This window comes from Zootoca vivipara, chromosome 6 (assembly GCF_963506605.1).
Source record: "Zootoca vivipara chromosome 6, rZooViv1.1, whole genome shotgun sequence".
NCBI lineage: Eukaryota > Metazoa > Chordata > Lepidosauria > Squamata > Lacertidae > Zootoca > Zootoca vivipara.
The window spans coordinates 18624627-18694274 of record NC_083281.1 but is presented as its reverse complement, the minus strand read 5'-3'; the positions used below and the strand labels follow the sequence as shown (position 1 = coordinate 18694274).

The 69648-nt window shown below is 48.6% G+C and overlaps 4 protein-coding genes across 8 annotated transcripts in view; 1 reads left to right on the top strand and 3 right to left on the bottom strand.

The window, feature by feature from the left end:
• The window catches only part of CCDC61 (coiled-coil domain containing 61), a 16460-nt gene extending 8154 nt beyond the window's left edge, over positions 1-8306 (top strand). Inside the window, exons 8-13 of one of the 2 annotated variants that reach the window (XM_035120429.2) lie at positions 398-476; positions 595-722; positions 2384-2462; positions 3582-3648; positions 3811-3883; positions 4783-8306. In XM_035120429.2, the coding sequence (XP_034976320.1) occupies positions 398-476; positions 595-722; positions 2384-2462; positions 3582-3648; positions 3811-3883; positions 4783-4880 (524 nt within the window). In that variant the 3' untranslated portion in view covers positions 4881-8306. The remainder of the gene's footprint in view (positions 1-397; positions 477-594; positions 723-2383; positions 2463-3581; positions 3649-3810; positions 3884-4782) is intronic. The other variant, XM_035120428.2, reaches the window with a different exon arrangement.
• Positions 8307-12086: 3780 nt separating this feature from the next.
• QPCTL (glutaminyl-peptide cyclotransferase like) lies at positions 12087-23926 on the bottom strand. Its single transcript, XM_035117473.2, has 7 exons — positions 23627-23926; positions 21594-21740; positions 21011-21298; positions 16763-16915; positions 15449-15548; positions 14859-14975; positions 12087-13436 (listed from the first exon to the last, which is right to left on the bottom strand). Exons 1-7 carry the CDS (start codon positions 23876-23878, stop codon positions 13291-13293), a joined length of 1203 nt encoding a protein of 400 aa, XP_034973364.1. The 5' UTR covers positions 23879-23926; the 3' UTR covers positions 12087-13290.
• Positions 23927-32007: 8081 nt separating this feature from the next.
• On the bottom strand, positions 32008-53040 carry FBXO46 (F-box protein 46). Of its 4 annotated transcripts, none has more exons than XM_035119091.2 (3): positions 52974-53040; positions 46548-46630; positions 32008-37160 (listed from the first exon to the last, which is right to left on the bottom strand). In XM_035119091.2, exon 3 carries the CDS (start codon positions 37069-37071, stop codon positions 35056-35058), a length of 2016 nt encoding a protein of 671 aa, XP_034974982.2. In that variant the 5' UTR covers positions 37072-37160; positions 46548-46630; positions 52974-53040; the 3' UTR covers positions 32008-35055. The 4 variants fall into 4 exon arrangements, with proteins under 4 accessions (XP_034974982.2, XP_060131542.1, XP_034974985.2 ...); XM_060275559.1 differs by having other exon boundaries at positions 52963-53031; XM_035119094.2 differs by lacking the exon at positions 46548-46630 and having other exon boundaries at positions 52974-53035.
• A 6092-nt stretch (positions 53041-59132) lies between these two features.
• GIPR (gastric inhibitory polypeptide receptor) overlaps positions 59133-69648 on the bottom strand; it is a 15282-nt gene continuing 4766 nt past the window's right edge. Inside the window, exons 5-13 of the mRNA XM_035117472.2 lie at positions 68053-68156; positions 66083-66239; positions 64998-65157; positions 64707-64767; positions 63442-63511; positions 62874-62962; positions 62173-62311; positions 61977-62018; positions 59133-59462 (exon numbers count right to left, since the gene is read on the bottom strand). Coding sequence (XP_034973363.2) covers positions 59133-59462; positions 61977-62018; positions 62173-62311; positions 62874-62962; positions 63442-63511; positions 64707-64767; positions 64998-65157; positions 66083-66239; positions 68053-68156 — 1152 coding nt within the window. The remainder of the gene's footprint in view (positions 59463-61976; positions 62019-62172; positions 62312-62873; positions 62963-63441; positions 63512-64706; positions 64768-64997; positions 65158-66082; positions 66240-68052; positions 68157-69648) is intronic.

The window sequence follows — 69648 nt, the reverse complement described above, 5'->3', positions numbered from 1 at the left end:
ATATTCAGAGGCATTCTTGCTGCCATGCTTAGCTGTAACAATAGGGGCTAGAAACTTGCTTGCCGGTTTTTGAAACCGAGAACTGTGCCAGAGACCAAATCCCACAACCGTGGAATAGAGGACCCCTCAAGACCTTATCTAAGCACGATGTCTCCAAAGCTAGAATCCACATCCCATCTTGTGCGAAGAATGACGGGCTTCTTAACTCTCTGCAGGCAAAGCAAATCCTTGCCTTTTCAGCAAGGCTGCCTTTGCCTTGGGCACGAAGTCAACCCAGAACTGAGCACTGGGAGCTTGTGCCCTGTAAGCAGACCAGGTCCCTTCTGCTTCGCAGGACAGAACTGCCATAAGATGCCCTTCCTGCTTGACCGTCCTCTTTCCCTCTCCTTCCCTGTAGGACCCCGGGCACCACGCTTTGACCCCACCGCCTTTGTGAAGGCCAAGGAGAGGAAGCAGAAGGAAGCGGAGCAGAAAAAGTGAGTCGCTCACTTCAAGGGTCTGCCTCTCCCTGCCGCTCCCCCAACCCCGGCGGCTGCAGGATCCAGGCAAGGGCGAACGGCGCTACTTGGGCTAATTTGTTCTGTCTCCCTCCAGAGAGCGATGCCTGCGGCGGGGGATGGGAGACACCCCACCCAGTGGTTGGTGCCACCGCATGCAGTCCAGGGGCCCATCGGCTTTCAGCACCAGCGGTCTTGGGAAAAGCCGGGGCAGGAGTTCTTCAGGTGTGTCTCGCTGGGTCCTTGCTCCCTGTTTCGTGTGCCACGCCAATGACGCACCCAGAAGCATGGATGTGCCAGGCACCAGGTCCCTGCCTCAAGGAGCTTCCAAAACCTCAGTTGGAGATGGGGAGGGAAGTGGGCAGGCGTACGTGGGGGGAATAGGCAATCGATTACGCATATTTTCATACTAGGCTGGGTTACAGGGCAGAATGGGAACTAGGGGGTTGCGGCAAAGGCTTTGCTTTGAGGAGGGACATAGGTGAAGTAAGGTTCTCCAGAAGCAGAGCAGGTGGGGCTGCAAGGGAGAAAACGCCAGGGGTCCTTGGGGTAGAGAGAGCCAGGGGTGCTGCACCAATGAGAGTGACAGACCAGGACCTGGGAGAGACCAGGGTTCAAGTCCCTCACCCGGCCATATTGAAGTTCGCCGGGTGACACTGGCTCAGTCACTGCCTCTCAACCTCATCTGCCTCACAGGGTTGTTGTGGAGATAAAACTGATTAGGTGGAGAACAATGTATGCCACCTAAAGCTCTTTGGAGGGGGAAAGCTGGGATATAAATAAATAGATAATGGAGCAGGGGACCTTTGGACAACTTAGGAGTAGATCTGAAGTGGGGTAAATCACAGGCTGGGATGTATAAGTGGGTTGGGCCTTTGACAGTAGGGACTAGGAACTTGTGCTGTATCTGGGAGCATACAGGAAGCCCGTGGAGCATACAGGAAGTGGGGTAGTCATGGGATTAGAGCAACTGGAGGTTGATTTTGGAAACGGAGTGCCAGCTAGATTGGAGGCGATTAAAGGTGAGACAAGGGAAGGCCAGAGAAGAGGGGATTGCAGGAGTGTGGCGGAGAAAGGCAGAGGGCCCAGGCCAGAGTCTTTGAGCCTTCCAGGTCCTTTCTCCAGCTGCTTCCCAAATTGAGCAAGCTGGCTTGTGAGCTCTCCTGTTCGATGCCTGGCTGGCGCTAAATGAATACGGCCCAAGCAAAAGTGACAAGTGTGCGGAGATGTTTGTCTGATTGGGGAAATTAGCTTTTTACTCCGTTCTGAACATTCCCCGCACGTGCAAACTTGCCTTATTTCTGCCAGCAGCTTCCTGTCCTGTCTTGTCTTTCTGCACGTGCTCACAACAGTTTGAAATCACAATAAATATTTTGAAATACTGTATAAAATAGCAGTTTAAAAAAGAATACATGAGTTGGAGCTGACGTGTAGAGATGTTTCCGTTCATTCTTCTTCTGCTTTGTTAGTCCTTGCGTGAAATTCACTTTCCTTGCCATCGCTCCCCCGTCTCTCCTGCCTCCTCTCTGCTCCTTCCTTGTCCGCAGTGCACAAGCCCTCCTGCATGAGGTTCTCTTTGCCTCCCATCTTGCCCTTACAAGAGCTGTGCTCTCTTGCTGTCTGCTTTGCCCTGAACCTTCGAAATGTCTGTGAACATCCCGTGACATTGTAGCAGGCTTCACAGTAGATCAGCAAGGAGAGATTCTTGTAGGTGCCCATCAGGCTTTAGTTTATGGCATTTATAGTTTGCTTTCTTTTTGCCCATTACACCTGGATTATATGTTCCAAGAGTCACTTTACACAGACACGTCGCAGCGTTTGGGTGACTTGCCTGTGTGAAAGGGTCTTTGCCTCACCTGATCTCACCCTATGCACTTTTCCTGCAGTGGAAAGCTTCCGCAGTCGGCGCTCATCCGCAAGCTCGGGGAGCGAACTGGACGATTACTCTGAGCCTGCTGCCCCAAGGTAAGGAAGGTGGGGCAGTGCAGCTACCTTGTATGCTGTGCTGCAATGCCGAGCCGCTTCCTGCCAAAACCCCGCACTTAGCTTTAAAAATCAAGCTTCCTATGGGAGCAGAAGCAAATATGATAAAGCTGCAGCAAATATTCGCATTGCCAAGCAGGTCACACGCCCCTGTTCTCAAGAGGAAGGTCAATACTAGGAATCCATGGCAGCTGTCAACCAGCTCCATCTGGCATGCAGCCTGAGACCCTACCTGCCCGCGGACTGTCTCCCCAGAGTGGTGCATGCTCTAGTTATCTCCCGCTTGGACTACTGCAACACGCTCTACGTGGGGCTACCTTTGAAAGTGACCCAGAAACTACAATTAATCCAGAATGCGGCAGCTAGACTGCTGACGGTTAGGGGCCACCGGGACCATATAACACCGGTCCTGAAAGACCTACATTGGCTCCCAGTACGTTTCCGAGCACAATTCAAAGTGTTGGTGCTGACCTTTAAAGCCCTAAACCAGGCATCCCCAAACTGCGGCCGTCCAGATGTTTTCGCCTACAACTCCCATGATCCCTAGCTAACAGGACCAGTGGTTGGGGAAGATGGGAATTGTAGTCCAAAACATCTGGAGGGCCGAAGTTTGGGGATGCCTGCCCTAAACGGCCTCAAAGGCCCAGTATACCTGAAGAAGCGTCTCCACCCCCATCGTTCAGCCAAGACACTGAGATCCAGCTCTGAGGGCCTTTTGGCGGTTTCCTCACTGCGAGAAGTGAGGTTACAGGGAACCAGACAGAGGGCCTTCTCAGTAGTGGGTGTCTGCCCTGTAGAACGCCCTCCCATCAGATGTCAAGGAAATAAACAGCTATCTTGACTTTTAGAAGACATCTGAAGGCAGCCCTGTATAGGGAAGTTTTTAATGTTTGATGTTTTATTGTGTTTTTAATATTCTATTGGAAGCCGCCCAGAGTGGCTGGGGAAACCTAGCCAGATGGGTGGGGTATAAATAATAAATTATTCTTATTATTAAGGGCTTTGCCTGGCTCAGACACAGAGTTTGGGGTTGGGACATGATTGCAATTGGAGCATTCTTAGCCTGATCCAGCCTGATGGGTTGTGTGTGTTGTCCCTTAGGGGGAGGAAGCGAGCGGTGAGGGGCAGGAAGCCTCTGAGTTCCTCGTCCTGGAATGGCAGTACCGTGGTAAGCAGCCAGCCACGTCGAGGTTCCTCTTTGGCAGAAAAGTGCCGGGCAAGCTGAGCTCGCCGTCTGCTGAGACTCCTGGGCACTGGGGGGGGGGGGCGGGTCTTGGGTTTTCTTTGCTATCAGAGGTGAACTGACCAGTGCCACTCATTCTCCATGCAGATTCCCCACACGGATGGTGGCCACAGGAAGCACCTGGCCAGCACACCTACCACAGGCCTGCGAGCGGACAAAGGTAAATCCCCCGGGGTCTCCAGTGGCCTCTTGAGCTGAGGCGGCGCAGAGACTGGAGTGGGTTGACCTCAGGGAAACAGTGAAGTGTAATCCCCTCTTGAGAGCTAGTGTGGCATAGCAGTTGAGAGTGTCGGGAGACCAGGGTCCGACTCTTCTATCGACTGTGAAGGGTGACCTTGGGCCAGTCCCTGGCTCTCGTCCCAACTTATCTCGCAGGGTGGTTGTGAGAATCAAATAAGAGAACCATGTACGCCAGTGCTTGCCAACCGGGGGCCCAAGGATATTCCAAGGGAGCCACAGATGAAAAATGCATAAATGAGAGGCCACAGCATAAGGCTAGGCGGCCACAGAGGGAAGTGAGAAGAGAAGATTTTTTTAAAAAAAAAACATCCTGATTGGCTGGCTATCTGCTTGGCCAATCACAAGTAGGTAAGGGGGCGGACCACCAGGGCCCAGTGCTCCTTTTTGCCCTGTGCGTTTTCTTGGAGCAGTCCTGGGTGTTTTTTCTGGCAGCAGAGGGCGATCGCTGAGGCCCCCATTTTGACCAGTAGGGTCTGCGATCTAGAAACCCTAAGTCAGGTAAGTGCGGTGATGGGCTGGCAGTGGGTAGGGTTGGGTGAGGTGGAGCTGCTTGTTGCCACCAGTGCTGGGCCTGTTATTGCTTGCTTGCTTGCTTATGCTAAGCCAGCCTATTGGCTCATCTGCATTGTCCACACTGGCTGGCAGCAGGGTTTCAGATAAGGGGAATTCCCAGTCCTCCCTGGAGATTTTACCTAATTATTATTGGGCTGTGCCTCCAAGCCATAGCTAGCCCTTCCTCATTAGGCCTTGCCCAGAAAGTTGCGCCCCAGTCTCCCGGTCCTCTCGCATGGCAGTAACTCCGGTTGTCTTGTCCCACAGAGAACCTATACGACGAGCCGGCGGCTGACCTCTCAGAGATTGACGCTCGGCTGCAGGCGCTGCAGGAATACATGAATAAACTTGAGACCAGAACATAACCCCTGGAGTAGAACAAATTAAGAGGGCCTCTGGGCCAGAATACAGGGAGCCTCCTTCCCCCACCCACCCCGGTTTGGAGTCCTCTTTCGGGTTTCTTTAGACAGAGTCATGGGCCTGAAAGAGATGGTGGTGGGAAGCACGGATTTGTAAACATTCATGTACAGCAAGCACACACAAAAGTGGGTGCCTTAAGGGACTAGAAGCTTCAGAGCCCCCCCCCCCCCGTGCTGCTCTGATGCTGCTTAGGACCTGATCGATGTGTAGCTTGCTCGACATACAGGAGGGCATTGAACCCTTTAGCCCAGGCATCCCCAAACTTCGGCCCTCCAGATGTTTTGGACTACAATTCCCATCATCCCTGACCACTGGTCCTCTTAGCTAGGGATCATGGGAGTTGTAGGCCAAAACATCTGGAGGGCCGCAGTTTGGGGTTGCCTGGTTTAGCCTTACTTAGTCCTTTTGTATCCAATCTTGCCTTTTAAAAAGGGGGAGATGGAGCACCCCTTGGCCATCAGATCATCCTTCTTTAAGACTCCCCTCCTAATTCCACCTGCTCTCTTACCCCTTTAGTTCTGAGCCTTTAAGAAACCAGGGTGTGCAGCTTGAGGTCAAAATTGGGCTCTCCCTCGCTGCTTGCTCTCAGGAAGGCCTTCCTGAGACAAAGAAAATGACTTCCCTTTTACGGAGTCGCTCTCTCCTTCCAGTTGCTTCCAGGCCCTCTCTGGCATGAAGGTGGTAGCTGCTTTGGGGGCACAAATTCAGATCTCTTCCTGGGGTGGGGAGAAGGGAAGGAATTTCTTGGCTCAAAAATATGGCCAAGTGAGAGATTGCAGGCTTAGGCGGAAAATCTTTGGGCTGCCTGTGAGAGATCCTAGTAGGGAATGGTTCCATTCACCAGTTTTACTTCTCAGCTAGGCACCAAAGGGAAGCTGAACTGACAAAGCCACTGGCTTTAACATTTTCCTTTTAAAGAACTGCTTTTGCCCAGCCTCTTTAGGCCTAGTATCTCTTCTGGGTTGGATGGTGATGTGTTAAACAGCATCCTTGTTCCCTCGGCTGTGCAGTTGGGAGCCTGTTCCCAGTTGTGACATATCCTTTTGGCCTGTTTTGACTGCTCGCTTGAGCCAGGCACCTTTGCAAGGGGCAAATGCAGCTGGGGGTTGTGTCAGTCTGCCCTCAAGCAGGCTGGTTCGTAAACCTTTATGTGTGGTCTCTTCTAAACATTCCATGAAATTCTCTCGACAACAGTTTTTAATGGATGGTGGTCGTCTCTTTTCCCTGTCTGCCTATCTCCCAGTGTGTCTCTTGCTGTGTGCAGTGATCCTATTTTGTAAATAAACACTTTTTTCCCTAACACACCGGTCTCCGTCTGATCCACTGGTATCTTGGCACTCCTGTGTTCCCATGCTAGTTTAAGAAGAACCTAACAGATCAGACAAAACGTCTGTCCAGCCCAGCCAAATCCCTCTAGGAAATCCAAAAGGAAGATATCAGGGCAGTAGAGTGCTGCTGCTGCTGCTGCTGCTGCTGCTGCTGCTGCTCCTCTCTGATCCTGGAAGGCTGTTGCCATCCGTCTCGAAAAACAATGGAGTGTGCTTATAGGGGTGAAGTCAAACTGCTGTGTGAGCAGCAATGAAGCACCAGGAGTGCAAGCCTGGGCAAGGTGTCTGGACGTCCCAAGCTCTCCAGTCACAGGCACGGGAGAGCAAGCTGGTGGAGGCTGAAATGCTCTTTGCACATGTTCAGAGGGAAATGCTCTGAAACTGCTTTCCCCAGGATCAAGCCCCAGCCTTCAAAATAGGTTTGTCGTCTTCCTGTTGCTGCATCAGCTGGCAAAGTGAGGGTTAAAGAGCATCTGTTGTTCAAGAAGAGGAGGTGGAATTGACAGAAAAGGCCAGTCTCCTGAAATTCAGGCTGTGTATATCTGAGGGCTGGAAGGAAGCGAAGTGCAACATGGGAGCAACTTTAAATGGAGAGCGCTAGACTAGGATATCTTCAGTTTTAATCTGGCACCCCCGGTGCCTGCAGAAGTTCTCCTAACCCAGGTAAGCTATATAATGATGACTGGGTCCATTATTTAAAAACTTGCTGCTGAGCGACTAAATCTGCACATCATCAATTCTTCGGCGCTGCTGATGTACCAGTCCAGCATCGCATTGTGCCACTGTGTGATGCCTGGCATTCCAACACGTTTTCTGTGTGTTTCTGTGATGGTGAGCGCATTAAATGCCCTTTTCAAGATCACAGACCTTGTTGTTTTCCTTCTTATTTTTAACAACAGCTCTGCGGGGTCGGACCAAAATGGGTCTGCCTCTAGTATAGCGCCTCTGCAGGGCTTCTCAAGGCAGTCAGCTCATCTGCTTCCAGAAAGTCCTCTCCCAGCTGTTGCCCCAGACACTCTGAGCAGCTTCCAACATATATAACAATACATTTTAAAACTTCCCTATACAGGGCTGCCTTCAGGTGTCTTCTAAAGGTTGTATAGTTGCTTATCTCCTTGACATTTGATGGGAGGACATTCCACAGGGACGGCACTACTGCAGAGGAGGAAGACACTCTCTTACAGAGCCACAGCCGTTGCTCCTCTGGCTGCTTTTTCACATCCTTGCCAACGTTAAGGGTCTCTCATTGCTCTGCCCTCTTTGGCCTCCTGCCTCCACCGATAGGCGGCCACCGAAGGGTTCTCCAAGAGGCAAATGTGGCCCTTGTCTGGAACAGTTTCCCCATCCCTGTGAAGTGAGGTGTCAAAGGCTACCCAGACGCAAGACAGCAATCCTCTCCCCTGCTTTTACAGCCGCCTCAAGCCTCCGTAATAAACAGCCATGGATTTCCTCCCTCCTGCTTCAAGGAGATAAACGGCACTGGCAATTGAGGGTCCTGCTACTCGCCTGATGTGAGGAAGGCAATTTCTGGCTTGGCTGACTTTGATTGTCGTCTTCCAAGGACCTGAGGGATGGCTCAAAAGAGGCCTGGCTGAGGAGTCCGGGGAGAAAAGAGAGACGCTGTGGGAGAGAAAAATACCAAAATGCCACAATTAAGCATATTTGCAGAACTGCCGTTGATATGGCAATGGACGTGACGATCAATGGTGCCTATGGCACGATTTATCCACCACCAAGGGACGCGGGTAGTGCTGTGGTATAAACCACTGAGTCTCTTGGGCTTGCCGATCAGAAGGCTGGCAGTTCGCATCCCCGTGACAGGGTGAGCTCCCATTGCTCTGTCTCAGCTCCTACCAACCTCACAGTTCGAAAACACGCCAGTGCAAGTAGATAAATAGGTACCGCTGCAGCGGGAAGGTAAACTGCATTTCTGTGCACTCTGGTTTCCGTCATGGGATTCTGTTACGCCAGAAGCAGTTTAGTCATGCTAGCCAGTAATCCATCAAACATTAAAAGCTTCCCTAATCAGGGCTGCCTTCAAATGTCTTCTAAAAGTCTGGTAGTTGTTGTTCTCTTTGACATCTGGTGGGAGGGCGTTCCACAGGCTGGGTGCCACTACTGAGAAGGCCCTCTGCCTGGTTCACTGTAACTTGGCTTCTCGTAGCGAGGGAACCGCATCCCCATAGTCGCCTTTGACTGGACTTAACCGTCCAGGGGTCCTTTACCTCATCCTTTATTCACCACCACCCCCTGCCCTCACTTGTCGGCCTTTATTGGCTCCAGGTCGGGGATGGGCAACGTCAAATGTGCCACCTGCCCCCCAACTAGCAAGGGCATCTCAAAGGCACCAAACTGGTGAAGGCTGCGTTAAAGGAATGTGACAGGCACATCATCTCCTGTTGCAACCACAATGAATCCCTAAGAAGAGCTCTGAGGTTTCCAGCAACTAGGATTCAAAAGCATTGATGTCTCTAGCTGTGGAGGCAAAGCGTAGCCATTGTGGCTCCAACCATCGATAAATCCAGCAATGGTTGTGTTGTGGTTTGTGGCTGGGAGATTGTCATAATAATTTCATTCAGTTCATTTCTATACCGCTTTGTATTTTTTTAAGGAGGGGGGGGGTGTTGTCAAAGCGGTTATTTTAAAAATAAATGCTGGGAAAGCGAGGTGGGAAGATCTGTCCGTGGTGCTGAAAAGAGTATTGCAACCACATTGGCCACCCAAGGGGCCACCTGCAAACCCTGAATCTCACCCTGCTCTCTGCAGAGGAGAGTATCCCTTCTCATTCGACATTCTTTTCCTTCACCCCATCCCCACCAACAGAGGCCTACGGGGCATTCAGACACAGGGCATTGCATTAGCTTCCTCAAGTATAATGCTGGCGGTTCTGTCACATTTTCTAATGTTCCTTTCTAATATTATTGGTTGGTTTTTGTTTTATTACGTATTGGGCATTGTGTGTTCTCATTTTGTATTCTTACGCTGCAAAGTGGCCTGTGATCTTCGAGTAGAAAAATACCATACCAATAACAAACTTTGTTGGGCTCTAAGGTGCTGCTGGAAATAATTTTTATATTTTGTTTCAATTACAGCAAACCAACACGGCTACCTGCCTGTAACAACAACAACAGAATTAATAGTGGAATGGTGCATTTTAAACTGATGTAATGTTGTTGTTATTTTGTTGCTGTTGTTTACCTGCCTGTCACTCTAAGGTCCCAGGGCAGTTACAGCTTAGGAGACCCCTATTCCCCTCCCTGAACTACAATTCCCAGAGCTCCCAGGGAAAAGGAGTGAAGGGAATACAGCAGAAGAATAAATATCCCAGCACCTCTCTAATGAAGTGCTTTCATAGATAAAGGGACATGATTGAAGTTGCTCCTTTCTCAGCTTGCTGAAAATGATTGGGATGGGGTCCTTGTTCCAGATTACAACAAGGCGGCCTTTACTGCAATGAAATTCTGTTTTAAGTGTTCTGCTTATCATTCCAAAATCCTGGTTGGAGAGAGAGAGCATTCAGTGATATTTGGATACTTTAAAAAAGACAGGGAGTTGATTGAGAAGTAGCCATTTAAAAAGAACACAGGGATGGCAGCTAAGATTTTAAAAAAAAGGTAAAGGGACCCCTGACCATTAGGTCCAGCCGCGGACGACTCTGGGGTTGCAACGTTCATATCGCGTTATTGGCCGAGGGAGCCGGCGTACAGCTTCCGGGTCATGTGGCCAGCATGACTAAGCCGCTTCTGGTGAACCAGAGCAGCGCACGGAAATGCCGTTTACCTTCCCGCCGGAGCGGTACCTATTTATCTTCTTGCACTTTGATGTGCTTTCGAACTGCTAGGTTGGCAGGAGCTGGGACCGAGCAACAGAAGCTCACCCTGTCATGGGGATTCGAACTGCTGACTGTCTGATCGGCAAGCCCTAGGCTCTGTGGTTTAGACCACAGTGCCACCCGCGTCCCTGGCAGCTAAGATAAACACTGGGAAAAACCTAATGAGTAAGAAAGTAGTCCAATTATCCAAGCTGTTTACTCAAGAGTCATATAATTGCGGAGAAGGGACCACGAGGGTCATTTAATCCAACCCCCTGCAATGCAGGAATCTTTTGCCCAACGTGGGGCTCGAACCCATGTCCCAAAGATTAACACTTCTGTTCTACTGACAGTGACAGTCCGAGGCTACATGTTGTTGTATGTTTTAATCCATTTTTGGTCTACTGCCGATTTTATTTTTAGTGTTTTAAAAGGTTTCTTTTGCTGATAATTTCATTGTTTTATTCCCTCTATAAGCCGCTTCAATGTGTTTTTTTAACGGTGCATAAAGTTTATGAAATAAATTCTGCTGTCTACACCCAGTATGCAAATCAAGCCAATTTGCATCTTATTTGCTTGTCTCTCGCACACACTTTCTGGACAGTTCCTAGGGAAGGAGGGTCAAACCTCTAAACTGGGGTCTGCAGCCAGATTAAACAATGAAGCTCTAAAGCAGCATTTGCCAGCCTTGTGATCTGCAGAAATTTTAGGCTGAATCTTTGCTTTTTCATACCCCCCCCTTTTTGTCCTTGCTCCCCACCCCCACCCCAATTGGTATTTGTCTCACGCCTGTCTGGGGCTGATGGGAGTTTTAGTTGAAACTTCACCTGAAGCTAAAAGTTAGGTGAAGCTGGTCTTAAAGCGACGGCCAGGAATGGGGACAGACCCAGCTGACTTTGCAATGGAACAAAATTACCGTATCCTTATGCAAAAACAACAGCAAACAAACACCCAAATCCCTGGAGGAAACATCCTTCAGCATTTTACGCCTACATTACGTGCACAAATTCATGGCTTGGGAGAAAGTTGCTGGGACCCATCTGTAGAAACCTGGCAGAGAACTTCAGCGAAACATTTTCGCTTCCCTCCTTCCTGGGAAGAATTATTGGGCTGGTGCTGCAACCCTTGTGGGAAATGGACGTTCTGCACATTTTAGCATGCGATGCAACTGAGATTCTGAACCCAGCCCTCATTTTCCTCCATTCGATCGTCTTCCATAAATGAATCCGTAAGTGACTGTGGGGGCCAATTCTGGATCCAAACATCCTTCCACAGTGGGGTTTCCAAGTGGGAGTTGATCACGGTGAGGGTTTGCCAAGCATGCCTTTAGCATGTTCTCCCTTTTGTTCTGAGTTTGAGTGTCTTCAAAACCCACGACACACACACAAAAAAAGAGTGTCTGGGAACCCAGCCAGACAGGCAGGGTATAAATAAATTAATTATTATTGTTATTGTTGTTGTTATTATTATTATTATTATTATTATTATTATTACTACTACTTGTTTTGACCCTTTTTAATATAGTGAAAAAGGGGAAAATCTTATGTTGAAGGGTAATAATAAAGAAACAAATACCTTCATAATTAATAATATTGGCATCAAAAATAATGGATTATTTTTATTACTTTTACCACCAGAGGGAGGGGGTTGTGGGATTGCATTTTCCCCTTTTTGGCCTCAAGTGACAAATGTAACTTGGGTCCTGAGCTGCTTTTAAATCTTGCATTTTAGATTGTTGCAACCTGCACTGGGACCTTAAGGTAAAGGTAGGTGATAAATTAAAATGACAACACTCTGCGCCGTCACCGGGGGCTCCTTTTTTTTCTGCTTCACCTCAAAATATCTCAGGTCAGCCCTTTTGAGGGAGCAGCCGTGGCCCTGAGAAAACACCTTGAAACAGGTAGGAAACCCAGGTGTCAAAGATCAGGAAGTCCACTGAATTTTATCACGGTGCTAAGTTTGCATTCTGGCTGTCCTAACAGAACAGGCAAAAACACACACACACAAAGAAATGAAAGAGCAGAAAGTTGCAAGAAACTTTTATTGTAATACTTGTTAATGAACCATTTGAGGGAGGGGACGTAGTCTGAGATGGAATAATGGATTGTAACACTTCAGATTGTTCTCCAACTTTTTTTTTTAATTAAAAAAGTAAGTCCTTGCAAGTAGAAAGCTAGAACACCAGGAAGAGGGCTGAACTGGATTCTCTCACTGATTTGCTAGCTTTTCACTTGCAGGTATGCTTTAAAAAGGTGAGGAAGCATTCAGAATTGGCATCCCACTCTCCTAACTCAGGATTTTGTCCTGTGTCTAAACCAGGCCTCGGAGTCACTTTGGAGCAAGGAAGGTGCGTAACCCAGATTTAGCTTGAATGCGACATGAGAATTTATCCCTCCCACCCAAGCTTTTTCCACATAGCAGAGCTGCCACACCTGAAGTGGCCTTAAGGCTCAACAATAAATATTAAATTAAAAACAGAGTAAAAACCCGTTTTTGCTTGTTACAGGACGGAATAGGTCAGGGGACAGAGGTAGGCGTCTCTGGGCATCTTGGACATTGTTCTGCAACCCCACCCCGCCCCCAAGCACAGACCAAACAGCTGCCTTGGGGAAAAAGAAAAGTTCATTTTAAGTACCTGGGATGAGAGTGCAAACGGTTCTCCCTGAATCGTGTCTCTGTCACGTGTCAATAGCCACATTCCGTGGAACCAACAGACGGAGGAAGCCTGGGCACTTCGAAAAACCAGGCCTTGGTTTCCAAAATGGCTCAAGAGCAGAACTTGGATTCAAGACTATTATTAATAACAAGAGTGCACATTGTAGGGTTGCTGATCAGGGACAGGTTGGGGGTTCCCCCCCCCCACAATAAATCCCCTGGGAAGAAAGGTTTTTATTTATTCTCTCTACTGCCACTTCAATTCGGTTTCCCTGACCTGTGCCATCTTGGGAGACCAAACTGGTGTCCTCTTGCCTGGCCTGTCACCTTCCCTGAGGGGCTTCAAGGCTTAATACCCCAAGGCACAAGGTCTGAGAACCTTCCGTTTCCCAGCCTGCCTCTCCCCACATCCCATTTCCCCTTGGACCACGAGCAAAGCTTCTGCAAGGGCCCTGGCAAGCGATCGTGCTGGTTCTTAAACAAGGCGCATCCTTCAGCCGTTCCACATCTCGGTTGACCAAACGCAAAAGGCCTCTGAGTCAGGAGGGGAGTCCCTTCCGCCTAAAGCCACAGATATTCTGCCAGGAAACCTGCCAAGATCTTGCACAGGTTGAGCACAGTGGGCGGGTGGAGGTTCTCCTCTGTGTCCTCGAAGGTGTGCCAGACTGCGGGGAAAGGTGTGGTGATGAGGTGAAGGACTGGGACACCTTTGGCAAAGTAAAAGAGAGAGAAAGAATCAAAAGCTGTGAGCCCAGCGTTGTGTGAAAACCACGAGATGCAGTACGAGATCCGTTCTGGAGGCCCGTTCGCAACATGAAAAGGCCGCATCCTGAAGGGCCGAATCTGCGCATGACGCAATTCGGCTCTTCTGCACATGCGCACCGAACCCGGAAGTAACCCGTTCCGGGACTTCCGGGTTTGGCACAGGACGCAACCTGAAAAGACGTAACCTAGTGGACGTAACATGAGGTATGACTGTACATTTTCTACTGAGCACATCATTCAAACACAGTAACAACAACAACAACTTATACCCCGCCCATCTGGCTGGGTTTCCCCAGCCACTCTGGGCAGCTTCCCACAAAACATTAAAATACAATGGTCTGTTAAACATTAAAAGCTTCCCTGAACAGGGCTGCCTTCAGATGTCTTCTAAAAACAGGTGCCCCCCCCCGCCCTTTCTTTAAAAAACAAAGAGAGATAGAATCCTAGAGTCAGAAGGGCTCATGTGCAATGCAGGAATCTCAACTAAAGCACCTATGACAGATGGAACCCCCCCCTCCCCGCCCCTGTTTTGGAATCTCCCACAAGAGGTAGGAATCATGGCCATCGGCTTGGAAGGCTGTAGAAAGAGGAGACAGCGAATTATTGGAGGGATAAGCCTGGCCATGTCTACTGGCCAAGATGGCTGTGTTCTCCCTCCTGTGACAGGGACGCAGTACACCAGTGTGGCATAATGGGTAAGAGTGCTGGAATATGACCTAGGAGACCCGGGTTCGAATTCCCACTCAACCATGGGAGCTCACTGGGCGACAGTCTCTTCTCAGCCTATCCTACTTCACGAGGTTGTTGTGAGGGTAAATTGGGGAGGAGAACCATGTGTACCAACCTGAATTCCTTGGGAGAAAAGGTGGCATATAAATGCAATAAATAATAATAATAATAATAATAATAATAATAATAATAATAATAATAATCCTCTGAATGCCAGCTGCCGAGAATCACGGATGGGGAGAGAGGGCTGTCGTTGGCATCTGGCTGCCCACTTTTGAGAACAGGATGTTGTTCTGATGCTTTCCTCTTTTCCAGCACCAGCCAAAAACTTTTGTTCTCTCCCCAGGTCCTTTAAACTTGCGGCTGCTTTAGATATCTGCTCGACCCCTGCAGGTTCACTCTGCAAACTTTCGGTCTCTGCTCTCAAACTTCCAGCACACTGCATTGCGAGGCTTTCCCCTGCCGTTTTGAAAGCTCTTGCTTTATTCCTCGAGAGGACCATTTTATAGAATTGTAGAGCTGGGTCCCAAGGGTCATCTAGGCCAACCCCCGTTTGCTAAGAGAGTAGACTGCAAACAGCAAACGCTGGATCGGACCAGCAACAAAAAGACCTCAGGGCAACTGTGGGAAAATACCTCTCCGGAGGAAGGGAGCGTGGTCGTCTTCGATGGGGTCATAATAGGAACGTGGCTGGAAATAGAGCTGCTCCCTTGCGTGAGACTCCAGGAGGCCAAGATGGTGCAGCCGCTTCTCTAGAGAACGAAAGAGTGGGATTAGGTGCAAGGTAGGAGGTATGGTCCAACTGAGAATTATCTTCAGGCTCCCTAAGCACTTCCAGAAAATACTGGAGAAAAACACCAGCCCCACATCTGTGGCACACGTAGAAGAAAGGTCTAAAGCCGGGATGGAGGGGGCACCTGCGGACCCCCCAGAATTGATGGACTTCAATTCAAAGGGACCCAGAAACCTGTCAGATCCTGGGTCCACCCACCTCAGTATTGGCAACACTGTGAGGCAGCCGTTCTGTAGGGATTCGGGCAGCAGAGTTGCAGTCCATTTGGAGGGCGCCGGGTTGGCAAAGGCGGATCTAACGGACAGAACTTTACATCCCGAGACCCCTGTTGGCTGCTCATCCCTGGGAGGCGGGGTCTGAAATGCCAATGCAACCCTGGAGCCCCGCCCCTCCTTTCCCAATTGGCTCCCCGTCACAAAAAGTGAAGCTCACCGAGGCCAACGAGCCTTTCGAACCAGAGGGCTGTGTTGCGGAAATGGTTCTGGATGGTCGGCTGGCGGGCGCCCAAAAGGTCCAGCAGAACGAAGAGAGACTGAAACAGGAAAATGCAGAGTCAAAAACACAGGTGCTCCTGGGTCCTCTGCTGTCGTTTTGAGGCTCAGGTGGTCTCAGGAGTGCCCTGTTTCACAGGGACTTCAAAAGCTGCCTTCTCCCAGTTTAGATTATTGTTCCATCTAGGCCCAGTACTGTCTACAGTAACACTGGAAAATGTCAATCCTTTCTCCTACCTGGACAGTTATCTTTCCACAAGGGCTGACATTGATGCCGAATTCCAGCATCGCCTGAACTCTGCGAGTGCGGCTTTCTCTCGATTGAAAAGCAGAAGATTGGGACATTCGCAGGGAAGCCAAAATGCTTGTTTACAAAGCTATTGTACTTGCAACCCTACTGCATGCTTGTGAAACATGGACCACTTATAAATGCCATCTGCAACTCCTCGGAAGATTTCATCAATGGTGTCTCCGGAAATTTTTACACATCACTTGGGAAGACAGGCGAACCAATGCCAGTGTACTGGAATATCATCACCAGCGCTGAAGCAATGCTTCTTCAACATCAACTTCATTGGACTGGTCATGTTGTTCGGACGCCTGATTATAGTCTTTCAAAGCAACTATATTCCAAACGTAAAAATGGAAAGCGTAATGCTGGAGGTCAACGAAGCAGGTTTAAAGACTCTCTCAAGGCAAATCTAAAAAAATGTAGTATCAACACCGACAACTGGGAAACACTGGCCTGCGAGCGCTCCAGTTGGAGAACAGCCTTTACCAAAGCTGTCGTGGGTTTTGAAGACTCAGGACGAAAGGGAGAAACGTGCTAAGAGGAAGGAACAGTTTGGCAAATCCACACTGTGATCAACTCCTGCCCGGAAACCTATGTCCCCACTGTGGATCCAGAATTGGCCTCCACAGTCACTTAAGGACTCATTGTTAAAACCGTGTTTATGGAAGACAATCTTACTCGGCTACGAGTGATCGTCAAAGACGACGACATTGGCTGGCAGTCGCTCTCCAGGGCATTCCCAGATTCTACCTGGAGACTGAACCAGGAACATTCTTGCACACGAGGCAGCATGCTTTTCCACTGAGCTCCGGCTGCTCCCATGGTGCTTAATGTGGTTTCAAACTGAACAGGGAGAGATCAGAGAAGAAGCCCCCACCCTTTCAATGTGGCAACGGCCTGCACTTCCCTTTCTGCAAGGAAAAGCCAGCCGTTTCTCGGCGGCTGGCTCAGAGAAGCACTCACGATAGCCTGGAGCTGGCTGAGGCCTGGGCGATGCGGCGCCTTCGCCATGCGATCAGCCAAATGTCGTGCGCCGTACAGGGAGTCCTTGTCCGTCCACTCCTGAAAGGCCTCCTCCCCGTCAAAGAACAGCAGCTGCAACGTCACCTTGGAGCCCTAAAACACAGAGACGTGCTGTTAGGCCTCCTTTGATTGTTCAACTTCAAAGCAGGTTGCAAATGTTGCTGTTGAGGCATTAGAAGACAATGGCATTCTTACGGCTGCCTCGTGTCCGAAATGGGCAATGAATACAACAAGTTGATCATGCTACACGTTGACAACCTCAAGGCAATTACCGCCATGCGCTTGATCGGCGGTTGCCCCTTTGTCCTAAATTAATATTTATTTTTGGAATATAGCGATGTATATTGTCAAAAGAACTGGTCTTCTGCATGATCTTGGCAGCTCAAACAGTAACTGCCACCAGGATTTTGGCTGGCTAACATCCCATATCCTTTTAAATTGCTGAGGTAGCTAGTAACTGCAAAGGAGATGAATTTATCTGACCCCATCCATACCGAGATGCATTTCTTTCACCAAAGTTGTACACAATTATCAATTGTATTGTTTAATGTTTCTTTTAATACATCAGTAGCCATGTGATGATTTCAGTTTATAAATTTTATTTTTTAACGTTTCAACTGATATATTAAAGTGTTTCCATAGCTTTGTTTTATCCATAGCTTTTGTTTTATCATGTTTTGATAATGTCAATGTTCTAAGTTTTGTACCAAATTTGTATATATTTTACTGAATGACATTGTATACATTGCAGCAGCCTTTTTGCTATAAGCAATAAACTTGATACCGATACAGAGAGGTATTGGTTGGGATAACTTGGAATTTTATATCCTTTTAAATGTGTTTGTAGATGGGAGAGGGGGTTATTGTTTTGTTCTCTTCTTGTTTTCATTGTGTATTTTGTGTTTTTATCTTGCATTTTTACGCTGTGAACTGGCCTGAGATCTATGGATGAAGGGAAGTATACACATTCAATAAACAAACAAACAAACAAACAAATAAATAAATAACAACTCAGTGGGAAATGATGAATAATTTGAGATTTTAAAAAGGACCAGACTTTTTACAGGATTTGGCATTCATGTCAGATGCAGCCGAACCACCATTTTAAAAAACCATCATCACACGACTAGCAAATCTGAAACCAAACTTGAAAATCAGGTAATGCTAATTTTATTAGGGTGAAAGAGGAGAGCGCAAAAGATGGTCTGAAGCTCAACATCAAAAAACCCAAGATCATGGCCACTGGTCCCATCACCTCCTGGCAAATAGAAGGGGAAGAAATGGAGGCAGTGAGAGATTTTACTTTCTTGGGCTCCTTGATCACTGCAGATGGTGACAGCAGTCACGAAATTAAAAGACGCCTGCTTCTTGGGAGAAAAGCAATGACAAACCTAGACAGCATCTTAAAAAGCAGAGACATCACCTTGCCGACAAAGGTCCGTATAGTTAAAGCTATGGTTTTCCCAGTAGTGATGTATGGAAGTGAGAGCTGGACCATAAAGAAGGCTGATCGCCGAAGAATTGATGCTTTTGAATTATGGTGCTGGAGGAGACTCTTGAGAGTCCCATGGACTGCAAGAAGATCAAACCTATCCATTCTTAAGGAAATCAGCCCTGAGTGCTCACTGGAAGGACAGATCGTGAAGCTGAGGCTCCAATACTTTGGCCACCTCATGAGAAGAGAAGAATCCTTGGAAAAGACCCTGATGTTGGGAAGGATTGAGGGCACTAGGAGAAGGGGACGACAGAGGACAAGATGGTTGGACAGTGTTCTCGAAGCTACGAACATGAGTTTGACCAAACTGCGGGAGGCAGTGCAAGACAGGAGTGCCTGGCGTGCTATGGTCCATGGGGTCACGAAGAGTCGGACACGACTAAACGACTAAACAACAACAAATTTTATTTACTTGGACTTAGTTATTGTAACCCATGTGCAGCTGTGCACATTCTACACGCCTGCTTTATACTTTTGTTTTCCATCTTTTAGCTTTCATCTGTAACAGCACTCTGTCTTATATACAGTAAAAAATGAAATAAAATACCCCCCCCCAAAAAAGGTGGGAATCCCCTTGAGCCTTGTCTGGAGGCCCCAGCAGGTAAAAAATGTTGTGAATAGACTGTGGAGGGCTACAGACCATCAGCAGCGGACTCCTCTGGTGCTCTAAAGTCTGCATTGCCTGCCTCTATGCTATCAGGTGAGGTTCACTGTTCCTAGAATTGCAGCTGGAAGGTACCCCAAAGGTCATCTAGCCCAACCCCCTGCAATGCAGGTTCTTTCATTAATTTGCAGGGCTCTTAACGAGTCCAGGATCTCCCAAGGATCATCTAATCCTTTATATCCCAGCCCGAATCACTGAGGTCACTGTTAGCCGGTTCCCCGTGGTTCGCAACCACCAGGAACTTTGCGTTGAACACTGTGGGCTCAGTTTTACAGAACGCTCTCCTGGTCGAGCTCAGTCAGGCTCCCCCTTCCTGTTGAATTTCTTTTCTTTCTTTATTTATTTACACATTAATAATTACACTTAATGAAACACATTGTTCTGTTGCAATAGAAAAAATCTACACAATAAGATTGAAGAGGGAAACATATCAAGAGATAGTTAGAAAAGAAGAGGGAAATTATGTATTGAAATCACACGAAGAGATTAAAAAGGAATGTACAAGCTGGCTTCATTACAACCAGGTCCAGAGTCTCTTCCAATGTCATAAGAAAGTGGGATTCCAAGAGGGGAAATCAAAACTACAGGAATTAGTGATTGAAAATGGGGATAAACAAATTACTAAATTATACAAATTTTTGTTAGAATGGAATCTAAAGGATGAGGTAGTTAAGAACGTAATGGTGAAATGGGCGCAAGACATTGGCAAAACTATATATTGTACACAATGGGAGAGACTCTGGAATGAAAGTATGAGATTTACAGCCTGTACGGCAATAAAGGAAAATATGCTAAAAATGATTTACAGATGGCATTTAACCCCAGAAAAACTACATAAAATATACAAGACAGGATCCAACAAATGTTGGAAATGCCAAGAAAAGATAGGTACATTCATGCATTGCTGGTGGCATTGCAAAAAAATTCAAGAATTTTGGAATGGGATCTATGAGAAATTAAAAAGTATTTTAAAAATAACATTTGAAAAGAAACCGGAACTATTTTTGTTGAGCATGCTACCAGAGAACATCCCTAAAGAGAAGAGGAATGTAATATTGTATGCAGGAGCTGCAGCAAGGATAACAATAGCACAAAAATGGAAAGGGGAAGAGGTACCTTCAATTCAGGATTGGTTAATTAAAGTGATAGAATACATGAATTTGGATAAAATGACAGCGGCCGTAAGGAATGTAGCAAAGCAGAGAGTACAAAAGGAATGGAAACCAGTGGAAGATCACCTAAAGAAAGAGGGTTTGAATTGTGAATTGGTAGTTTGTCTAATTTAATTTAAGGATTGCTTAAAGAGAAAATAGGGGAAGTAATGGGAGAATAGTTACCCACAAAGGGTGGGAAAATAAAGAAGAGGAAGACAGGGAAAATTGAAAATGGTGAGAAACGGTATATCAACAATCGGAAGTTTTTTTTAATTTTTAATTTTTTTTCTTTTTCTTTTTTTTCTTTTTATTCTTATATGTATATATACATATATCCATCTTCCTCTTTTCTTTTTCTTTCTTTCTTGCTTCCTTTCCTCTTCTTCTCTTTTCTTCTTCTTTTTCTCTTCTTTTTTGTTTTGGTTCTGTTCTTCAGAGTTTTGGTGTATAATTTGGAGTATATATTATTTGCAGCTATATTTGTGTTTACTTTTTTGCGTTGATTTGGTTGATTATATGGTTTGTATGTATGTAACTTTTTAAAAAAAAAATAAGAAATAAAGCTTTTTAAAATTAAAAAAAAATAAGATTGAAGAGGGAAGAAAGAAAAGAAGAAAAGAGAAGCAATAAGAGAGAGAAAATTAAACGAAAAATCTTAACAAAAGGCGTCAGGGGCTCATGGGAGTTGTAGTCCAAACCACCTGGCAGGCACCAGATTGGCAAGTCCTGGTTTACATGCACATACACTTTTAGACAAATGAAACATTTAAAAGTTCCCCACCGGCTGCTCTAATCACTAGCCCTTACTCCCCCTTTCTGCAAAAGGTGCAAAAGGAAACCTGGGCATTTCTGCCCAGGAAAGGCCACCTGCTCACCCTCTCCTTTGATTTCTTCAGCTCCTCGTCCAGCGCCGTCACCAGCTCCATCAGGATGGCACAGGGCACAGCCGAGTCCGTCGCCCCCAGGAAGGCCCGGCCACGCTTGTCGCGGGAGAAGTACTTGGAGTCGTAGTGGCAGGCAAACACCAGGCGCCAGGTGGCTGCGGGGTCCAACGTAGCCACCACATTGGCGAAGCTGACGACGCCATGCGGTGCCTGGTCTTTGAAGGCGTCCACCTCTATGTGCCAGGAAGCGCCCAGTTTCCTCAGCTTTTCCACAATGAACTAGGAAGGAAGGAGAGAGGGCAAAGGACTTGAGTCGCTCGCGCGAGGTTCTAGTCCTCAGTTTTTCACCCTCTCTCGTGGAACTCGAGGACTTCCAAGGAGAATGAGCGCTGGAGGACTCAGGACGGATATCAAATGAATTTATTTTTTGGCGCGACTACTGCAGCAGCGACAGTATTCCATGCCCCCCAATGGCGAGATGATGCAGCAGCTACAAAGGAGGAGGATGAGCTGAAGTTTAGGGCTCGCCGTGGCGTGTTCGGTCGGCCGCTGCAAGTTTAGAGCTTGGACTCACCTGCCGGACTTTTTCGTTGCCAGGGCTTCCAGAGTACCTCTCGATCAGGATGGGCTGCAGGTAGCTACGCCAAAGGCGTTGCAGTTGGACCTGCGAGGCCAGGCCTTTCAGCTGCCCGCCAGTCAGGTTTTGGGGCTTGTGCTTCAGCTGCCACGGAGGAGAGAGAAAAGCCTCGTCAGAAAACACTCTCAGCAGCACCAGATTTAGGGCAGTGCAGGCAGTTGCCCTCCCCGGGTGCAGAGTCGAGGAGGTGCAAAATACAGTCATACCTCGATTTACTGTATATTCCTGCGTATAAGACTACTTTTTAACCCAGGAAAATCTTCTCAAAAGTTGGGGGTCGTCTTATATGCCAGGTCGTATTTTTTATACGGTGAGTATATCCCAAACTCTACATTTTAACTGAAAAATGGGGGTCGTCTTATACGCCGGAATATACGGTAAGTATGCCTTGGTTTAAGTATTTTCAGTTTAAGTACTCCACAGACCATCTGGAACGAATTAATCCACTTTCCATTACTTTCAATGGGAAAGTTCGCTTCAAGTTAAGTACGGACTTCCGGAACCAATTACACTCATACGTCGGGTTAAGTACGCTTCAGGTTGAGTACTCCGCGGAGCCGTCTGGAACGGATTAATCTACTTTCCATTACTTTCAATGGGAAAGTTCGCTTCAGGTTAAGTATGCTTCAGGTTAAGTACGGACTTCCGGAACCAACTGTGTTTGTAAACCGAGGTACCACTGTAACAACAACAACAACAACATTTATATGGGTACCTACTGAGAAGATACATAAAAAAACAACTGTACCAAAATTAATTATTGTGAAAATAAGAATTATTTATGGGAGGGGGGGATTTTGTCCTCACTCTAGACATCATATTATCCAAGTCCAGCCTCACTGAAAGAAATCCTGGCAAGCTCAGACCATCTCTCCTGCTCTGTCCCCCTCAACAAAATCTAAATTCCCCAAGCTGAGGCCAGTGAATATTTCCCCCACATATCCAGCAGCTTTGGACTACAATTCCCACCAGCCCCAGCCAGAACAGTTGTGCTCAGGTCATGCTTGCATATGGTCCGTCACTGTGAGAACAGGACGCTGTACTGGTTGGAGCACCTGATCATTTCCAGCCTAAATTATATGGCTGAAAGGAAGACAGCTTTGGATAACCAGGAGAGGATTTTTGTGTGTTGAAGGGGAATGACTAGGTGCCCCTATTAATTCTGCCGGTCATAAGGCTCTGAGGCAGATTCTGTGAACTTCCCTGAGACCCCCGGGGAATAGGGCAGTATATAAATTCAATAGATAAAAATAAAAGTCTGTCATTGCAAAGCCATTGCAGCAGAATCCCGTGGTGGGCGCCCAGTCTGGCCTGCCTCCAACAAACCACAAACCTGAAAACCCCAAAAGGCGACACCCCCCCCCCCAGCTGCAATCTCTCCTCTCCCGATCCCCCTTCCAAAGTAGCACGGATGCATTTACTTCATAAAATTTACATACAGCATCGCTCGATTGTAAGGTGGAAGGGAACCTCAGAGCGGTTTGCAAAAAATAATAATACGATAAAGCAGCACAACCAATTTGCAGCCATAATTGAAAACGTGCAGGTAGTTGACACCGCAACACTCGCAAGCTTTCTAAAACACTTTGCCTCAACAAGAACTGGCAGGATCCATTGGAAACAGGGAATGCGCACATCATTTAGAAGACATCTGAAGGCAGTCCTGGTCAGGGAAGTTTTTAATGTGTGACATTTTAATGTATTTTAAATTTCTGTTGGAAGCCGCCCAGAGTGGCTGAGCCTCAAGGAAACCCAGCCAGATAGACGGGGTACCATTAATAAATATTATTATTATTATCATCATCATCATCATCATCATCATCATCATCATCATCATCATCATAAAGAGGCAGGGAGTTCCACAGCGCCTCGAACAAGAAGGGCGGCGATCTTGAAGCAACCCGCCCACCGCGGTAACCCACGCGCGTGCACCAGACCACCACCACCCCACCACCCCTACCTGTAGGTACCTGGGCGCCCGGGATCAGCTCCTCCTGCGCTGCCTCCCGGGGCTGGATGCCCCCGACGGCCGGGTCCTCGCCCACCTGCCAGAGCAGGTAAAGCCCCACCAGGGAGCCGGCGGCCAGGGCCAGCAGCACGGCGAGCCAGAGGCGGCGGCTGTCCGCCAGGCTCCGCTTCCGCGCTGCGGGGAAGCCGCCGGGCTCCAGGCCGCCCTGGGGGACCCCCATCCCCGCGCGGCCCCGGCGCGGCCCTTTCCGCATGTCGCCTCCGCTCCGACTCGAAGTGGGGACCCGGGGTTCCTGTCGGCCACGCCCCCTCGGGGAGGGCCAATTGGGTGGTGCCACGCCCACTGCTGGGCATGAATGGAGGGAGGCGGAGCCACGCGCTCGACCTTCCGCGGCGGAGGCTCGCTAAGGAGCGGTCGAGCCGCTCCTCCTCGCCATTCTGAGCCTATCCGACGCGCCCGCACGAAGGGGCGGGGCGGTACGGGGCCACGCCCACTCCTTCGTTAAGGACACGCGGCGCTTTCGGAAAGGAAAAGAGGGTGAAGAAGGAAGAGGAATGCGAAGGACACGCGGAAAGAAAAGGGGAAGGTGGCTCTGGCGGTTCGTTTATTATGGAAGGAGTTTTGATGCAATAAGGGTAAAAAAAAAACACCAAACCCACACAACCGAAATCTGCAGCTGAGCAATGAATGCCTCTATTAGGAACAACCGAAAGGTCCACAATCTATGGGCAAGCTTTATTAATAATAATCATCAATAGTGCTTTTAAAAAATATATGTTTAGGGGTACTCTCATTTTCCTACTCATATTGAAATACTGCCCCTCAATGAGGCCAAACAGATTCAAAAAAGGTTAAGGGGTATGTAAACCTCCGCGTCCCCCCAGAAAAAAAGCACTAATAATAATAATAATAATAATTAATAATAATAATAAGTGTATCTGAAGAAGTGTGTATGCACACGAAAGCTCATACCATAATAAAAACTTAGTTGGTCTTTAAGGTGCTACTGAAGGAATAATAATAATGATATATTTATACTCCACTCAACTGGCTGGGTTTCCCCAACCACTCTGGGTGGCTCCCAACAGAATATTACAAACACAATAAAACATTAAAAACTTCCCTGTACAGGGCTGCCTTCAGATGTCTTCTAACAGTCAGATAGTTTTTTATTTCCTTGACATCTGGTGGGAAGGTGTTCCGCAGGGCAGGCACCACTACTGAGAAGGCCCTCTGCCTGGTTTCCTGTAACCTCACTTCTCGCAGGGAGGGAACCACCAGAAGGTCCTTGGAGCTGGACCTCAGTGTTCGGACTGAACGATGGGGACGCTCCTTCAGGTATACTGGAATTATGCAGAACTCTTCACCAGCCTAGAAGATGCACAAATGGTGGGGGTGGGGGAACTACAGAAATGGGACTAGATGTTGAAGCCATTAATACCTTTGTTTTATATTATTCCTTACTCACCCTTCATCGTAAGGTCCCAGGTGGATTATGGCCCAGGCATCTGGTTGGCCACAATGAGAATAAGATCCTGGACTTGGAGAGTCATTGGGCTGCACCAGTGAGACTTTCTTTATGCTTTCAATTCTTGTGTTTTTAATACATAAAACGCTTCCAAAATGTTCTGTTCCAAATGCAGCAGAATTCAGCAAGAGAGGTGGATCCCACAAAACAATACTGTAAGTGCCAAAGACCTTTAAACACAAATGTGGGCACCTTGAATTTAGGCCTCGATACAAACAGACAAGCCGTTTGGCTGCTTCAGAACAGGTTGCGTGAGTTCCAAATGGGACTCTGGCCAGCAATCTGGCTGCAGCATTTTGGACCAACTGAAGTTCAGACAGCTCCAAGTTGGAGACTGCAGACTGAATTAGTCTCTGCTAGGTGCTGCAACTATCAGGTTGTAGCTTGGCATTTGGGACAGAGAAGGAATCAATGGCTGGCCTCCATTTAAAAAAAATACGAAGTCCAGATCTGTCCCATTCAGCTTTAATTGAATTGTAATAGACTCTTCATTTTGCATTTCATTGCCAGCCAACCCAACCCTTTACATTTCCCCCCTTCTACATAAGCCTGGATAAGAGTCTAGTGCACCAATGCTTATGTGATAATGATTTTTTTTAAATCTGTAAGGTGCCACAACTTCTGGAAGTTACCAGCATCAAACTTCTGTTCTAGTTTTCATTAATTCAGTTAGCCTCTGCCCACCTGCAGATCCGCTTGCCATCTGATTGGTTGAAGAAGTTCACATGTGCACCTGGAACATGCACATGTGAACCCACCCCCTGTTAACACTCATATGGAAGGGCAAAGCCATTCGACTGGAACTGAGGGAGAGATCCAATGTCATGGACTGGTTGGATGCAGAGGAATGGTGGAAGGAACCAGCTGGGGAACCACCAAACGAAGAAGGCTCAGAGTCAGGGGATTGGTGGTGGGGTGACCATGAATGGTCAGAGGGAGAAGAGGGAGCAGACTGGGAGGAGGAGGTGTCGGAAGCTGAAGAGGTAACAGGGTTTAGTGAGCTGGGAGAGTCTGTGGCAGAGAGCAGTTCAGAATCGGAGGCAGAAGCTGGAGAGGAGGGAGGCCAAGAGGCAGAGATGAGTCTGGCTGGTGAAGAGTCATGGGTGTCTTCCCCTCCTGCTACGCTACAACAAGCTCCCTCCCCCTTTACTCACAGAACAAGAAGAGAGATGAAAAGGGTGGAGGAGAGGTTGGTGACTTGTAGACGCAATCTCTGATTGCTTGGGGGGGGATCCTGGAGAGGAGGGGACTTAGTCAGCTGTGGGGAAGTGAAGAGCTTAAGACTCAGCAACTGCTTAATGGGTTGCTCTGCTCATTAGGCCTGACATGCCTATGCTGCTAAAGAGTGAACAACTTGCACAGTGTGATTTACTGCTGGCTTGCTCCTGTCACACATTTTCCAACCACCTCTGGACCATTAATGTAAGCCAGTCACTCTCAGTCTAACCTTCCTATTTGTTTTGAGGACAGAGAGAGAACACCTTGGGCTTCTTGGAGGAAAGGTAGGATAGAAACGTAACCCTTGCAGGCATGAACAACTGCTTCTTCAGAAGAATAAAAAAGTATTGGGTTGCATCCAATGTAGGGCTAAGAGCCTTGTTCTTTCAGCGCCAGGATTTTTGCTTGTGCAACAGAACTTTCTCCTTCCCTCCTCCCTGTGTGGCCCCTAACTCTTTTCTGGGGTTCCCCAACCCTCTGGAGCAGATTTGGGGAGGTTGTGGGGTGTGCCTTGAAGCGAGTAAGAGGAGAGAAGTTGCTTTGCGCAGCAATCCTTGCACTGGCAGATTTGTTTGATGCTGCCAAAATGGTGTGGGATTGCAAACTCGATTGCCTTACTCATTCTTTGGAACAGACTCGCATGTGCTTATTTTTGCAAAGCGCAGAGCGTGATGATGCTTAGCTCCGACAATCCATCAGGTTCTGCTGCAGAAAGAACCTCTGTCTCTTTGGCTCCTGTCCCAAAAGAACTTAACGTTGGGCCGGAATGCCGGAGGCCTCAGGGGAGATGTGTTTTCAGCTGATCCCCGGGAGATGAGATACTCAAGGTATGCTGTGTTCCAAATGGGCAGAAAGGAGGAGGCTCTCGGATGCACTAGCTGGGCGCCTGCCAAGGCTAAAGAGATAATCACAAAGCATAAATGTGGTTATGTAAAAGGCCAGCATTCTGCAGCAGGGGAGGCTGTGCTGAGGGGGCGGCCAGGATGGGCTTGGCTTCGTCCCATCTCTCTCAACGGTGGGCTTGCTGGCAGGAGGACCAATGGGATTGTCTGAGCCAGAGACTGCCCAGTGCTTACAAAAACAAATAAATCTGATCTCGTTCCAAAGATGAGTAATGCAACAAAGTTTGTGCACAGTTGCACGTTCTGCACCATCCCTACCCCCTTTGTCGCCAGGAACGGTGCAACAGCACTTGGCAATAATTAAACCTCCCCTCCCATCCAAAAAGTCTGAGGTTCATGTTGCAAGAGGATGGGCAAATGAGGCCCAAGCTGGACTCAATGTTAAATGTGCGTAATACATTTAACTAAGTTGAGGTGTTTTTTTTATATAAAGAAATGCTAATATCATCAGCTAGGGAGGGGGATTATTGGGCTTTCAGCAACAGTGGTAGGGGGTTACCTATTCTTTGGCGATCACTCGTAGCCGAGTAAGATTGTCTTCCATAAACATGGTTTTAGCGATGAGTCCGTAAGTGACTGTGGAGGCCAATTCTGGACCTACACGTCCTTCCACAGTGAGGACATTGGTTCCCAGGTGGGGGTTGATCACGGTGTGGACTTGCCAAGCGTGCCTTCCTCTTAGCATGTTTCTCCCTTTCGTCCTGAGTTCGAGTGTCTTAAAAGCCCATTACACCTTTGGTAAAGGCTGTTCTCCAACTGAAGCACTCGCAGGCCAGTGTTTCCCAGTTGTCGGTGTTTATGCTACATTCTTTTATATTATACCTAGATAATTTTACCTATTATCTCCTCTGCTGCGTCCTGAGGAAGACCCAAGTGTTTGTTTGTGCAGGGGGTGGGGGAATTCCCCCCCACTCAACTGGCACAAATGTGGGGATTTACTCCCAATGCAAAGATTGCCTTCAGAAGTGGGTTTTTCCTCTGACAGCAGGCAGGAGAGGAAAGAGTTAATTTTTTTTTAAAAAAAGAAAAAACCCAATATTATGTTGGTTTTTAAACAAATACAATAATTATACAGAAAGAGTTAGTTGAATTTCTCCTCCACATCTGCTGTGATCCAGAAAACCTTCAGAAAAACCACAACTGAACCACACAGATATTTGATATTTTCATTTGTAAACAATTCAGAGATCCATCTCACATATTGCCTAAAAGGTAAAGGGTAAAGGGAACCCTGACCATTAGGTCCAGTCATGGATGACTCTGGAGTTGCAGCCCTCATCTCCCATTATTGGCCGAGGGAGCCAGCGTACAGCTTCTGGGTCATGTGACCAGCATGACTAAGCCGCTTCTGGTGAACCAGAGCAGCGCACGGAAATGCCGTTTACCTTCCCGCCGGAGCAGTACTTATTTATCTACTTGCACTTTGACATGCTTTCAAACTGCTAGGTTGGCAGGAGCTGGGACCAAGCAACGGGAGCTCACCCCATTCGGATTCGAACCGCCGACCTTCTGATTGGCAAGCCCTAGGCTCTGTGGTTTAACCCACAGCGCCACTCACATCCCCACATCAAGCCTAGTTAGGCCCAAATTCAGCCACCCTCTCTGCTTTATGGACTTTTTAACAGCACTGCCCATCAAGTTGCATTATATTTGAAGCCGTAAGGTCTAGAAAATTGTGTGCTGTTTGGTTTTGTTAATGATGAAAATGAATTCTCAGACCAGTGCATTTAAAAGCTTCCCCTTTTTTACATGACCCTGCCATCTCTTAATGGAGAGGGAATCCTTTGTGATGTTAACAGGCTCTTCACAGCAGCAAATGCCGCAGCCTCCTGGCGGCCCCACCTCCATGATGCTGTTTTGTCCAGAAGTCGATGGAGCGACGGTCGCCTTATGTGGCAGGAACATGTTGTAAAAGTTCAAAAGGCCTAGGAAAGCCCGAAGGTCCTTTTTGTTCTTTGGTACGGGAGCCTGCTGGATGGCCTTGACTTTCGTTGTTGTGGGATGGATGCCGGAGCCGTCAACCAGGTACCCCAGGAACTCGACCTGTGGTACAGCGATCTGGCATTTCTCTCGTTTTACCTTGAGGCCTGCTTCCTGGAACCTGGTCAGGACAGCTCTAAGACGATCAAAAAGCTGTTGCATTGTCTCCGCCGAGACGAGCACGTCATTGAAATAGGGAACGACGCCAGGCAGACCCTGTAGGAGCCGCTCCATCAAACTCTGGAAAATTCCCGGTGCTATGCTGACTCCGAACTGCAACTGACGACAACAGAAAGCCCCACGGTGTGCGACGATTGTCTGTGCCTCAGCCGTGGCATCATCTACTGGCAGTTGTTGGTATGCTTGAGCCAGGTCGAGTTTTGCAAAAAAACCTTGCCCCCCCCCAGCGAGTGCAACAAGTGATGAACGACAGGGACGGGGTACGCATGCTGTTGAAGTGCCTTGTTAATCGTGCACTTATAGTCCGCACAGATACGTACCGACCCGTCAGGCTTGATGGGCGTTACGATGGGAGTCTCCCACTTAGCCTTCTCTACGGGCTCCAGGACCCCTTGTGCAACCAGCTTGTCCAATTGTTCGTCGACCTTCGGCTTAAGAGCGAATGGTACGCGTCGTGGCTTGATCCTGATGGGCACAACTAATGGGTCGAGGCTAAACGATATGGGCGACCCCACATATTGTCCCAAGGTCCCATCGAACACTTCTGAAAACGCGTGAACAGCACTCTCAATCCTTCATTTGCATGTTGTGGACCTGAGTGAGAACTGCAGCCACAGTGGGCAGGGCAAGAACTGCAACCCTAACTTAATACATAACACCCATTATGGACCTGAGTGAGAACTGCAGCCACGGTGGCCAGGAGGAGTACTGCAGTTAACTTAATACATAACAGAACCCTCCCCTGGCATCACCCCAAAAACATCTTTTAACACCCGTTTTGCCTGAGCTGCTCGGAACAATTCCATTTGGCTGCGGTTGCTTTGTAAAAAACGCTGCTTGTATTAGGAGCGCTGTGTTTTACCTAAGAGAATCGTAAAGGTGGCCATGTTTGCCCAAAAGGAAAATGCCAAAGTTGTCCATCATTGGGCAATGCCTTTGTTAAGCTGACCAAAACGTCCAAAAAACAAGGGTGCAAGGTTTTGAGTCACCCAGACCTGTCCACCAGGCTACATGTTCAAAACATGGGAGTGGGCAGGGATAGACAAGGTGGTTGGTGTTTGTCAAGGCATCCATGCCTGCTATACCTGTTAAGTTTTAAGATGAAGGCCGAAAGTTGCTAGCAGGCATTCAAATGCAGTCTCCTCTGGAGGGGAAACACATAGCGGCTGGCCCTACACCTCTGTGAAGACAGCTGCCAGCTGTTCCTTCTTCGCACAGAAAGGATGTCTTAATGCAGCGTGTTGTTGAACTGTGGAACTCGCTGCTGCAGGAGGCAGCAATCAACCTGGATGTCTTTAAAGGAGGACTGGGCAAATTGATGGAAGGGGATAAGGCTATCGATGTCTACTAGGCAGCAATGCTCCTGAGTTTCAGTTCTCATCTCTGCCTCCCTCGTTAGATCTTGGCATCATAGAACTGCAAAGTTGGAAGGGACCCCAAGGATCATCTAGCCTAACCCACTGCAATGCAGGAATACGCAGTTGTCCGCCACGGGGATCGAACCTGAAACCTTGGTGTTATTAGCACCATGCTCTAACCAACTGAGCTATGTGATCATGAAACAAGAGGTGGGAGGCGGAGAAGAGGAAGAAAAAGAAAGCTGTTGTTGTTGTTTAGTCGTTTAGTAGTGTCCGACTCTTCGTGACCCCATGGACCATAGCACGCCAGGCACTCCTGTCTTCCACTGTCTCCCGCAGTTTGGTCAAACTCATGTTCGTAGCTTCGAGAGCATTGTCCAGCCATCTCGTCCTCTGTCGTCCCCTTCTCCTGTGCCCTCAATCTTTCCCAACATCAGGGTCTTTTCCAGGGAGAAAGCTAGTAAGATATTAATTTTAGCTACTGTGCTAGGTAAAAGGACTACCTAGTTTTCCTTTCATTCCTTGTGCTAGGGACACCAGGTGAAACCAGTTGCAGAGGAAATAAAAATCTTTGGGGCTTTAAAGAGCTGTTCTAGTATGGTGGCAAGAGAGGCTCAACTATTAATCAGGTCCCAATTTTATTCTCTTATCTGCTGCAAACTCACTATGTAGTCGTAGGTGAGCCATGACCCCCTCCGCCTCTATTATCCCATCTGTACAATGGGTGTAATGAAAGCAGCCCACTTCGTTCTGCCCCTCCCTGCCCCTCATTCTCCATTTTTCCTTTTCAACCAACGCTCAACATTCCACCGCTCCTGAGCATGCTCAGTCCTTGTCGGGCTTTGCAATTTAACTACAGTTTGTGCAAAGAAAGCCCAAACGACTCGCTTATGAACCTCTTGGTCAGCAAATAAAAATGAGCGCAGAACCACCTTCAGAAATCAAGCCTTATTTCTTTTCTCTTTTTTCCTGTTTAATTTTTTCCCCCTCCACTCAACAGTCATTTTTTGAAAATGTCACACATGTACAGAGACAAACAAGCATATAAATATCAGTGTGAACAGGACTGGAGGAGATGAGGAAGGCACTCCACTTCGCCAGCGGAGCAGTGCGGGTGGCAGACTTTTCGACTGAAGTGTGAGGTTGGGGAAGACTGCAGACAGAGCCCAGAGTTCTGGTAGGGAGGAGAGAAATGAGCAAGGGTTTTTTTTTTGGGGGGGGGGGAGGATGAGATAGATGGCTAAAAACCACCCAAAATTTGGGGCAGGTGTATTTTTGGGTTAGGGTGTGTGTGTGTGTGTGTGTGTGTGTGTGCGCATATTTGGAGGGTGGGGGGAAGTGACACTCTTAAAAGACAGCATGCGGAATAACGGCTCTTTAGAGTCCCCCCCCCTTAAGGATGGATGGCTCTAGGGAGGGCAGAGAAGCGCTTGCTTGGATTCCAGGTTGACACAAAATCCATAAAGCGGCGGAGCTGCGCAGGAGAATTTTCATAGCTGCACCTTCTCCCTTCTGCCGGGGACAAGCGATGGCTCTTGCAACTGCCTCCCCTGTGAAAATGTTAAAAGCAGCAAGAACTGCCCTGTATGGAATCTGGGAAGAGGACAGTCTGGGGGAAATTTACAGGAGCCAACAGCCCAGCTGAGACTTTCAAAAGAGGACCAGGCAGTCTTCTGTTTTCTGCTCCACCCCATTATGGTGGCTGGGGAGGAGGTGAAGATGGGGCCACGTAAAGAGTCAGGTGGTAGCCCTCTCTTTGGTAGGGAAGGGGGTCTGACCTACCTGGCCAGGGCCCTGGCAGAGAACAAGGCCCCCCCTAACCCAATGGAGCCCCAGACGTCATGAACAGAGCCCTTAAGACAACATGAGAGTTTGTAGCCCTAAGACGATGCACTGAGCATCAAAGGCAGACGGAGGTGATATGTCTGGGCGATGAAACCCTCTCCTGATTTTTTTTTGGGGGGGGGAAGCACCCTGCCGTGGGGCCATCGGACATGCAGCGGATTGCAGGCAAACATAAACCACAGGAGCAAGGGGTGGTGCCCTTCCTGTTCTGTCTTCCCTCCCCACTGCTAGGCTAGACTGTTAGGCAAACCAATTTGCGAGTGACTTTGGGGAGGAGGTAGGAAACCAGTAGGATGCCGTGTGCAACATACCGCTCCCTTGCTTGCTAGTGCAATTCAGCGGGCAGACTTTATACATTTTTCCCTAGCGCTAGCAAATCTTGCGTTGGAAATTCCAGTTAAAACAAATTCCTCGGTGCCAACTGTTTTGTTTTTTTGCAGCTCACAAGCAGGTGTCTGGGATTGGGAACCCCCTCTGTGCCACAAAGGTAACTCCATTTTTTAAAGTGGTTCCCTGGCTTTTTTGGGGTGTGTGTGAAGGGAACCCTCAGATTGGTTCAAACATGGGTGCAGAGGGTTTTCTGGCAGAGACTCCCTTTGCCCTCTTCCTAGAACGATGCGATTTCATTCCTCTCCAACTCGTAAAAAGGGATCGGGATTATTTTGTGGCTGTTCTCCCAACTTCCCCCTAGGTCCCGTGGCAAACAGAGCAAGCAGCCAGGTACCAGAACAGAGGTCTGATTTGTGGGGTCCGGAAGGGTTGCATGCGATCCCAGAGCACAGTGTGTCTGAAAGGGTTTCAAAATGGCAGGGATTTGGGGATAAAGGAGGGTCTCTTTCTAAAGGAGCAGAGGCACAAGGTTCCCCTTGCAATACAACAGGTTTGCAAAGGGCACAGGCAGACCCAGGAGAGGTGGTTCGGCTGTAGGAGGTTCGGCAGGCAGGAGGGGGAGAACCGCAGCCAAAGTCAAGAGGTCTAAATCAGTGTTTCCCAAAACAGCTTTGGGTCTCCGACCTGTGTGGGAACTACAATTCCCATCACCCTTGACCACTGGGTCCTGCTGGCTAGGGATGATGGGAGCTGTAGTCCCAAAACCTAAGATGGTTGGGAAACACTGGCCTAAATTGACACTCAAAACAGGGAAGCAGGGTCCTGTTTGCTCTTAACATCAACTTGAGCAGGCATAGGCAAACTTTGGCCCTCCAGATGTTTTGGCCTACAACTCCCATGATCCCTAGCTAACAGGACCAGTGGTCAGGGATGATGGGAATTGTAGTCCAAAACATCTGGAGAGCCGAAGTTTACCAATGCCTGGACTTGAGGAGCAAAGGGCCCAGACTGCAACTGAGCAGGGAAGCCAAGGTTTATTCATTGTAAGGAAACAGCTGTGTCTTAAAAGCAGTCTTCCTCCAAAAGGGGTCCCCTCCAGCTGTTTTTGGACTACAGCGGCGGCTGATGGGAGTTGTAGTCCAAAATGTCCGACGGGTACTAGGTTGGGGGAGCATGCCTTAAAGATACAAACAGAGTTTTCCCGTAGCAATGGGGAAACAGTACCGATTTGGGCTCTCTGGGCAGCCTCAGAATACCCTCCCTAGGAATTAGTTCTTGCAAGGGCACAGAGGACATCCCTCTGCTGCCCTAAAGGGTTTGAGAAGCTGGTTTTTAAAAAGGACAGTGCAGGTATGCCACCAGGAAACCACAGCACATTTTGCCTCTGGATTTTACAGTCAGCCGTGAGGCTGCATCCTCGATTGACAAAAGGATGGACACAAATGGTTTTGCGAGCCTCGCATGGGTACCACCAGCGACATGACGTCAACAGAGCAAATATCCGCAAATGGAAGTCTGGAAGCTCAGGTAAGATCCTATTTTTCAAAAACGGGGGTGGGGCAGGAACAGACACAACTCGAGAATTTGTTACATCATCTCCCTACACCAGTGACCAGAAACTTGCTGCCCTCCAGAGAGGGCCAAGGGCATGATGGGAGTTGGGAGTCGGACAATGCCTGGAGGTCTGCAGGTTAGCCCTTCCCCTCCCTTAAACCTGGAGATGAGCTGCAATGGCTGGAAGAGAAGACTGGTGCTCATTTTAATACCCGCCACCCAGGATTTCCCTTTTCGTTTCGAGGGGCCCTGTGCCTCCTTAGACGTAGATTTAATTTTCTACTTTTCCATACGCTGGCTTTTTGTCTCTCCCTCCCCCCTCCCCTTCTATAACTGGGCAGGCAAGAAATCAAACCCAAACGGGAAAATGCAACCAAATGCAACTTTGTTTTTTTTGGGGGGGGGAGCCTCAACACAACAAAAATCCTGTGAAACACAATCACACCACACCCTCTTGCACACCCGAGGAGAGCGGAGAAGAGGGGGAGGCGCTCTATCTTCTTCGCCGCCCCCCGTCCCCGCCGGGCTCTGCCCCTCACCTCCCATCCTCCCTGCGGGCCCCCCTCTCCCTCAGCATGTCGCAAGGCTGCACCCAGTTATTGTCGTGCAGTCCCACCCGGCAGCCGGGCGTGTCCTTGTCCGTCCGCCGGCAGCACATCCAGTAGGAGCGTCCGTAAGGCAGGTCGTGATGGTAGGGCTTGGGGTGCCAGCGGCACAGGGAGACGTCCCCTTTCTCGTAGTGCTTCTTGCACTGCTTGCAGGGGTCGTCGCGGTACAGGGGGTCCCGGGTCCAGCGCGAGTCCGTGGCCTGCACGCCAAACGCCTCGATGATGTACTTGAAGTAGTGGCAGGAGCACTTTAAGGCGGCCAGCGACTGCGTCGGCAAGTAGCTGAAGATCTTCACCATGATATGGTCCGGGAGGAGCAGCATGTACTGCCGCGGCTCCAGCAGCCGCTGGATCTTGAAGCGGATCTCAAGGAAGTCGTGCGAGACATGGCGGTAGAGGCGGCAGAGCGAGGTGTCCGAGGACGTCGGCTCCAGGCCGGACCCGTCGGCTCTCTCCAGGCCGCCCTCGCCGCCGCTGGCAGGGTCCAGAAAAGCGCCGTCCATGTCCCTGCCATCCTCCTGCCGAGGCACCTGGGCGTGCAGGAAGAAGAGCTGCCCCGGCGGCGGGTCATCGCACGACGAGCACAGCCCCTCTTGCGTGGGCGAGCCCACCGTCAGGCAGACCGTCTCCTCCTTCATATTCTTGGTGCTGTCTTTGCCGAAGAAGACGCACTGGTCCACCACCCCGGTGACCACCACGTCGACATGGAAGCCGGAGACGCAGTCGCGAGCCACCGATGCGGTGGGGCCTCCCGCCTTCTCCCCGCCTCCCCGGCCGCCCTCCGCAATGGCGTCCAGCTTGCCAGAGCCGCTGGGGCTGTCCCGGCAGGTCATCTCCACATCCGGGGGCTCGCTGGTGACCCCGTCCGGCCCTTTGGGGGAGGCGTTGGCCAGCAGGAAGTCCACATTGTTGGGGAGCGTGTCCCGCGAGGGGCTGATGAGCTGGTAGAGGTCGCACGTGATCTTGTCCTTGGCGCGGGCGGCGCTGCCTGTGGGCGACCCTCCGCAGCTCATGAACATGCAGTTGGGGCGGGCACCCTGGCTGCCCTCTGTGGGCGAGCGGGGGTCGCGGCTGCTGGAGATGCGGAAGGCGATGCGCACCTCGCCGGGGCTGTGCTGGGAGTTGGCCACGCATTCGGGAGACTCCCGGCACAGGCCGTTGGGGCGCAGGACGCTCCGCTCCCGCTGCTGCTGCGACTCAAAGTGGGCCACGGCCTCCGCCACCCGGCTCCAGTCCGAGCCGCCTCCCGGAGAAGGTGCCCTCTTCTCCTCGCCCTCCTGCTCTGCTGACACAAAGACCATGGGGGACGGCGGCGCGGCCGGCACGCTCGGCCTGGGGTAGTTCTGCAACGCCAGGGCAGTGCGCTGCTCCACCAAGGCCACCATCTCAGCCACCGAGAGCAGGTCAGTGGAGTCTCCGGCCGCCGGCTCGGCATGGGACTCCGGGCAAAGGCACACATCCTCGGCTTCCTTGCTGCTGCTGCTGCCGGCGTCCTTCGCCTTGACCGGACAGGCCTTGCTCTTGCCGGGGTCGTGGGACCTCCGCCGCCGCTTGGCCTTGGAGCTGTCACTCCCCCAGTTGCCCTTGACCTTCATGGCGCTGGCTCGGCTGCCGCTGCTACACTGATGGGCCACAAAAAAGGCAACCTTCTCCTTGGTGTTTCCCGGTTTGATCACGTACCACGTGTCCAAGAGCACCCGCCCCTCCTCCACCTGGGTGGGGTTGGGGGAGACTGTGGGGGGCGGCGGGGGTGGAGGCGGCGGGGCAGGGGGAGTGTTTTCGGAGCAGGCCTCACCGCCGCCGCCTTCTTCTTCCTTGGCTTTGCAGGCAAAGTCCCCAAAGGTCTTTTTCACCTGGCCTCCAGGGCACTGCTTGTTCTGGGAGTAGGTGCCGAAAGGCCGCGGGCACCATAGCTGGATGTGGGAGAAGGTGTTCTGATCCATCACTGTCTCATGGCAAGGGGGCAGGGGGGAAGGCAGCCCTTCCTTTCCCCTAGCTCATGGATGGGCAGCTCGTGGGGCCTCGGAGGTGCCTGGAGGAGAGGAAAAGAAAAGAGGAAGAGACATCAGCCGCCTTGAAATCGCAACAGGTCAGGATTGGCGCAACAGGGCTTCCTTTCCGCGCAAGGATGTCATGAGCTGGCAGGCGGGAGAGGAATTAAGCTTTCCGGTTTTGAAAAGGCACCATCAGGTTTCTAGCCCTTGTGGTGTGAAAGCAAGAGAGCAACCTTTAGTAGTATGTCAGGAGCCACACATTAGCCACACGCTGCATTCCTTACCTAGTACCAAATTGTGGGACACAGTAATAAGAATGCACCATGCCTGGATAGCTCAATTGGTTAGGTGCTGCTAATGCCAAGGGTGCAATTTCTATCCCTGTGTAGGATAGCTGCATATGCCTGCATTGCAGGGGTTGGACTAGATGATCCTCAGGTCCCTTCCAACTCTGCAATTCTATTATTATTCTACTGTTATTTTATTTTATTTTTTAAATAATTTTTATTGATTTTATATAATAACACAAAAAACAAAAACATACAGAACATATCCCTCCACATTCTCTCCCTCCCTCCACCAGACACCTTCTGCCACAAGGAAATCCCATGGACGATGAGAGTCAAATGTAGTCCATTTTATAGATGGGTTTGTCCTCACCCCCCCTCCCTTCCCCCAGAGCCTCCCCCTGCCACCAAGAGGCCCTAGGATGATAAGGAGAGATACGGGTTGGAGTCCCCCAACTATTTATATATAATCCCATTAAATTCTAAAAAAAAAGGAAAAGGAAAAGGAAAAAAAAGATAAAACACAAAAAGGAAAAACAAACAAGCAGTTGAAATATCTCATTTTCCAATCTCTTACTTTGTTAAATATTATTTTAGTGGCTTCCTCAGATCCCTTCTTCCTGGTTTTCATAGTTTCCTGATATTAATCATAGCGGGTTTCTTACTCTTAAATTCAATTCTTACTCTTTAATCAGATTATCCAACAATTTCCACCTTCTTCGTGCCCCCCCACAGGCCCCCTCCTGCCACTAGGGATACCCATGAGAGGTGACCATCCAAAGGTGATCCATTTTGTAGTTGGGTTTCCCTCCGTCTCACCCCTTCCCCCCCCTCGAGCCCCCTCCTACTGTTATTTTAATCACGCATCGTATTTCAGGCCCATAGTATACCTACCTACCTACCTACCTACCTAGATCCATCACAGAACGGGGTGTGACACTAGAAATGGTGATTTCTCAAAGGTCATTATTATTAATATTATTATTTTGTTATTTATCATATTTGCATACCGCCCTATACCCGTAGATCTCGGGGCAGTTCGTGACATAAAATTGCAATATAAAAAAACACAGCATACGAAATACAAATACAAACAGAAACAAACCAATAACCCATCCCCCTTCCACGACACATTATGAAAGGGCATCGGATCTCAACCAGCCAAAGGCCGGGTTGAAGAGGAACCTTTTCGACTGGTGTCTAAAGGTGCATAATGAAGGTACCAGGTGAGCATCCCACAAGTGGGGAGCCACTGCGGAAAAGTCCCCGTTCTGTGGGGGCCCATTCCCTCACCCCGTCAAATTGAAAATCAACGTTTTGGTTTCAGGTCTCTGGATCTCATGATTGAAGCAAAGAAAGGCGACGCACTGGAAGCAGTTGTAGAAGCGTTTGGGGGGGGAGGCACCGGAGCCCTGCATCGTTCTCTCAGAGCCCCTCCAACCACTGTGTTCATACACCAGCGACTCCCTGAGCCCCCCCCCACCTTTGCCCCTAGCTTCCTCACCTGCTTCCCCACCCGCACCCCACAGTCTGACCAGCTGTGGGCAACGCAGGCCCCTGAGAGCCTGCTCTCTGGCTGGCCAGCTGAGGTTCTGCGTGGGCCTCCTGCTGCATAATTTACTCGAGGCTTACAAGGGAAGAAGGGGAGCTTGACAAGATTACGGATCCTATTACAGTGTTGTAAAGGGCAGGACAGAGGCAGCCGCTGGGGCACAGATGGGGCTGGCTGGGTGGGGAGGAGGAGGAGGCAGCTGAAGGGGCAGCTGTCTGGGCAGGAGCTATGGGGCAAAGAGGCTCTACGGCAGAGGCAAGGACAACAGTTCAGTGCTTCAGGAAAGTTGCCCCCTGTTACTGCCTGCCTTCTTCGGTGGGGCATTTTAAATTTTCACATTCGCTTTACACTTTCCCAACAATGAATGCTGAGCTCAGAGCAGCTCGCTGCCATAACAGTCGCATCGGAAATCAACAAGCGTCGCACAAACGCTTTGAGAAAGCGGTGGGCTAGGGCAGGGCTCCCCCAAACTTTGGGGGACGATTGGCACTTCTGCCATGCATGGCACCTTGAGCTTACCAGAGGAGAAGATGGGATAGAAATGCAATAAGCAACCAAATCAAAATAAAAATATGTTGTCAGTGCCCGCCTGGGAAATTTGCCAATGATAGCAGGGTGGGTCTCCCAGCCCCAGAGATGCAAGGTTGCAGACACGGGCTCATATTAGTTATTTCCTTCTTTCTTCGAAACCCTGCCGGAGCTTTTAACCGAGGATCGTAGAGCAAGCTCACCCTGGCCACCCACCTCGTGTGGGTTGGGGCTGCCTCCCAACACCGGAACGATCAGAAGCATGAAACAGGATTAAAGGCCTCTGGGTTCTCGTATTAAGGCTCACAATCATCCCCTTGCCCAGAGAGTCAGGAGTGACAGATTCATTTGCAAAGAGAAAAGTACAAAGCTTCGTGCAGAGTGCCCCCACCCCAGTCTTAATTTTTTTAAAAAATAATTTGCTCTTCTTCACCCAGTTAACTGAAGGAGAGCAGTGGATTTGTAACTGGCTGACTGACCGAACCCAAAGGGTGCTCATCAATGGCTCCTCTTCATCCTGGAGAGAAGTGACTAGTGGGGTGCCACAGGGTTCTGTCTTGAGCCCAGTCTTATTCAACATCTTTATCAATGACTTGGATGATGGGCTTGAGGGCATCCTGAGCAAGTTTGCAGATGACACCAAATTGGGAGGGGTGGCTAATACCCCAGAGGACAGGATCACACTTCAAAATGACCTTAACAGATTAGAGAACTGGGCCCAAGCAAACAAGATGAATTTTAACAGGGAGAAATGTAAAGTACAGGATGGGTGACACCTGGCTTGAGAGCAGTACATGTGCAAAGGATCTAGGAGTCTTGGTAGACCACAAACTTGACATGAGTCAACAGTGTGACGCAGCAGCTAAAAAGCCAATGCAATTCTGGGCTGCATCAATAGGAGTATAGCATCTAGATCAAAAGAAGTAATAGTACCACTGTATTCTGCTCTGGTCAGACCTCACCTGGAGTACTGTGTCCAGTTCTGGGCACCACAGTTCAAGAAGGATACTGACAAGCTGGAACGTGTCCAGAGGAGGGCAACCAAAATGGTAAAAGGCCTGGAAACAATGCCTTATGAGGAACAGCTTAGTGAGCTGGGGGTATGTTTAGCCTGGGGAAGAGAAGGTGAAGGGGTGATATGATAGCCATGTTCAAATATATTAAAGGATGCCATATAGAGGAGGCAGAAAGGTTGTTTTCTGCTGCTCTAGAGAGGCGGACACGGAGCAATGGATTCAAACGACAAGAAAGACAATTCCACCTAAACATTAGGAAGAACTTCCTGACAGTAAGAGCTGTTAGACAGTGGAATTTGCTGCCAAGGAGTGTGGTGGAGTCTCCTTCCTTGGAGGTCTTTAAGCGGAGGCTTGACAGGCATCTGTCAGGAATGCTTTGATGGTGTTTCCCTGCTTGGCAGGGGGGTTGGACTGGAAGGCCCTTGGTCTCTTCCAATGATTCTATGAGAGGAGGGACAAACCAAATTCGAAAAGTGGATCCACACTCCTCTTTGCCAACTTGCAAGTGCTTTTTTCAGGAAAAGAAGAGTGGTGCCAGACTAGCACAGGGGCAACTAACGCCAGATGTGTCCCAGTGAGCAGGGCAATGGTCCAGGGTGATGGGAACTCTAGTCCAAAACATCTGGAGGATGGTACCCACAAGACTAGCAAACCAACCTGCAAATATCAGGAATGCTTCTGGAGCAGCTGCAATGGCTGTTGCCCATCTCTGTTATGTCCACATTTAGAGCTGGCTGAGATCTGGTTTTCAACATCTCGATATATCACCAGCTAAACATTGTGATAAAGTACCTCCGTTTACGAAACCCTCTGGTCACGTAAACTTCGGGATGCGCGCACGGCAAACCCGGAAGTATTTTGCCAGGTTTTGATGCGCGCACATGCGCAGAAGCGATCCTCTGGTTGTGAAAACCTCAGGATCCGGCCAGATTTCTGGAACAGATCCCACCCGCAACCAGAGGTACCAAAGCTGCGGAGAGGCCTTGGCTGGCTTCACGGCTTTTCCCACATTGTGATTTTTACATAGCACACACAAACACATCACGATTCGCAATATAATGCCTGGTCAAAAGTTATGAAACCAGTATCATGATATGGACTTGAAACCGGTTTGGGACGATATATCGCCCAGCCCTAACACACATGATTTGTGATGATAATATTGCCAGATCAAAAGCTATGAAACCATTATTACGTTATGGACTTCAAACTGGTTTTGGACAATATATCAATACATTGACCAGCCCTATTCACTTTAATTCTCAATCCCTTTTGCTTCTGAGCTTTTGGCACACGGAGGTGGTTGCTGCTCATGCAAATAGGTCTGACATGAGGACGGGGATGGGTGCAATGGCCACAGAGGTCAAAAGCAACAATGTTTATCCATGTGAGATGTTTACCCCCAACCTGGTGCCCTCTGTATGTTTTGAATGAGAACTCCTGCGAGGCTCGGTCAGCACTGCTCAGGAGAGCCAGGTAGGTGAAGACTGATCTCTGCAGTCCCTAAAGGCACTTTGAGAATAGGAGGGGCCTGTCAGCTCGGAGCCTGCAGGTTCCTCCAAGACCATCTATCACTTTTCCCTTCCTCCTAAGCTTTTTGGTGGCACCGGCCACACTTATGGAGTAACAGTGATTCCAGAGGAGAAACCAGGCAGGCAAAATTGCACCCGAGTAGGATGCTAATATTGGAAATCCCTAGGCCAGGCTTCCTCAACCTCGGCCCTCCAGATGTTTTGAGACTACAATTCCCAGCATCCCTGACCACTGGTTCTGCTAGCTAGGGATCATGGGAGTTGTAGGCCAAAAACATCTGGAGGGCTGAGGTTGAGGAAGCCTGCCCTAGGCCTTAAAGGTAAAGGGGCCCCTGACCATCAGGTCCAGTCGTGTCTAACTCTGGGGTTGCGGCGCTCATCTCGCTCTATAGGCCGAGGGAGCCGGCGTTTGTCCGCAGACAGCTTCCGGGTCATGTGGCCAGCATGACAAAGCTGCTTCTGGCAAACCAGAGCAGCGCACGGAAACGCCGTTTACCTTCCTGCTGGAGCGATCCCTATTTATCTACTTGCACTTTGATGTGCTTTCGAACTGCTAGGTGGGCAGGAGCTGGGACCGAGCAACGGGAGCTCACCCCGTTGCAGGGATTCGAACTGCCGACCTTCTGATCAGCAAGCCCTAGACTCTGTGGTTTATCCCACAGCGCCACCTGGGTCCCTTGCCCTAGGCCTTGGGTATGTGTAATACCGTGTTTCCCCCTTTTTAAGACGTAGTCATAATATAAGACGTAGCAGGATTTTCAAGCATTTGAGAAATATAAGCCACACCCCGAAAATAAGCCATACCTAAGACAGCCCTGGATAGCGCTCCTGAGGGTGGCCAGCCTCGCTATCGCCACCTCCGCCACTGCTGCCACCCCGCACGCTCTTCATCCCCCTGTTGTTGTTTTAGTTAGTTTAGTTTTTGCGCGCCTGCCGCATTCGCCCTCCCCCGCTCCCTCTTCCGAAACCACCACCGAGGAAAGGAGGCGAAGCCGGAGCACCGAGCCCTCCACCGCCTCCTCCCCCTCCCCCTTTGCCACCGCTGCCTCTTCTCCCCGCTGCAGCGTCTCCCGGGTCCCGCATGCTGAAGCGCGGGCAGATGAAGGTTCGCTCCGCATAGGATCGGCCTGCCGCGGCTGCAGAGCGGAGCACCGAGCCAGCGGCCAAGCCTCTTTCTCTTTTTTTGCCCAGCTGAGGAGGCCTGGGCCAAGGAGGCCGAGTGCTCGGAGCGCCCTGTAGCGGGCGGAACGCCGAGCCAGCGGCCTGGCCTCTTCCTGGCCTGGCTGAGGAGACCTGCCGCCCCGCCGCTGGAATCGGCGGCTGCAGGGCGGAGCGCTCCGCAGCGCCGAGCGCCCGGCAGCGCTGGGCAGAGCAAAGAGCCAGCGACCTGTCGCCTCGGTGCCTGGAACCTGCTGCTGCTGCAGCGCCGCGCAGAGCACCCAGCAGCACCATGCAGAGCACCCAGCAGCACCCCGAGCCCTCGGCCCGGCCCGGCCAAGGAGGCCTTGAGGTACCATAAAAACATAATTAAAAAAATAAGACATCCCCTGAAAATAAGACACCGTGTGTTTTTTTGAGGAAAAAAAGTTATAAGACGGTGTCTTAAAAAAGGGGAAACACGGTAGGTACCTGGAAGGCCAGGCTTGTGGAAAGCATCCTCAGCTGCATATGACAAACAAAATTCTACTTCTCAAAGTAGCTGGACCATTCCAGACTGCAGGATTATTATTATTTTTGGGGGGGAGGCATCTCATAGCTGAATGCTTCCCGACACACACAAAATGTTATATGTGCACAGAAAATGGACACATCAGGGAAAGCAAGCAGATGCAAGACTTCTCCAGAGTTTTTGCAGAGGAGTTCCCTCCCGCCCACATTCCATCAACCAGGGTCCCCCATCGCCAGGGACATTGGATGCCCCCCCCCCAAAAAAGCATTCCTATGCAGATAATCTGCAGAAGTCAACTGGTACCAGAGCATTTTCTATTGCCCCACCATCCAGGGCAAGGGGCACCTTTTCCCACCCAAGGGCAGCACACCCTTTGCGGTGGCCTTCCAAGGGTCCAAAGAGGATGCGGGGAAGGGGGCCCAAGGGGGCAGAGCAACAGATGCAAATTTCACCTTCGTAAAGTGAGTTAGTTTCTGCAGACGCTCCCACACCCCACTTCATCATCATCCCCCCACTTGCAAGCAGGAGGAACGGTCAGAGTTCAAGGGCAACTTTTTAGCCAAGCAAGAAACACTTGGGGTGCAAAGCAAGGCGCTGAGGAATGCTGCCTGCAGAGAGTTCAGAGAGGCATGGAGGGCCACATCTGGCCCCTGATCCACAGGATCCCTATCCCTACCTTAGAGAGCAATATCATTTAGCATGCATATTTTACTGGCAAAGCTAAAAAAATTGCATCTCTCAAGTTGTTCTAACATTGCCTTTGCACTAGGCATCCACTTGTTGCTTGATTATTTGTTTACTCATTGCATTTATCACACACCTGGTTCGCTCCACGGAGCTCAAGGCGGAGTATACAATTCTCTATTTCCGTATTAAATCCTCACCACAACCCTGCGAGGTAGGTTAAGCTGAGAGGTGCCATGACTGGCCCAAGGTCAGCCGATGAGCTGCGTGGCCAAGTGGGGATTTGAACCCTGGTATTCCAGGACATCGACTAACCCTTTAACCACTTGGCTAATGTAGTGTTACTAATATATTGCACATTATTGGTTAAGGCGCACTGTTAATAACAAACTTCTCAAATGGATTTCGTTTCCCCCACATGGGGAAAAGGAGCACTGGCCACTTATGCAGAAGCCTTTTCTGTTTGGGGATATCTCCCATAGCTACAGTTTGACCCCTTGCGAAATAGGCTTTAGCGGGGAGAGTGAATTATGCGCAAAGCCCAAACAACATCAGTGTTAGAAATTAGGCAGGTGCCAGGCATGTTTTGCAACTGGCACGGGTCCAATGGGGCCATGTGGCGATCTCTGGCTGCCAGGTTGGCAACAGACATCTCCATCTGGCTGGGCCCTCCGGCTTTCTTGAGCAGGTAAGCAGAAGAGCTTATTCACTGCATTTACATCCCACCCTTTTCTCCAAGGGGTACATGGTTCACACACACACACACCCCATTTAATCCCCACGGCGACCCTGTGAGGTAGGCTAAGAGGCTGTGACTGACTCCAAGGTAGCTTCCTGAGTGGGGATTTGAACCCTGATCTCCCAGGTCTTAGCCTGACACTCTAACCAGTACACCACCCTGGCTTCCCACAGCTCTTCTGCTACGGGACAGCTATATAAATTAAGCAGGTAAATAAATACGGAGGAAGCAAAATGTCACTTAGAGAAGGATCTGAAATATTTTCCTAGAAGCTTGAATTTGTTTTGTTCTAGGATGTTTTAATGTTTGGAAACCGCTTTGATATATAAGGTAGATAGATAGATCAGTATATATAAATGAAATGAACAATGGTGCCTAGACATTCTGTTGTGACTACTATAACTTAGGTTTAAGGTGCCAGTTGGTGATTAGCTTATGCATCTGAGTTTCTAACACTGCTTGGAACAATTGCACCCAACAGTTCAGTAGGGAATGAATGGAGTCATGTGAAATAACTACAGACAGGTAGACACAGACCCCCCACTTCCAAGGTGGCCCCCAACCACCAGTCAAGTTGCCGTCCCACCTGCCAAGTGTCGCCAAACTGGCAGTCTGCCCAAGGCTGGCTTCTACTTCTGAAGCGTAAGGGTGCTGCCTCACTGATAGCCGAAATAGCAGACTGACACCCCCCCCCTTTTCTTAAGGCAAATGGAGGTTATCTTCTACATCTGCCTCTCCCCACTGAGGGCCCGCAGCCTGCCCTCTTGCAAAGTCATCCAAATCCTGGGGACGTCCACGTGGGGAAAAGGTGGGCAGCAGGACCCCAGGTTAGCGAGCGCTGCCTTCGAGGGGATCGCAAGAGGAAGCCCACCAGAGTCAACAAGTGCGAGAGGTGCCACCCGCTTTCCTGGCCACCCACCCGTGCAGAACCCTCTGGGGAGTCTGGGACCATGAAGACAAACTTGGGTACCATCTCTCCCCCCCCCCCCCCGTGGCTCCTGGGACCTAGCTCTGCCAGGGCCCTGATCCTTTTACTAAAATAATAATAAGGGAGGGGAGCAAGCGCTTGTGGAGTCTACAAAGGGAACAATGCCCTTGCAGGAAAAGTCCCCGATGTGTTTGGGGTGGGTGGGAGACCCCAGCATCGACAACACCACCCACGCAAAGGTGTTAACTCGCCCAGGGCGCCCAGGGTGTAGTTCTGCACCCCTTGCACCCCAGCGCCAATGCTGCTACCAACAACACAGCTCTTCCCCCTTTGCAAAGAAGAGAGAGAAAAAGCCATGCATTTTGGGGGAAAGGGGGGCGGGGAAGCCTCGCCAGGCCAAGAGTCCCTCTCCGATCTCAGCTTAAGAAGCCATCTGCACCCCAAGAGCGGGGAAAAGCAACAACCGCACGCAATCTCCCAGGGTTCTTACCTGTTACTCCCAAGCCTGGGGTGGCAGGAGTGGGTGTGATCTGGAGAAGGCCTCCGCTGAAACCTACATCCCTGCTTTGGGGCCTGGAAAAACCAGCATGAAATAAAATAAAACAGATCCACAGGTTGCAAAGGATGTTTTTCTTCCCTTTTCTCCCTCCCCCCCCCCTTTTTTTGTGTGTGTGCAAACACTGCTTAGAAAAGGGGGAAGGATCAGTTTGTAAAAAGAAAAAAAAGAAAAGCAGGGAGAGATACAGTATTGGGATTTTGCAAGCAAGCAAAGCTCCCCCCCCCTGCTCTGTATGTGTGTGTTACTGCTCCCTTAAAGGGCCAGCAGGCTCATTCCACCGGCCCCTACATGCCCCCCTTGCAATACAATAGGGACCTTTAATCCATCAGATTGCAACTCTCCCTCCTGCCCCCCCTCCGCACCATCCGCCAGGCTCAGCCATTTGTTGACAGGCATATGCATGGCGCCTGGCGGCCAATCGGAGGGCCGAGTTTGGGGCATGCCCATATATGGATGACAGCAGTGTCTCAGCCTACCCGGGTTTGTTTTGTGTGTGTGTGTGTGTGTGTGTGTGTGTGTGTGTGTGTTTAAATCCCCACTCCCTGCAAGGGACCGTCTAGAAAGTGCGAATGGAAAGCAGGAGGAAAAACAAGAAGGGAACTCCAAGGGAGCAGCGATAATTCCCAAGCCTGCCCAAAACATTGGAAAGAATACAAATCTAGGATAAATAAATAAGTTCTTGAGCCCAAAGGTCTCAGGATGTCAGGGAGGGGAGTTGTCGCTGATGGGAAACTCTGTATATACTCAGGAGCACTCACGACCCATTGCTAAACCCCACATTTAAAAGAAAAGACTAAAATCAGGTGCTGAGGGTGTTCTCCTCTTTGCGATTGTAACTGAAAATATGTTCTCATATTTTCTTTTAAATGCCAGGTTTGGCAAGGGGCTGTGAAACAACAGCAGGAAGAGTGCCGCTGGGTACATGCAGAGTTTCTCAACACCGACAAAACAAAGCCTATATGTCTCCTATATTCCCTTGATCCTCAGCATCATTGCTCCAGGAACACTGGTAGGTCACTAGCCCATCTATTTCAGCACTGGCAGGCAGCACCTCTCCAGGGTTTCAGCAACGATGTCTCCCAGCCCTAACTGGAGACCGAGGGACAACCTAGGGACCCCCTCTGAATGCAAAGCGGATGCCCTACTACTTAATTTTCAAATTAAGCTGTGCAAGATCGTTGGCAGACCAAGAAACCTTCTCTCTATGAGGAACTAAAAAAACTATTAAAAAAAACTATTTAAAACAACGCTTAAAAAAAGGCCGGAAATATTACCACCAGAGATAAAGAAAGAAATAAGAACTCTATTAATGTATGGATTGACAGCCGCTAGAATTTTAGTGGCAAGAAACTGGAAAAACGAAAATCTACCAACAATTTCAGATTGGCAAATGCTAATGTTGGAATATTTGCAACTGGCAAAGCTGACTGACTCCGTAAGAGGTTTATCAACACAAAAGGTAGCAAGAGAATCGGTTATATACAAAAGGTACTTAAAATTGTATTTTCCAAACAACTCTTTGCTAGCAGAAATAGAATGATGTTTGCAAAAGATAAGCTTGTCAAGAATAAAAAATAGATGGAAAGAAAAGACAACACAAAATATAAACCTGTGGAACAAAGGAAGCAAAACATTGTATAATGAGAAGGACAGGAAGTATGTAAGTAAAGCTAAAGAAACAGGAGAAATGTATATTTGCTATGATTTATTCACATTACGATTGTTTATTTTTGCGTTTGTTTGTTTGTGTGTGTGTGTGTTTGTTAAATTGTAATTTTGCGTTTGTTTGTGTGTGTGTGTGTGTGTGTGTGTGTGTTTGTTAAATTGTAATTTTAAATAATAAAGAATCATTTGTAAAAAAAGAAAGAAAGAAAGAAACATTTTATCCCTGGGTGGGAAAGGGGACATTCCAAAAGTGCAGAGCTATGAGCAGAAAGGCACAGAAAGGTTGTGATTTTCTGCCTCCACTTTGGCAGAGGCCACTTCGGTCACCCTGGGGTGCGGAGCCTCGGGTGGCGCTAGTATGATGCAGAACAGAAGGTGAGAGGTGTTGTGGGAATTTGGGACCTCGAGGTCTGCCACTGACTATGGACAGGCAGCTATGCCAGCTCCAATGAAGAGGGGGTTGTCTCACCCCACTCCACCCCCATCCCTGGGTTATTTACTTATTGCATTTAAATCAAAAAATTTACCCAAGGAGCTCCATGGTTATCCCCCTCCCTGTTTAATCCCCACAACAACCCTGTAAGATAGGCTAGGCTGAGAGATGCAGCGACTGGCCCAAAGTCTCTCTCAGTGAGCTTCACAGCCAAGCGGGGGATTTGAACCCTGGCTTCGCAGGCCACAGTACGACACTCTAACCACTGCGCCACACTGTCACTCAGAGATACTGCAATACCAGGTCCATGCACGGCGTGGACAGAGCAAGCCCCTATTGCATCTCCCAGCTCCCCAAACTGACGCAATAAATACAGTCCTGTTTGGGATACTGGATATTACACTGAAAAGAACAGAGTCTGCCAGCTTCTTGGAGGAAGCTTGGAAGGGCACCTGTGTCTAGCTCTCATGCCCATTTGAAAACACACAACCCTACACAAGGTTAAGGCCTATTAAAGAAATATCCCTGTGCCTGAACTTTTGTTTGTTTGTTTTAGCTTTCAAGATTCTAGTGGTTGTATTATGCACAAGATCCAAGGCTTGGTGGCTGTTTTGGATTCAAACAGCAGAAAAACAATACATTGTAGTGTTTCAGATGACAAGCGATTACTACTCCACACAAAAATCCTTTATTTCTGGACACTTCCTTTGGTTCCAGCTGCTGGATTTTAAACAATTAAATGGACCCCCTGCCCTGTCCTAGGTAATCACCCCAAAAGCACAAATCTTATTACATTTATATTGCTCCTTTTCTCCAAGGACATAAAAGATGGCATATAGGATTCTCCCCTTGTTCCTGTGAATGCAATTTGCTTTAACTGTTTTTAATACTGCATTTTCCGCCCTCGGACCTGCTGGTGAAGGGCAGGTAATAAATTTTGCTATCAGTGTTGCTCATATTATTTAACCTCACAACAATCCTGGAGGTTAGGCTGAGAGGCAGTGACTGGCCCAAGTCACCCAGTGAGCTTCATGGCTTAGTCAGGATTTGAACTCTGGTCTCCAAGGCCCTAGGGACCCAGGTGGCGCTGTGGTTAAACCACTGAGCCTAGGGCTTGCTGATCAGAAGGTCGGCGGTTCGAATCCCTGTAACGGGGTGAGCTCCTGTTGCTTGGTCCTAGCTCCTGCCAACCTAGCAGTTCGAAAGCACGTCAAAGTGCAAGTAGATAAATAGGAACCGCTACAGCGGGAAGGTAAACGGCGTTTCCATGTGCTGCTCTGGTTTGCCAGAAGCGGCTTTGTCATGCTGGCCACATGACCTGGAAGCTATACGCCGGCTCCTTCGGCCAATAATGCGAGATGAGCGCGCAACCCCAGAGTCGGTCACGACTGGACCTAATGGTCAGGGGTCCCTTTACCTTTACCTTTACTCCAAGGCCCTAGTCAGATTATGACTGGCCTGTTTGTAGCTGAGATACAAAGCTAACTACAACAGATGCTCTTAAAATACCCTCAGCTATTTCTTGGGGGGGGGGCACTCAGCTCAACAATAACAGTATTGAATTGGGGCCACCCACCTTCCTGAAAGCTTTGCTACCGCCTCCTATTGAACCCTTCTCATTTTGTTCATTGAAATGTGATTTGGTGCCTCTGCTCCACTTCACAATATGGTTGCCACTAACACTAACTTGGTGTTTTTCTGTCTACATGAAGATTTTGCAAGAGCTACGGTACTTCAATATTGTTTCCCGATGTGTCTCATCTTTTTAGCCAACATGCTTTTGCCCCCACTATATCTCTGTGGCAGTGAGTTCCAAAGATCAGTGGTGTATTGGGAGAGTCTTTTAGTTGTTGTTCCTTTCTTAGAACTGTCAGTTTCAGTTCCTTTCTTAGAACTGTTTTGGTTTCAGTTGGAGAAGGAAACAGGGATGTGGAACACACCAAAACACCATGACTGCCATGAATTTTTTTGATGTGTTGACTGAAAAGATATATATCGCTGGAATAATCTTTGGAACAGCCATGTAAGATAGGCTGCTCTTATCACATAATGGCAAAAACAGCAGCCTACCTTGAGGAAGCTTTTGCCAACATAGTCCACATGTAGCTCAGATGTTTTGGATTACAATTCCCACCATCCCCTTCTAACAGGGAAAGTTGCTTTAAAATGATCTCGGATATTCATAGCCAAGGTAAGAGTGAAACTGGAGGCATCCCAGTTTGCATGCTTACAATTCAGTTTTATACATTTCTACCTGGAACAAAGTGAGTGTGGGATTGCAACCGCAGCTCTCAAAAGCAGCAAGGGCACTTGCTGCTCTACGTCCAACATTTTGCAAAAGGACAGCCTGCAGGAGGCTCAGAGCCGAGAAAGGCTCACAGCCTTACAAACGCTAAAGGTTAAGTATTACCCGTCTGTAAACAAGGCACTGCACTGCTTCTGGCTCCTCGCCAAGCGCAATGTTTGAAAGTAAATCTAGCTGTCAAGCGCTTCACCCGCAACCATGTAATTAACCTGTGTAACTCGCCAACGCAAAGAGAGAGAGGGAGGGAGCCGGGAAAACTTTAGAGGCTGCAAAACTGCTGCAGTTGCGCAAGAGAAGGTGATAACTGCACGGGCCGCAAAACTGAACGCTCCCGGGCATTGTCAGACAACCTGACTCACGAGTGCGCCTTTTAAAGTATTTTCAATGTGCTCTGCTCCAAGGTGCCAATCATCTTTCGCAATGATGCAGCAGAGAGTCTGTCAACTCTCTCTGAGCACACCAGGGTTCAAATCCCCAAATGGCCATGTGATGCTCTCTGGGGAAGACCTTGTCCCTGCTTCTCTCTGCCAGTCACTGCCCCCCCCCCCCGCCCAAACCTGTCTCACTGGGTTGTTGTTGTGGGGATCAGTGGGGACCATGCAAGCTATCTCGAATTCCCTGGAAAAGAAAGTGATACAGAAAAGCAACAAATAAATAAAAACAGGGGAGGGAAACAAATAAAGCCCAGCGCTCGCAACACATCACAGGCAGAAGTGAAGCCCAGAGGCACTAAAGAAGGTTCAAGAGACAAAATTCCTGATATACTGGAAGGGGAGATGATGGATTAAGTAGAGTGGATGAGGGGCTGGGATTTTGTTTCCACCTTAGGCAAGGGCAACTAGTTTTTGGCTTCCGGGGGGGGGGGGTATTCCACCACCACCGCCACGTATTTCTCTTGTCTCCGTGTGGCTTAGCTACGGCAACTATTTATTCCACACACCTTTCTTGTTATTGGATTGGCAACATGATGGCTCAGTCACTGGAGCATGCGGCTCTCAACCTCAGGGCTGTGGGTTCAAGCCCCACGTTGGGCAAAAAAAATCATTGCATTGCAGGGGGTTGGACCAGACAGCCCTCAAGGCCCCTCCCAACTCTGCAATTCCATGATACCTTTTTTCAAGTGTGCCAGATTGGACCCACCACCACCTGCTCACTCCTGGCATATAATCTAGTCGAGATCAGAACTGATCTCCTCCAGAAGCTGGGTTCTGAGACTTCAGTTGCGTCTGTTCCCAACTGGGCCCAGCCATTTCCTTAGCATCGAAGGGTAAGATTGTACCCAAGAGAAACTATCGTGGCAACACATGCGCAGTGTGCCTTCGTGTTTGATTTACAACCAGTGAAAAAACTGATATGCGTTCCCTCTGCCTCCTTTCTACTTCCTTGTCCAGAGCTTGCAGCTCTTCCCCCCCCCCCCCGCCACCCTTTTCCTATTCCTCTCTCTCTCCCATCAAAAGTCAACCCCCCACTGCAGAAGCCCCATCCCGACCCACAAAGAGAAAAAAACCCTGCTGAAACAACGACCACAACATTGCAACAGCTTAGGCATGCCCCACATGAACTGGGGGCTGGCTCCCTCTCCTCCCTCTAGGAGGGCTGCCACCTTTCCCCTCATTTCAGTTCTACTTGCTCCTGTGCCTTTGACACCAGCAACCTGCCACACACCACGTGGAAGCGGGGCAACATCTCCTCCATGTTACCCTGCCAGGAAAAGCCTCGGCTGCTCAACTCTGCTTATCTGGCACCAATTTCTTTTTTAAAAAGAAAATAAAAGAAAAAGCAGAGGCGCAGGACTAGTAAGAAAAATGTGGCAACCCTATTTCTACTCCCCACCCCAAATATATTTCCCAAATCCCACCAACTCATTTCACCTGGCTTGATAACCTCTTTCCCCACCGCCCCATTCCTGGCCCTCCACGCTTCCTGCCCCTCTCACCCCTTACCCTCCACACACCTGGCCAGGTAGACAACCTCAGGTGCCTTCCTTACACCAGCAGGTCCTCTGACTTCCGGGTTGGTCGCCGCGCATGCGTCGAGCGCCCTTGCGTGTCGAGCGCCCGCTTCCGCGCCAGACTTTGGCTCCGCCCCTCTCCCCTCCCGCTAATCGCTGCCGCAAAGGATCCTGGGAAGTGTAGTCTTCTCTAATTGTCCGCCGCCCTTTCCTCTTAGCCTGGAGTTCTGCAGAGGGGGTGTGTCTGGGAATTGTAGTCCCTGTCCATTATGAAAGGTCCCACCCCCCGGACTTCAGTTCTGAGTTCCTCTGAGCACGTGGCGCTCTCTTTCCCTCCCAAAATGGGACAAATTTGGGTTGGTTATTTGATGGTGTTATAAGAATTCTAAAGTCTCAAATATAGAATAAATATTCATAAATGCACACACATCTAAATGACCAGTTACATAATGCAACCAGCGACCATTATCAGGTATCCTGGCAGACAGGATTTCTGCTGTAGACTGCCTCCTATAATGTATGTATGATGATTTTGGGGTGGTCTCTGGCTAAGGGGGTTGGGCAATCTCAAAAGTCTTTAAAGGCTCCTGCACACTTTTGTGCAGGGTCTCCCCACCCCCCCCCCCTTGGAAGGAGGGGAGGGAACTCTGTTGCAACAGAAAAATAAATATCTGCCTTGCTTCCCACTGGATCCTGCCTTCATCCATTCTTCTCTGACCGATCATGGGCTCAGAGTCCCATGGGGAGTTGGGCAAGCAAAAGTCAAACCAATTTTTCTGCCATCAATGGATGGATGGATAAATTAATTCCTATGCAGTGGAACCTTGGTTCTTGAACTTTATCTGTTCCAGGAGTCCGTTTGACTCCCGAAACCGTTCAAAAACCAAGGTGCGGCTTCCGATTGACTGCAGGAGCTTCCTGCACTCAAATGGAAGCCGTGGAACAAAGGAGTCCAGCCACCAACTGGAGCAAATAGCTGTAGACCAAAGTTTATTGTGCAACAGGTTCAAAGAGGAATTTGAACCCCGGTTATAGGGCGACGTTGACTTTTAAAACTTCCCACCATATCCCAGAATACAGTTCGTACAGCATCATTGATACATCATCTTTACATCACTGACATGTCACCAAAGGGGAGGGGTAGATAGGGGTTACACAGTTCAACCTTGGCAAAAATGTCCAGACAAGTCCTTGGTTCAAGATTAGCATAAGCAGACATGTCAGCGCAAGACCCAGGTACTGTATAAGATTAGCATAGGCAAACACCTCTGAAGTCCCACCACCCAAAGTACAATAGAACTTCCTTTGCATGTCTGGACCCCTTGGCAAGTCTGGTGATGGGATTTGGCTTTCCTTGGCCAACAATCAGCTCAGCAATTGTCACCTATGGGCACAGTCCCTTTTTCAAGGGCAAAATAGCGTTGGAATGGAGGAAACTGGCAAAGGAGATGATTTTATATGATTTTTAAAGCTAGGTAACTTCCCTGAGCTGTCAAGTCGAAAGGATATATTTATGCATAATATTTGTAACATTTATCAACTTTAAAGATGTGACACACACACACCCCCGGTAATTTCCGTAACAGCAGTGTACGGTAAACTGAAGCGACAACGCAACTTAGAACAAAATAATTGCATAAAGACAGAGTTGCATATAAAAATGGTTACATGAATACAAAGTTACGAATATATAAAAATTGCTATCAATTCTTTTTCTTTCTGACACACTCTTCCTCTTCTCCAGGGTCCAAACAAACTTTCAGCTCACCCACAAAAGTCTCACAACGAGAAGAGGTCCTGGAAATAGTGGAGGTTACCCTAATCTCTCACTCTAGACTTGCTTTTTATTGGGAGGATGTAGCTGGGTTTTTTTTTAAGAAGCCTAAAGATAAAGCACTCCTAAGCATGTACAGAGTGCAGTTTTCCCTTCTGAGAGGCGTGTTATAAGAATTTTAAGGTCTTAGATATATAATAAATGTTCATAAATGTACCAAACAAACACATACATAAATAAATAAATATATAAACCACATGTCTTGAGCAGCACAGGAAGACAGTCCTGAGACCATTTTGACTTCCAAACTGACCAAATGTTTCTCTGTAAGGAGGAGGTGAACCTTCCCATTGTCTCAGGAATTAAGTAATTACCATCTCAAAGGAATAGCCAGACGACCAGGAAAGGCAATAAGGCATTATCAGATAACCTGGCAGACAGGAGATAAAGCACTCAGATTTCTGTTGTAGACCACCTTTGCTATGATGTAGGTATGATGTATCTGGGGGGTGGTCTTAGGCTACACCCCTTCTGTGAGGGGTGGTCTTGAGCTCCAGGGCAGGGAATTTCAAAATGTCTATATAAGGCCAGACACACCTTTGTTCTGGGTCCTCCTCCTTTCTCCTGCATGTGAGGGGAGCACCCTGTTGCAACAGCTTTAATAAAGATCAGGCTATTCTCTGGCTGGCCTCTGTTATTTTCTCCTACCAATGGAGAACCCACAAAGGACTCTATAGCAGCTCTTGTATACCCCACAAGGGAATAAGGGCAGATTTTGTTTACAACAGGAGCAGCTAGGTTTTCTTTAAACACAGCTCAAAGACACAGGGTGCCTTTGGGCATGTGCAAAGTACCCCTCTGTCAGAAGAGTACGCCATTTATAGACGATAAGAAACAGAGAGGAGATAAATAATGAAAACACAGTGAAACTTAATTTTGCACATTTCTTCAGTGAGGGGGGTCTTATGTTTGTGGGTGTGGAGAATTCAAATCTGCTGTTATTTTTGTGATTAGACAACATTTAGCTTGGTGAGTCTATGTTCGATGAAGAAGCACATAAACTGCTTTTGAAAAAAAAATTTAATTTGAACTTCTGAAGTTGTCAGCGAATGCTAAATAATGAATAATGAAAAATGAAAAAATATAATATAACTGCAAGTACAGTACTTGGCAATCATTTTTAATGACCTCTATGCAATTTCCACTCATTTTACTTTCCAAGCAAAACTAAATTATACTTAACCAAATATATATTTAACCATATTTAATTATATTTGCATTATATTCAACCAAGATATCTTTTGAATTCCCTAGTTGCGTTATAACTTTTTAGCACCCCCTCTCAACGTGCCCCACCTCCCCATATTGGAAAGGGAAATGGCACTGGAAAATGCGGGCCAACGATTTCTCCAACTTCATTAAACAGTCAACACTGTCTAAACTCCCTGCAAATGAACTGGGATGAATGCTTAATAGTGCACAGATTTGCTTGGAATGCCAGGAGGGGGAAAGGAAGAAGGGACGAAACCCCAATTGTTACCTTTTTCTAGAGAAAAGCAACACAGGAGGTGGTGTTAATGAGGTTCCAAGCCAGCATGCAACATGGATTCCAGGGAATACTTCCCAAGTGGTTTTCGAAAAAGGCCTGGGAACAGAGTGGCTGGGTTTGTGGTCCGTCTCAGCTAGCTAAGGCTGAAGAGGTCTAGATCCAGCAGGTACCAGTGACAAGGAGCCGTTTCGAAGAGAAAAACCATGGAGCACACGCCACCCAACTTTTCTCTAACTGCACTAACCTACAGGACTGGGAGCTGCCCTTTATAGGGCCAGGACTTCCAGAGGGAGGTGGTCTTGGAGACAAAGGATGATGAGATTAAGGGCCATGTGGGGCAGAAAAATGATTAAGTAGTGAGGGACATTCCTGAACAGAAGGAATTGGGCGGGGAATTCCTGGGACACCCCAGCTGAGTGAATCAAAGACCATGCTCCCCGGGTGAAAATGGGGATTAGGAAGGGGTTATCTCACTTTGATAAGGCTCCTTGTGCCTAAATACAAAAGGAGGTGGATTTGGGATCAACGCAATCTATGAGTAATGGACCTCCGCCCTATATAAGGACACCCTGCTAAGGAATAAAGAAACCTTGATTAATTTAAGGAGGGTGTTGTTTTGCATTAGCTTCGGTATTGATTTCTGGGATTGATTAGATCAGAGTTTAACTAGATCCTGCATCTGGCTCATCTAACCTGATTTGGACCCAAGATCTGTCACTCTCCCCTCTCACATCTATCAGTAGGTCCTCTTTCTATCTCATATGCCATATAAAGGTAAAGGTAAAGGGACCCCTGACCATTAGGTCCAGTCGTGACCGACTCTGGGGTTGCACGCTCATCTCGCATTATTGGCCGAGGGAGCTGGCGTATAGCTTCCAGGTCATGTGGCCAGCATGACAAAGCCGCTTCTGGCAAACCAGAGCAGCACATGGAAACGCTGTTTACCTTCCCGCTGTAGCGGTTCCTATTTATCTACTTGCATTTTGACATGCTTTCGAACTGCTAGGTTGGCAGGAGCTGGGACCAAGCAACGGGAGCTCACCCCATCACAGGGATTCGAACCGCCGACCTTCTGATCAGCAAGCTCTAGGCTCAGTGGTTTAACCCACAGCGCCACCTGGGTCCCACCTGGGTCCCTCTCACCTCTATCAGTAGGTCCTCTTTCTATCTCATATGCCATATACTCCATCCCAAAGGTGACAGCTTAATTTAAACAACGTACATGGAACTGGTTGTTGTGTTCACAATTTCAAAACACTGGTTTGCCTTGACACCAATCCTCCTCCCTTGTAGAGGAGCACAGAGTGCTGTCAGCCCTTAGCTAAAGACCCCCAAACACCTGTTGGTCAGCTCAATGTGTACATCTGCCTATACCTGTATTCAAGAGACTTGTGGTCCACAAAAGTGACCTTTAGGTCCCTTCCAACTCTACAATTCTATCCTATCCTATATAATAAAGTGCAAGTGTCTCTGCGTCCAGTATTCCCTGTGTCCCTGGGTTTGCGCTACCGTTTCCCTGTGGCCGCCAACCGCCACTCCCGGCCGGACTGAGCGTTGGTGGCAGGGTGGGGGAGAGTGTGCGCGTGTGTGCGTCCAGCAAGGACAGGTTCCAGGGTTCGGAGAAGCGCTGCGCAAGCGCTTCTCCAACCCCTGGGATGTCTCCTTCCTGTCGGCAGCTGGGGGAGAGGAAGGAAGGAGGAGAAAGGGCTGCTTTCTCCTCCTTCGTTCCTGTCCCCCTGCTGCTGACAGGAAGGACAGGTCCCGGGAGCACCAGATTGAGGAGCCGGTCTGCAGAGTCAGCACCCAGCAACGCCGTGCTGGATTGAGGAGGCGATGCTCCGTGCGGTGCTGCTGGGCGCTGACTCTGCAGACCGGTGCTCTGTGCAGCGCTGCTGGGTGCCGACCCAGCAGGCCGCTTCCTTGATCCGGCGGCCTGCCGGGTTGGCGCTGATCAGCGCTGCGTGGAGCACCAGATTGAGGAGCCGGTCTGCAGGGTCAGTGCCCAGCAACGCCGCACGGAGCATCGCCTCCTCAATCCAGCACGGTGTTGCTGGGCGCTGACTCTGCAGACCGGCTCCTTGATCCGGTGCTCCGCGCAGCGCTCACATATGTTCTAGCGCCCGTTTATTTAATGGGCTGAACGACACTAGTGATTATATAATCTGCCACTAGCCATCTTGCCCAATGTCCACACACAGTGACAGAAATCATTTGTGGCACATTGGAAGCTTGACCATCAGTTCTTTTCCAGTTTATATTTCATCTCATGTCATTTCACTTTTAATTCGTATACCGCCTTTCTGTATTGCTACACGCAAGGCGGCTGACAGCAACAAAATATACAACAAAGAACACACACCTTATAATAATCTGATCCCATACAAAAAGTCGTAATAAGAACATAACTTTAAAATAGAATGACTTATAACAAATAAAGTGACATTCAATAATCTATTCAAATATAATAGTATCAAAATAAAATAAAATAAAATACGGTTCTTATACTGGGTCGGCTCAAGGCGATTCTTACACACACCACAGGTGAGTGAGTGGCATTTGACATGCCTGCAGGGCCACAAACAGTTTTGGAAGCCTCTCCAAAGATGGGCTGCTAACCTTTTCCACCAGTTGGTCCTTCCAGACAGTCAATAAAAACAGCCATAGGCAATGTGCCATTCACATATCTGTTATACAAGAGTTTTTGCATCTTCCAGGAATCCACAGCTGCACTGGGATGTCTTTTCTTACCACCGGCCTGGGCAGCCCCATATCATGTTTCGGAAAAAGCTGACAATCTTCTTCCATATCCTCTCGGATGTCAGAAGACGGGGGGGGGGGCTCAGCAGCTGTTTGGGGGGCAACCAGGGCTCGGAAAAGTCTGCCTGGTGACAGCGGACCCCACAACCTTGTCCTGTGACTTAACCCTGACGGGGATGTACTGAAAAGATTTGGTGCTGATGTGTGCCTGTGGAGCACCTGCTGTGTTGCCAAGGCCGTTGGAGAGGCCTTTTTCTCCCAGGTGTCTGTGGAGCGCAGGATAAGCAACCTTTTTGCGGCGGCTGCTTCGGCTGTGCCAGGAAGCCCAGTGGCTGAGGCTCTGGCCCTGCTTCTCCAGCAGGCTGCTGCCCAGCTTCCACCTCTGCCAGGTCCTTTGGATCTGGGATTGGACCTGGAAGAAGAAGAAAGAAAATTGGGGGTGATTGGGAGTGCCATGGAAGCCTGCCTAGGACCATCAGAAGAGCTGGATCAGGCCAGTGTTTCATCTAGTCCAGCATCCTGTTCGCACACTGGCCAACCAGATGCCCGTAGGAAACCCGCAAGCAGGATCCGAGCACAAGAGCAACTCTCCCCTCCTGTGGTCTCAAGCAGCAGGTATTCAGAGGCAAGAGCATGGCCATCATATGACAAACCATATCGGAAGTACAGTATTTGGAAAAGAAAAAACACACAACTCAACTATTTTCACTTTTTGAAATATGGCAACCCTACTTTTAAAGCCATCCAAATTGGAATTCTGGGTGCCGAAATACCAAAGGAGCAAAGAAGACTACAGTGGAACCTTGGTTCTCAAACGCCTTGGTACTCAAACAACTTGGAACCCAAACACTGCAAACCCAGAAGTAAGTGTTTTGGTTTGCGAACTTTTTTTGGAAGCCGAACGTGCTCCGTTTTGAGTGTTACACTGAAGTCTGTCTGTTTTTGCTATTTATTTTGCGTTTTTGTTTTTGCGGGGTTTTTTTGTTTTTGTGACTGTGACTGTGTAGAACGCGGTTCAGCTACTGATTGTGTGACTGCAGTACATTGTTTATTGCTTTCATTTTATGGATCAAGGGTCTCGTTAGATAGTAAGGTAAAGGGTAAAGGTAAAGGGACCCCTGACCATTAGGTCCAGTCGTGACCGACTCTGGGGTTGCGCGCTCATCTCGCATTATTGGCCGAGGGAGCCGGCGTATAGCTTCCAGGTCATGTGGCCAGCATGACAAAGCCGCTTCTGGCAAACCAGAGCAGCACATGGAAACGCCGTTTACCTTCCCGCTGTAGCGGTTCCTATTTATCTACTTGCATTTTGACGTGCTTTCGAACTGCTAGGTTGGCAGGAGCTGGGACCAAGCAACGGGAGCTCACCCCGTCACAGGGATTCGAACCGCCGACCTTCTGATCAGCAAGCCCTAGGCTCAGTGGTTTAACCACAGCACCACCTGGGTCCCACCGTTAGATAGTAAAATGCATGCTAAATTGCTGTTTTAGGGGTTTTTTTTTTTAAAAAAAGAAAAAAGTCTGTAACAGATTAATCCATTTTACATTACTTTCTATGGGAAAGCGTGCCTTGGTTTTGAAACGCTTTGATTTTGGAACGGACTTCTGAAACAGATTAAGTTTGAGAATCAAGGTACCACTGTATTTATGTATGCGACCACGACTGTGCGGATGTTATTGGCCTAGAGATGGAGAAAAAGATAAAGTACCAATATGCCGAAAGAATTGAAAAGACTGTTCATGTGCGCTACTACGGCTGCAAGGATGCTGCTTGCCCAGAAATGGAAAGATGACAAGATGCCTACGAAGGCAAACTGGCAGATGAAACTGCTAGATTACAGGGAGATGGCAGGATTGACTGGGGAAATCAGAAATCAGGAAGATCAATAGAGATTGGGATGAATATTGTATGTAAAATAACACTGTAAACACTTTAACTCTTTGGCAGGCTTTAAATAACTCTTGTGATGTTACAAAGACTTTGGAAACAATGGAGGGCTATAATTTGGATGAACTATAACCGGCACCCCCAAACTTGGCCCTCCAGATGTTTTGGGACTACAATTCCCATCATCCCTGACCACTGGTCCTGTAAGCTAGGGATAATGGGAGTTGTAGTCCCAAAACATCTGGAGGGCCGAGTTTGGGGATGCCTGAACTATAATCTGCAGTTGACATAGGTATTTAAAGAAGCCATGGAGGGAAGTCCTAAGATTCTAAAGAATCTTGTTTTCTTTTCAATGGGTTCAAGAATGTTAATTGTGTGATTGATTTTGTAAAACCAAATAAAAACTATTTCAAAAGAAAAAGAAGAAAGAAAAAGATAAAAGTCCTAAACAGAGAAGAATGGCAGATTCTGAAATAGCAAAAATGGTCAGAAAAATTAGAAATGAGGAAGACCAAAACTTTAATAAGGAATGGGGAAAATATACAACTTATCTTAAAAACCATTGTAAACAGTTAAAACCTTAGTAGGATTGGAATAGCACTTGTAGTTTAATGGTGAATTTTGGATATAATGGAGATGTAAAAGGTTTGGATTATTATAAAAGATGCAGGAGGAAATGACTAACAATAGGACCCACAAAGGGGAGGAGGGAAGTCCAGGAGATTCTTTGGAATCTTGTTTCTATGTTGTATGTTGTATGTGTGTATGTGTTGTATGTGTGATTGTAAAACTTTAATTTGAAAAAAAAAAAGTTAAAGCCATCCAAATTCCTGGACGTTGCTCTTACCGCAACACGACACTGTCTTAGAATTCAGGGAAGAGGGTGCCTCTGAGCACATGTTCAGCCCAGGAGTTTGTGACCAGTACCAGGAATGAGCTCACAAGTCCTTTTTTTGCACAAAAACTCACTCCTGGACTTTACGCCAGCCGGCTCCACGCTTGTGCAAGGAGGAGCTGAATGCTTTTCCAATGACCTACCTCTTTATTGACAAAGCAGTAGAGGACGCTCACCAGCAAGCCCTGAAAGATTAATAATGTTTTTTTTATTAAAAAAAAATGTGACAGGACAGAGGACTGATAACACACTGCAAACTTATAATTGCAGCAGGCTGAAAAATGGGGGTACACACGCTCTAAATGATAAGAACAAGGATATCAAAGATCTACCCGGTACCTGGAAGGAGTTGAGCAACAACTCGAAGAAGAATTTGACGTAGCGCAAGGTGCCCTGGGCATGTTCCTCGGTGACCAGCACAAATACCACCTCATGAATCCCCAGCAGCGGGATGAGGGTAAGCGTTGACTTGGCCAACCTAAAAAGAAGCGAAGAAATGGAGTGAGTTTCCGGGCATGTGCAAAGCGGAGAACTAAGAGGCTTTGAAACATTGGTCATGCACATAGTAAATATCCCCTCAAAAATCCACAGTGGATTGTGTTGTGCCGCACACACCTGTGAAAGCCATTTTGTGACATGCCACACCCTCGCGGCAGCCATTTTGTGGCTGGCGCCCACAACACTGTCTCATATCTTGAATGTGTGCTCCCTAGCCAAAGCAAGGGTTGGGGAAAGAGGCAGGGAAGCTTTGCAAAGTATTTACTTGGATGCATCTCAATTGCTTTTGTTCTCTTTTGAAGGAAGTTCTGCAAGTAAAGCTTGAACTCAGCTTATGGGCCTGGGCAATGTTTTGTTCCAAAAGCAGTCATTTTTTAATGCATCCAGTTGCTTCATGCTGCGCATTGTTAATATCTACAATAAGCCATGGGTGGAAACAGGTAGTTGTTTTTTCCCCCAAGAAGTCAACTCTTTCTACAAAATGCCTGGTTGGTGACGGGCAATCTTTTGTCTTTCGACTGCCCGGGCGATTTCTCAGTTACCTGAATTTGTAATCTGTGTAACGCATCTGTTGCGCCCGGAGTTTGGAGACCAGGATCTTGATGATGCGTATGAATATCACAAAGTTGACCTGGGAAATGGGGAAGAAGGAAGGGGGTCTGATTGGCAGTAACCTCTGCAATCAAGCCGTGTCACCCCTCTGATGTCTGCCACCGATTTTGGCAACGTCACAGGCACATCGACATTAGACAATGGGCATGTCCTCAAAAATTGTTTTTTAGCCTGCCTGTTCCTGCATTGGGGAGGGGGGTAAGAACCACATGACACCCCCTCTGTTCTGTTCACATATCTGATGCCCCAGGGCAACCCCCCCCCCATGTTTCTCCTATGCTAGTAGTGCAAAAAGGATATTTGATACACTCACATGACACTTTCTCCTTAATATGTGTTTGGTTTGGATTTCCCCTGCTTTCTCCCCTTGGACAGTGAACAAAATGGGGTGTTTTTAAGGGACGTGTGGAAGAGCCCAACTAGATCTTTCTAACCTACTGAGAGGCACCAATGCTCTGAAAGAGTATAAGGCAGTTTCTCTGTTCCTCGGCAACTTACAAAGATTGCTAGCAGAATCGGGCAACGGATGATCCACCAATAGCCCATGTTGTCGTTTCTCTCCCAGCATCTGTGGAGGGAGGTGGGGAGCAATTAAAAAGGTGTCAGCGGGTCGAAGGAGGGATGACAACCCCCTGTCTACCATTTACAGTGCTACCATTCCCAGTACCCTTAACAAACTGGTACATCTCCCAGGATTCTTTGGATAAAGCCATGTGCCTTAAATCATAGCCTTGTGGCGTTGGAAAAGGACTGTGAAGGTCATCATGTTGTCCAACCTCCTGCAATGCCAGAATCTTTTGCCCAGCGTGGGACTCGAACCCACAACCCTGAGATTAAGAGTCTCCTGCTCTACCGACTGAGCTGGGATTTAAGTGTGGGGTAACCTAGCTATTGTCCTTGGTGGGTGGTTCTGATTGGAACTGTGAAGGCAGAAGACAGGGAGCCCAACATCAGGTGGAGCCAGAGAGTCCGTGGCAGGTGGAAACCTGGTCTAAAAGTATGGTCTGAAGGCGCCTGGGACCCCCAACTTGCTGAGGCTAAGCAGGCTGGGGTCGGGGTCAGTGCCTAGATCATGGATTCGTAGAGTTGGAACTGACCCCAAGGATCATTCTAGCCCAAGCCCCTGCAATGCAGGAATCTCAGCTAAAGCACCCATGGCAGATGGCCACCCAACCTCTGTTTAAATACCTCCAGGGAAGAAGAGTTCACAACCCCCCGAGGGAGTCCGTCTCACTGTCTAGATGAGCGTCTGTCTGGGAACCAAGTACAGTGGTACCTCAGGTTAAGAACTTAATTCGTTCTGGAGGTCCGTTCTTAACCTGAAACTGTTCTTAACCTGAGGTACCGCTTTAGCTCATGGGGGCTCCCGCTGCCGCCACTGTGCGATTTCTGTTCTCATCCTGAGGTAAAGTTCTTAACCCGAGGTAGTATTTCTGGGTTAGCGGAGTCTGTAACCTGAAGCGTCTGTAACCTGAGGTACCACTGTACAAGAAAAGGCTGTAAATGTAAGAAAATAATAAATAATTCTCTCCTCCTCTTTAAAGAAAAAGAAGGGTTGGTTTTTGTTTTTCGGTATGCATTTATGTGGATTTCGGTGGCTAAAATTTCGTCAATTTGCCTCACATTGGGCAAAAAGATTTCTGCATTGCAGGGGGTTGCAGTAGATAAAGCCTCGTGATCTATGATTCCAATTTAGTTAGCTATTTATAAAAGTTTATACAGTGGAACCTCAGCTGCCTGATTTTTTTGGCCCAGGTACTTACTCGTTGTTTTCATAGAGGTATCTCACAATCACCCAAGGGATGACGTAAAGGGTTGGTGCCCCTGCAAGAGACATAATTAAGAGGACTCACCTAACGTATCTGGATAATGGGTACAATTGCCTTCTACCTCTCATGCTTCCCTTTCGTTTTACAGGTAGCTTTGAGCACTGTTGCCTCCAAGCCTGAGCTTCCCAGCACCCTGAAATAAGCTCTCCCGCATTGTTCGCAACCACCCCTGTTCTCCTGATGTCTCTTTTCTCATCAGGGCTTGGCACCGGCCGGCTAACTCACCCCATCCAATGAGCAGGTAGCCTGAGAAATAGCTTTCTTCCGAAAAGACCATTGGTCCCAGCAGGTTGTGTAGATAGAGGCCTTCTACCAGGAGCCAGTAGTAGTTTGCACAGACACAGTACTGGGTTAAGATCTGCGCCAGCCAGCAGCCGGCCACAGCCTGAAAAGGAGGAGGAGGAGAATCTGAACGCTCGGTTTTTTGGTTCCGAGCTCTCGTGGGAGCCAGCTGATTTGCGCCAGAGTGCCAGTCCCCAAAATGGGACGTTTCGGGATCCAATCAGAAGCCGGAATAGCTTCTGTAATTACCAGGGGCTGAGCAGAGGAGGAATGGTGGAGCCCGCCTCCCCAACCTGACCCTTCCAGGGAGGAGGAAGAGATAGACAGTTTAGATTTACAACAGGGGTTTGAGGGAGGTCACAGCTCAGAGGCAGATGAGGCAGAAAGTTGGGAGATAATGAGAGAGGAGGAAGAGGAAGTGTCTTTAGAAAGCATTCCAGACCACCCCCCTCTCCCAGAACCCAGCGGGCCTTGAAAGTAGGAGAGCAAAGAGCTCAAAGGCAGAGGGGCACTTATCAGCACCCATAGGAGAGACGATGAGACTGATGAATGAGGAAATGGGAGAGACGGGGGTGGAGATTCACCCGGGACAATGCCATTATCCAAGGGGCTGAGTTCTATAGCCTCTCTCTGTAAATACTGAATAAAAAGCAGACGGTAAGGAACATTTCATTGTCTTTCTCCGTTCCTGGGCAACTGGCCGTGGGAGTCACTGGCAGCGGCCTGACAGTAATTCTGGGATGTCCCACTTAAATTGGGATGGTTGAGCAGCAGGCATGCAATGGCCCATTTAGTCCAGCATCCAATTCTCACAAACAGATGCCTGGGAGAAACCTGCCAGCAGGATCCGAGCACAAGAGCCCTCTCCCCTCCCTTGATTTCCAGCAACCGCCTTCTGCAGGAGTTAGTTCCATAGTTTATGCCTTGCTTAAAGAATTAATTCTTTTATCTGTCCAGGATCTCCCAACACTGCCTCTCTGGTCCTGGCTGGACCCCCCCCCCACCTCAAATTGCAGTTGCAACGATACCTGTCCCAAAGGAAGGTGGGAGAGGTCGCCTTCCTTCTGGAAGTCCTTGGGGAAGTGCAGCCACAGGAGGGTGTCCCGGGTGAGGATGGAGACGGCCCGCAGCATGAAGGACGCAAAGAGATTCATGTGGATGTAATTGCGGATGCAACGGAGTTTCCTGGAAGTGGGCAGAGAACAATGGGCAGGGGGCAGGGAGAAGTCAGTTGTGCCCCATATCTGCATCTCGAACCAGGATCCAAGACTGCTAGGCAGGGTTTTAATCGAAACCAAAGCTCATTCTTGCACTTGTTGTTTTTGTTTTATTATTATGTTAAATAATAATAAAATATTACATTTATATACTGCCCTTCAACCAAAGATCTCAGGGTGGCTTACAGCAGAGTTCCCAAACTAAGGTCCGGGGGCCGGATGCGGCCCAATCACCTTCTAAATCCGGCCCGCGGACGGTCCGGGAATCAGCATGTTTTTACATGAGTAGAATGTGTCCTTTTATTTAAAATGCATCTCTGGGTTATTTGTGGGGCATAGGAATTTGTTCATATTTTTTTCTCCAAAATATAGTCTGGCCCCTCACAAGGTCTGAGGGACAATGGACCGGCCCCCTGCTGAAAAAGTTTGCTGACCCCTGGCTTACAAGATAAAAACGCAGGATAAAAGCATTGTGGTGGTGGTTGCTGGCATCTGTCTGTCTCAAGAGACACAATGGAGTGCGCCTCCGAGGGTGAAGTCAAAACACTGCATTAGCAGCTTTCAAGTGACCTCTCTACAGGGCACAAGCCTGGGCAGTGTGGATGGAGGTCCTGGGCTGCCCAGACGACAAGAAACCCTCCTCTTGGCCTGGCTGATGTGGTCCAAAGGAAAGCAGAGCAATATGTTTGGCACCAGCTTGGCTGTAGGAGTTGCCGGAAGGAGGCGTACAAGGCACCACCTAACCATCATAGGGACTCCCCTGCGGATTTGTGTAGGGTTTCCTCCTTTTTCTTCTCCCAAAGATATCCCACATGGCAGCGGAGGTTGAGGATCAGAATCTCCCTTCTCTTAGACTGGGCTACCTTCCTAGGTGGATAAGCCCCATCTGCCCCTCACTTCCCTCTCCAGCATGTGCAGAAACCGCCTTCTTGACCGTTGGCCCCACAGTGTGGTGTAGTGGTTAAGAGCGGTGGACTCGTAATCTGGTGAACCGGGTTCGATTCCCACCCATGCAACTGCTGGGTGACCTTGGGCTAGTCACACTTCTCTGAAGTCTCTCAGCCTCACTCACCTCACAGAATAAAAAAAATCCTTCCAGCAGAACCTTAGAGACCAACTAAGTTTGTCATTGGTATGAGCTTTCGCGTGCATGCACACTTCTTCAGATACACTTCTTCGTGTGCATGCACACGAAAGCTCATACCAATGACAAACTTAGTTGGTCTCTAAGGTGCTGCTGGAAGGAATTTTTTTACTTTATTTTGTCTTAACCCACCCAGTCGAAGCTGTTTCCAAGATGTGGCCACTGTCGCCTGCTGACAGCTTCTAGGAGCCACAGGTGAGAGCTGAGTGCAGGGTGGGGACCAAAGGTGGGCAAACTACCCCAGAAGGAGCATGGCATGTCCCCCGCCAGAGGTACTACACCTCCCATACATCTCAAACATCCTTGCACTAGTGTTTACTGAACAGCACCAAAGCAGGGGGAGCTGTTGCTCTGCTCTAAGGGGCATGCCTTGGTGCAGGCATCCCCAAACTTTGGCCCTCCAGATGTTTTGGACTACAATTACCATCATCCCTGACCACTGGTCCTGTTAACTAGGGATCATGGGAGTTGTAGGCCAAAACATCTGGAGAGCCGCAGTTTGGGGGTGCCTGCCTTAGTGGGAGCCTCTCTCGGCAGGTGTGATTCATCTAAGCACACACCCACATCTTTCAATACCTCTCATTTTTCCTACATGGTACCCAGGGGAGGGCAGTGCCCCTTTTGTCTTTCTCAGTACCTGAAAGCTGCCAACAAGACGAAGGCCGCAAGCAGAGCCACCAACGAAAGGGAGTAGCCCACTGTGTACATCAGTCGGAACTGCTCCAGAATCCACAAATGTCTCTGGGAGAAAACAGAAACACAGCTGGAATGCGCCTCAGCGGAAAAGGGCACCTCCATCACAGCTTGTGAGTGGTGCAAGAAAAGCATCACTATTAATAGGATTATCAGCAAAAGGTCTGGAAGGAAAGAGTGTTTAAAGTGTTGGTGCTGACCTTTAAAGCCCTAAACAGCCTCAAAGGCCCAGGAAGGAGGATCTCCACACCCACCATTCAGGACAGACACTGAGGTCCAGCTCTGAGGGCCTTCTGGCAGTTCCCTCCCTGCGAGAAGTGAAGCCACAGGGAACCAGACAGAGGGCCTTCTTGGTGGTGGCGCCCGCCCTGTGGAATGCCCTCCCATCAGGTGTCAAGGAAATAAACAACTATCTGACTTTTAGAAGACATCTGAAGGCAGCCCTGTTTAGGGAAATTTTTAATGTTGATGTTTTATCATATTTTAAATATTTTGTTGAAAGTTGCCCAGAGTAGCTGGGGAAACCCAGCCAGATGGCCGGCGTATTAATAAATTATTTATTATTATTATTATTATTATTATTGCAGACAAGGTTTCCTCCACTGAAACTGCAGCATTTGCAGACCCACTCAGTATCCCTATTTTCCAGGGAAAGTCCCAGATTTACAGAAGCCGTCCCAGTTTCTGATTTGATCCCAGAATGCCCTGCTTTAGAACATCCCTATTTTCATTGGAAAAATGCTGGAGGGAGGGTATGGAGTTATGTGACCCTCAAGCCAAGGAGATAAGTAACTATACAATCTTTAGAAAACACCTGAAGGCAGACCTGTATAGGGAAGTTTTTAATGTTTAATTTTGTTTTTATATATGTTAGAATACACCCAGAGTGGTTGGGGAAACCCAGTCAAATGGGCAGGGTATTATTATTATTATTATTATTATTATTATTATTATTATTATTGAGGACATCCCTATTTTCATCGGTGAAATATCGAAGGGTATACTGCTGCATCCAAAAGGCTTCTTTGCCCAGAGTTACCTCCAATTTTGATGGTGAAATGTTTTATTCTCAAAATCCCGAGATGTGCCATTATTCATTTGCAATAGGGGAAAAGATCCGTCCAGCGATTCAAGGCTTTTTAGCTAATTGAATATCTGCCTTTTCTCAGTGCAGCAGGTACATGAAAATAGATTATTGTGTAAATTAAAACCTCAGTGCAGCTGCCTTTTTTGAGGCGGGGATGAAAGTGGAGGATCACTGAGAGTTTAATGGATGAAAACCATTTGTTAGAAGGAAAGGCTTCTTTAATTCCTTCTTTCCCCTTCTCCCAATTTTCTCAAACACCAGACCCCCCCCCCAATAGAATTCCATTTTATACTGCAATCTGGGGGGAAACAGTGGATTAAATTTTGCCCGCGTCACACATAATTTGATAACTTTAGTCGATTAAGCTTTTTAAAGGCTTTAAAAGAATTAACACAGTTTTAAGGGTATAAAACAATCCCTTCCTCATCTCATACAGGAGACAAGAGAAGTCTC

Bases quoted from the DNA above. Each gene is read 5' to 3' on its own strand.
- FBXO46 (XM_035119091.2), bottom strand. From the start codon at position 37,071: ATGGATCAGAACACCTTCTCCCACATCCAGCTATGGTGCCCGCGGCCT.
- QPCTL (XM_035117473.2), bottom strand. From the start codon at position 23,878: ATGCGGAAAGGGCCGCGCCGGGGCCGCGCGGGGATGGGGGTCCCCCAG. The intron at 21,299-21,593 runs GTGAGTCCAAGC...CTTCCTTCCTAG, and splicing joins GCAACGAAAAAGTCCGGCAG to TTCATTGTGGAAAAGCTGAG. The intron at 13,437-14,858 runs GTATTTTCCCAC...ACTTTGCCAAAG, and splicing joins CGCTCCCTTCCTCCGGAGAG to GTGTCCCAGTCCTTCACCTC.